This window comes from Chenopodium album, chromosome 5 (genome assembly GCF_948465745.1).
Source record: "Chenopodium album chromosome 5, dcCheAlbu1.1, whole genome shotgun sequence".
NCBI lineage: Eukaryota > Viridiplantae > Streptophyta > Magnoliopsida > Caryophyllales > Amaranthaceae > Chenopodium > Chenopodium album.
In genome coordinates this window covers 34,493,303-34,565,391 of record NC_137838.1, presented here as the reverse complement: position 1 = coordinate 34,565,391, position 72,089 = coordinate 34,493,303, and the positions used below count along the sequence as shown (strand labels likewise).

General features: G+C 38.5%; 2 non-coding genes across 2 annotated transcripts; both read left to right on the top strand.

Annotated features, from left to right (window-relative positions):
* Window positions 1-13,637: 13,637 nt before the first annotated feature.
* On the top strand, window positions 13,638-13,744 carry LOC145633558 (small nucleolar RNA R71). The gene has a single exon (XR_014112870.1). It is a non-coding gene; the product is annotated as a small nucleolar RNA R71 (small nucleolar RNA).
* A 21,801-nt stretch (window positions 13,745-35,545) lies between these two features.
* LOC145633407 (small nucleolar RNA R71) lies at window positions 35,546-35,652 on the top strand. The gene has a single exon (XR_014112734.1). It is a non-coding gene; the product is annotated as a small nucleolar RNA R71 (small nucleolar RNA).
* Window positions 35,653-72,089: the final 36,437 nt, after the last annotated feature.

The window sequence follows — 72,089 nt, the reverse complement described above, 5'->3', positions numbered from 1 at the left end:
TGTCTTTTTAGCGTCAACTTTCTTCTTTTTTTTTTTAATTTTTTTTATATCTTTTCATGTCAAACTAGTCTTAGCCAAGTCCTTTTATCCGTGTCAACTCGTATAACATACGATTATAGATTTTTATTTTTAATTAATTATTTATTTATTATACCCATGAGACATAACTCTTCTAGAATTCTAGTCCTCTTCCTAGTTTCTTGTGATGGATTGTTGTGCTAACCTTAACATGTGTTTCTTATTTATGAATAACGATTGCCAAGGGACCGTTTTCACCTAGTAAATAGCACAAACATTAAAATTGGACAAAATTAATCAAGTTAGTTTGTGTTTTAGTCATCCGTGCTATTTGGTCATTGGGTCCTTTGTTTTTCACATTGTCCTCATGTCTAGCCATGTGATCATACCACGAATCTTAATAAACTCACATAATCACACATGTTGAGTCATTGAACACACTTTGTCTTCGAGTAATGCACTATATTGTTTATGATCGTATACCAGAACCATGCATGCGTCGTTTTCCGTCGTAATAGGAACGAGTGAAGTATTTCCCATCAGTTTTCAAAATTTTTTCATACTCTTCCTTTCCAATCCGAGTATTGATTCAATGCATTAAGTGAGCTCATTTTGTTCCATAGTACCTGAGTTCAAGAATCACTAGTTAAGAGTTGGAAAAATAAGGGGAATGTCATTCCTTCCTTCTTTTCTTCCAATCAAAGCATCAGCAATAACAAAATTCTTATGCCTCTTGGCGGTAACAAGTAATTCATAAGCATCCAAGAAGACGAAGCACAAGACAAGTTTCCTTACAAGATTTCATGCTTTTTTTACTTCTTTCGTTTCAACCCTTTTCCCCTAATAAGTCTAGCATAAGTTCTCCTTATCCTTATGTCTATATGCCAAGTTCTATCAATGAGCATTTCTTTCCTTTGCATTTGATCATGCCATTCGCAAAAAAAAAAAAAAAAAAAAAACACAATTGCCGAACTAAACACAAGGGATACCAATGATTTGAGGCACCTTTCCAACCCTATCATTCCCCTTAAACCATTTTCAATCACATATCCATTTCTTCATCAACCACTTTGAGCCTCGTCTAACGTTTCACCTCATTTATTCAACCCTTATTCACCTAACCCTGGGATGGGAAGGTGTGCAAATTGTGTAACATTCAGAAAGCAAGTTCAGCTAAAAAAACATAAGAAAAAAAATGAGTAAATAAAAAAGCAATGCCTAAAGGCAAGTGTTCCAATGTCTTTGATATAAACACATCTCAAATTACGTATCTCATCGAGTGCTTGGTACTGTGCCTAAGAAACATGAATGCTAAGTGAGTGATGGACCGCATGATCTGAGATTGCCCACATTGATTCAAAGGAATGGAAAAAATAAAACGAAAAGCAAAAAAATAAAAAATAAAATAAAAAATAAAATAAAAAAAACAAAGCAAATGTTTAAAATAAACTTGCAAAATTCAAAAATTTCAAATTCACAATTACACATCTTAGGGGTTCTATCGGGTTTTGAGCCTTTTACCCTTTTCTTCTTTAAACCATCAGCTTAGCCACATTACAACCCTTGAAAGACCTCTTTGAGGTGTAAATACACTTGTGCAAAGTTCGGTTAGAGCTACATTTGGCCTGATTCCTAACGGATACGTAGGCAACCTCACATTGAGGTGCGGCCACATTCATATGCATGATCGTGTCAAAGAATATCCAATGCTAAATCCTATGAACCTATCCATCTAGAGCTAGACCTGGGGGCTTGATCCTACATCATTTAGCCTACCCAGCCTATAGAGTCACCATTTTGACTCTTCTCACATAAATTTCTATCACCATAGTCTTTGCAGCCAGCCTTAGTATCACATTCACACACTTCACTCACACATCTATATCCATATCCATATGATCTTTCCCTTTAAGAACCCTTTTTCATGAAATCTTGTTTCAACACTATGCATGCTTCATCATCTTTCACGACAACATTCATTAGAAGAAACATTGTATACTTGCTTAGCTTCCTGACCTGAGCAAAATTCATTGTTTCATACATCGCATATCGTGCTTAGCTCCTTGACCTAAGAAACATTCATTATGTAATACTCAATAATCACTTCATCTATATACGTGCTTAGCTTCCAGACCTAAGTGACATTCAAGATTGTTTCTTTACACCATATACGATGATTAGCTCCATGACCTATGTTCAATTCATTCATCTATCGTGTCACATGATGTAATTGTCCTTAGCCTCCTGGCCTAAGAACATGCATCATGCATACATTATTTTCAAGACAAGTAATTCAATCCATACAATTCATTTCATCTTGCTCAAGGAGGAAGTTCAAAACTTCTTCCCTTTTTCATCAATTTCTTTTGGGGAAGTTCAAAAACTTTTTCAAAATTTTTATTGAGGGAATTTCGAAAACAAAACTTCATTTTTCACTTTTTTCTTTTTCGGGAGAAAGTCACTACCTTCCACTCGTCTCATGACAAAAATGGTGGAAAATTATTGCTTTTGCATTTTCTGTTGCTTGTGTTTGCACACACACACCATATACACACACAACCACAAGTTATACACATGTCATGTCATGTCAAGTCAAGCTTGGTCAAGTTAGTTGGTCAAGTCAATCATAGTATATACGAGTCCCTTGGCAAATTTATTTTGCAGATCTCATTTATAGCCCATGTCCGGGGACAAGCGGACCATCTACAGCCCACGTTTGAGGATAAGCGGACCATTTACAACCCACGTTCGGGGACAAGCGAACCATCTACATCCCACGTTTAGGGACAAGCAAACCATCTACAGCCCACGTTTGGGGACAAGCGAACCATTTACAGCCCACTTTTGGGGACAAGTGAACCAGCTACAGCCCACGTTTGGGGACAGTCAAACCTGCCAAAATCAGACAAGTCTTTCCTCAAGCATGGAAAGTGACATCTGGTGGATTTCTTCAAGCATAGAAAGCCGCCAAATTCATATGTCGACTTTCCTCATGCATGGAAAGTATTATCCAATGGATTTCTTCAAGCATAGAAAACCGCCAAATTCATATGTCGACTTACTTCAAGCATGAAAAGTATCATCCGGTAGATTTCTTCAAGCATAAAAAGCTACCTAACTCGTCAGTCGGCTTTCCTCAAGCATGGAAAGCATTTCAACAAACGTCATCTGGTGAATTCTTTCAAGCATAAGAAACTACCAAACTAATTTGTCACCGATACACTGGTGTTAGATAAGCGTTCTAACCCTTTACTATTTTATCTGTGGAATTAACATTTTTTGCAGGTATCGGCGTATAAAAAGTGATTTAGGATCGCAGAACATCTTAAATCATTCTCTGTCCCTATTGACTACATTGACTATCGTTTTCGAAACTAACGTTTCTACAAACTCAGTCAAAGTGGGGGCTTCTGTAGACACCTAAAAATGTCTCCCCAAAACAAAACTCGATGATGAACAACCTTTCACCGCCATTATTGGTCGGGTTGAGTATTTCATCTTGGGGTGCTTAAATCCATATTTCCATTTCATAAAACCAACCCAACTCCTATCCCATTTTCCCAAACCATAACTTATTTTCCTCTTTTCGTGCCTTTAAACCCAAAATAATTCATTTCGTGTCCTTTAAAATCATTCATTTAGTGTTCTTTTTATAAAAATGTTTAGTCGAGTTTATTTTGGTCCATAATCAGGGTCCAATGATTTAATAATTGGATGGGGCATTAAAAGAGCTTTCCAACGATATATTATAATCCCAAATCCAAGTTATAACGAATAAGTTATGGCCAAAATATTAAATTGAGCCTAAATCGAACCTAAGCCCACCTTACCTACGACCCAATGATCATGTGGAGGGTCCAAATTATTTAATCCCATTCCTAAACCAATTAGGATTAATTAGAAACTTCTATAATTTTCAAAAAGATCTTAATTATCCTTTTTGAAAAGATAAGATTAAAGAGTTTGAAATTGAAAAAACTTTTCTTTTTAAAAGTCCTAATTCTATCCGAATTGAAATACGTTCAAAGATAGTCAGATATGATTTTCGTGCCTCATAATTTTTATCCAAATATTATATGGTTGGATCTTTCCAATGATATATTATAAGATCAATTCTGAGCTATAACGAAAAAGATATGAATCAAATATCAAACTCTATCCAAAACAGACACCGTCCCACTATTTCTTCCATATCTTTTATTCTACAAAATATTTTAATCTTATTCTAATTGGGCTATAAAGTAGACTTCCAGATATTTCCAATGATATCATAATTATCTTTTTCCAATTTCTAGAACAAAAGATATGATAAAAACAAAAACCGCAAAAACTGCTTTCTATCGAGTTATATTCTAATTTAATTCGGATCTTATCTTGTTTTATTCGACCCTTCTTTTTTCTCTGTAAATAGAGGTCATATTTCCCCTTTTTCAATCATCAACAAGGTTGATCACAAAATAATTCTCTTCTTTCTCTTTAGCCTAAACACTAGCCATCCTATTCTCTCAAAATACTTCCCCTAAGCACTCCAAGGAGTCCATACAATACCCGAAGTTCTATACTAAAACCAAGGCGTGAAAGTTATAATTAACTGAGGGTTTGGACAAAATTAAATCTAAATTTATGAAATTTAATTTTCATTTGATTTATATTTTTATTGAAGTTACTAACAATTTATTCATGATGTAGCAATTTAAAGAAACGCGCGGAATGTGAGTAATTAATTAATTTAATTACTCTTATTTTTTTTTTATATTGCTAGCATCATGATAAGGTTATTATTATTATTATTTGATTTGACTAACATTATTATGGTTAAATTGCTTCCAATATTAATTTTTATTTTATTATATTTATTGATCACCATATTGCATGTTAAAGGGAATATGTAATTGAAAATCACGCCTAATAAGATAATTTGGACGACCGGTTTAGGTTCATTTTTAATCTTGTTGATTAATTAAAGTGATCACAAATATTTTAGAATAATGTGTTGCATTAATATTCAACCAATTTATCTTAATAATAGGTTGGAGCAAATTGAATATTTTGTTTGTATGCCTTTGAGATCGCAGGAATCACTTTTTACTATAAGAATCGAGTTGAGGCCAATACGGGTGAATGTGACTTCATGACTTACTTCATACAATCATCCTGATCCTCCTTTCATGGTTCCGAACCATATGGAGTTAGTAATCTCATTGATTATGAATGGGGTGTAACCTTCACGGGTCAATCGTTGTTGCCTATTTTGTCCCTTTATCGTGGTTGCCTTTTATGATCCGTGAACGGTTTACAAGTTCCTTAAAAACTTGTTGGTGGCTCCCTACTTTCCTTGTCCCTAATTGTAATATCAATTCCCACTTCCTATGAGTGCCAAGCATATTCACAACATGATTTAACGTAGGTGCACTTCGAACGACGCCTACAGTTTGCTCGGGGAATTCTGAGGCTAGGGATATTTTGGTACTTTGTTAATTAATTAATTTTTACCGTCTCGTCTTTTATTAATTTAACTCGACTTGCAACGTTCGATCTGGACGCTCCTAACTTGATTTATGACGTCTATGTTTATAATACATACTCGAGTGACTCATTAATTTCTTTCGGATTAATTTGTCGTGATGGATCGTTAGTTGCTTGGGTGTGACCTAAAGGGTTTAGTCAAGATTAAGCTGTAATATTAATTATACATTAATATTACTAATCGAAAGCGGCTTCCAACTAGGCATTCTGATCGCTTGATCTCACTGAAAAATTAGCGTTCTAATAATTCCGAAGCAACTAATAATTCTATAAATTAGCTTTCTAATAATAAAAATTAGCTTCTATTGGAATAATACACTTATTCAAAGGACATCATTCCTATAAGACAGCAAAATAAAGATACTATTAAGGTAGTACTTGGATTTAATTGGATTAAGTTCCAAGAAAAGGTTAGAGATAAGTTTTACACTAGCTTCCTATAGAAGCAAAAGGCGGAAGAATTTTCAAATCTTAAAATGGAAGATGTGTTAGTGACAGGGTAAAGTCGTATCCCCTAATAAAAAATAATTACCTAAATCACTAAATAAGGCAGATAGGGAAGTAGGGTCGAACTCCACAGGGAAACAAGTCTTTTTAGTTCTAATTAATTATTATATTCTAAATTATCCAAGTAACCAATGTTTTTAGTGTGAAATCTATACTACGAAGAATGAGTTTAAGGAGAAAAGAAACAATAATAAGAAGGCCTAGGGTCACAGGTTCACCAATAATTAATATTCCGGGATAGAACAAAGTAATTAATAATTAACAATGCATAGATAATATGATTAACAGGCTCTCGCAATTTATTAACCAACATAGATCTAACAGGCTCTCGCAATTTATTAGACCGAAGTTCCTATTAAAAATAGCCTTTAATATTAAATCAACATCTGCTCGATTCATCAATTCAATATTGCTAAACATTCACAATCAAATTACATATGCTCGATTCATAATCTAATTGCAAAGAATTAAAACAATTCAATAGGAAATCATCATGCAATATCAACAATCAATAATAACAAACTATCCCTTCATATTAATCATGGATCCCCATAAACCCTATAATTAAACTACTCACTAATCATCATAACTAAACCAATCCAATAAGTAAATAAGAACATAATTAAGAAAACAATTAAAATAGCTGAAATTAAAAAGGGAAGAAATTGTACCAAACTAAATTTGGAATTAATTAAGGAATTAAGAACTAGAGTTTAGAGAGAATTTAAGAGAGAGAAAAATACTAAGTAGAGAGAGAAAGTCTAAGAGAAAGAGGTAAGTAAATAATCCGTACAAAACGTATATATACTTCTCCTAAAACACGAATTAAACTAAGCCTAATCAGACTCTAGAAAAACACGCGCCCGATCGGGCGAAGGGGCGCCCGATCGGGCCCGCCTTTTTTACAACGCCCAGTCTAATGCGCCGCGCCCGATCGAGCCTACGCTCACCCGATCGGGCGCGCCTTTCCTAGATAGCAGTCATGTGCGCATCCGCCCGATCGGGCGTATGCTTGCCCGATCGGGCCTGGCCTTCATCTTCAAGGCTTGGACTTCGATTGGGCTAGATTTCTCGGCCCAATCCATATTTCCTCTCGGGTCTCGAATACATGGTCTAATTGCCTCTTGATCCAAATAACCGAGCCCTTAGTCACCGGCTTTCACCGATCTTGGGCTCCAAAAGTGGTCGTGTCCTTCTAGCTTCCGTAGTCGATCCAATAAGACCCGGGAAAATGCTCCAAGAGTGCAATTTCCTGTAAAATATAACTAGAACTACGAAAATACTAGAACACACAAATTAGTAATAAAAGTGGCCCGAAAGAGCCAAAAACACTACTAATGATGACCACGGGACGGGGGTAAATCACTATATAAAATAGACATATCAAACTCCCCCAAGCCAAACCTTTGCTTGTCCCTAAGCAAAGAGCTCATCAATGAACATATAAAACATACTTCACCCCAATAAACAAATCAAAAGCCAACGATTCAAGGTAAAATTAAATGAACATGCTTCAAAATCAATCAATCTTATTCATCTAATCACCCTTCCTCCCCAACAATTGTCAAGTAGAGCAAACCACAAGAGCATATAGAATTCAAGACTAGTGCTCACACACTCGACTCTCATTTATGTGGCGAGTAAAGAATATACTCGATCGCTCTCCATCCCAACCCCTTTAATGTGAACAATGCCCTCCCAACTCACACTCTCGTGTGTATAAAAACATTGAACGCTCATCCTACTAGTCGACTCGAAATATGTCAAATCATAACTTGCATTGATAAGCAACACTTTCACATTTACATAACTTCTATGCACAAGGTCGGAAGGTCTTTTAAGCTTGTAATGTAAGGCTAGGGTAAAGGTAGGATAAATTTGGGATCATGTGAGAGAAAAGCTATGCTAAAAGGGAGCCAAATCCTAATAAACCCATGATAAAAAATAATGATCATACACATCTCCAGCATAACCAACTCCAAACAACAATCCACCAAATATACTCCAAACAATATAAACAATCCCAACACTTACAATTTCACAAATAAAAATATGACAATATGGAACAAGAGTGAAAAACAGACCCTTTAACTCATAACTTGAAATATTTACATTGAAACTCAACTTTTTTTTTTCTTTTCTCTTGATTAACCTTCACTTAGAACATTTGAACATCAAACATTTTTTCCTTTTTTTTTTCTCTTAGAAGTTCACTTTCTTTTTTTCAAATTTCTCACTTTTCTTCTTTGAACTTCTTTTTTTTTTCCATCACACTTTTATTTTTCTCAAATATATACAACTTTCAAACTCATAAAAACAAAAAATATGATCAAGAACAAATTACTTCTCAAAACCCACCCAAATTGTGCAAATAAAGTGCACACTACAAACTCCCTCACCTCACTCACTAATAGCTCCCCCAAGCTAAGCTTGGGACTAGTAACCAATGGGGCAATTAAGTCTTGTAATGTGGCTATAAACAATAAAAGGGCACAAGCAACAACATGGGTGACAAGAAGGGAACAAATGTATCTAAATACTCTGAAGGCTACCTAAAAGAATGAACGCCTTCGTCCTCCTCATGTGCATAATAAAAAGTCATGAAACACTACTCATAGTTGCAAATCAATACTCAAATTCATTGACATACCAGGAATTATGGAACTATCACACATTTCCTAACCAAATCAACTAGTCAAGCACTATATTCACAAGTAGTTGGGCAAAATTGACGCAAGTTTAGGAATCCAAACAATTAGACTTCAAATCATGACCAACAAATCCACAAAATTCATCATCAAATACCAAGAATCAAAACAATTTTCTCAAGTATGGGGCACAGGGAAGTATGATTTACAATTCATTGGAACGTATTTTTAAATTTTTTCTATTTTTTCAATTTTTTTGTATTTTTCAAATATAAGAAAGCAATAAAAACTACACTAGGAAAGCATATAAAAACTATACTAGAAAGCAAATAAAGAGAGAAAAGGAAGAGAATTTCCAAGGTGAAAGAATACCCCCCAAGCCAAATCAAGCAATTCCCTCATTGACTTGGGAGAGTACCCTACTCCTCATCCTCATCCATCCTAGAATAACCCCCGCCGTGGCTAGAACCGGCTCCTCCATGGATAGAGCCACCACCGCCATACCCCGAACCATCGGCATAGTAGTTAGGGTTTACATTCCCACCCATACCACCATATCCGTGGACCGAAGAGTAGTCCACATAAGTACCATAAGCACCGGGGTGAGAATACCCTCCTTGGGGGTATTGGAACCAATCGGGAGTAAGGGAATCGGGAGGAATAGCCCCCCGACGGGCATAATCATCATACATTGGGTAAAGGCCCCTCCCTAGGTTCCTCTCAATAAGACCAACCCGCCCATCTAGGGTGCTTAACCTAGAGTCTAGGTTTTGCATCATGCCCTCAACCCTCCCTTGCCCCGTCTCAATATGGTCTAGTTGGCTCCTAAAAGCCGAAAAGTCATATGGGGCATTTGGGTCGACATTGTAATCGACCGAGGAAGTGGGCATGCCGTAGGTGAAAGGTGGGGGTGGTTGGTAGTGGGGTGAGTGGTGAATGGGGGATTGGTGAGGTTGTGGTGAGGGATGAGGTGGTTGAACCTCACCTTGACCATCTAACTCGAAAGTATAAGAGGGCTTCCCCCTCTCAAATTTGGTCAAGGCGGGGTTGGGTAAGGTAAAGGCTTGGTCCCTCCTACCCGATTGTCGGTGGACAATCCACCAAGTATCACTCCCCACCGGTTGTACCCAGTTCAAGCTCCCTAAATAGGGTAGGTCCATTAGGTTCGATCCCACAACTTTTCTATGGCCATCGGGGTTCCAACCTAAGTGTTTCCTAGCTATATGGGTCACTAACCCCCCAAAGTAAATAGGCGCTCTAGACCTACTAGCCTCGGCCGCATTGGCCGCCCTTTGGAAATGGTTGGCTATCCTATGGGGTATGTTTAATATTTCAGCATTAGGGATTAAATAGGATGCCAATAGTTCCAATTCATCCCTCCGAACATTTGCCGGTTCATGCCTCCCAAAAATGGTGAGGCCGACAAATCTTTGCCAAAGTTTGGGGACAGGATGTTGAATCCACGTCCCTTTGGCATGTTGGAGGTTTACTAAATCCTACCCGGTTAACCTCTTATAGACCACAGCGGTGTGGTCTTGAGAGGGTTCAATAGGCTTGTCCAATTTTAAGTCAAACAACTTTCCAAATTCTTTTAAAGTTATTCTCACATCGTTGTTTAACAATCGAAATTGTACATGAGTGATAAGTGCATTCATTTTAATAACATTAAAACTTGAGACAAATTCCAATGTTAAATAATCATAAGTATCGTGGCACATTTGAAAAAAACCACTCATGCCTATGCCCTTAAACAATTTTTCTACGTATTTATCAAGACCTAGCCTAGCTAATGTAGGATGATGAATGAAACGGGTAGAAATTACCTGACGATCGATGAGGTTGATCATCCGAACCCGTTGCTCCTCCGAGGTGATTACAACCTCCTCCCATCCCGGAATTTGAAGGTCCGGGTTGATTGTTGGTTGTGGTGCACGTGAGCTCTCACCCCTTTGATTCCTTGAACGCTTGGAGGCCATAGTCTTTAAATGGTGGAAAAAATTGAGGATTCTCTCTCTTAGGGTTTGAGAAGAGTTGAGAGAAAATTAGGGAAAATTAGTATAGATTGTAGAGGAAGATGAGGGGAGATGGAATATGTAAGAATTTTTTATTTTTGATGGAAGAATTAGGTAAGATCTTGGATTGAAGTGTAAGTTTAAGGTTTGAAAATGGAGGTTTTAGAGAGAGAAAGTGAATGAAGAAGATGAAATAAGGAGAAAATGTGGAAGGAAAGAAAGAGGAGAAAAGAAAATAAAGGGGGGACGGCCTGAAGACGCGCTCGATCAGGTGAGCCTCGCCCGATCGGGCGAATGTGCGGAATTCCAATTCTCAAGTTGCGCACCCGATCGGGCGAGCTCCGCCCGATCGGGCGCGAATGCGAACGAAATTTTCGCCCTTTGCTCGCCCGATCGGGCGAGCTTCGCCCGACATATCTTTTTCTTTTACTCGATTTTCCAAAAAAATTGCCCGATCGGGCAAGCTTCGCCCGATCAGGCGAGAATTGCCCCTGAATCCAACTGTGCTTGCGCGCTCGATCGGGCTGTTTCGCCCGATCGGGCGAATTTAGTTTCGATTTTTAGCTTGCTTTCGCGCCTGATCGGGCAACGTCGCCCGATCGGACGAAATTGCTGCTGAATTCTGGGTAGCTTGCGCGCCCGATCGGGCCCGAGAGAGCCTTATTCCTCGATTTCGTTTCTTCTTCAAAAATTTTCTAAGTCTTTATACCTGTCAAATTCATACCTGTACAACAACACTTAAAACTGGTGAAATATCACTCTCCTCGCCTCTCTAAAAAAAATAAAAATAAAAATAAAAAAATAAAAATTAAGGAAAAGGAAAAACTAGCCTAGAAAGCAATAAAATACGGGTTGCCTCCCGCAAAGCGCTGGTTTATCTAGGTCCCGCACGACTTTCTCACCACCTTGAAGCTCATGTTGGAAGTGGAGTTAGGAGAGTCTCCTCCACATCTCTAATGGTAGCACCTTCATGATACAATTTCAACCTTTCGCCATTCACCTTGAATTCTTCACCTTTGTCATTCACCAACTCTACCGAACCAAATTTGTTCACCTTTGTGACAGTGAAGGGGCCGGACCATCTAGACTTCAACTTTCCTGGGAAAATTTTCAATCTAGAATTAAAGAGAAGAACCTTATCGCCCGGTGCAAACTCTCTTGGTAAGATCCTCTTGTAATGCCACTTCTTGGTCTTCTCCTTGTAGATCCGCGCACTATCATATGCCGACAATATAAACTCATCCAACTCATTGAGTTGAAGGAGTCTCTTCTTACCCGCGGCCTTAGGATCCATATTAAGCTCTTTGATCACCCAAAAAGCTTTGTACTCCAATTCTACGGGAAGATGACATGCCTTACCATAACCAATCTATAAGGTGAAGTACCGATCGGTGTCTTAAATGCTGTTCGGTATGCCCAAAGTGTGTCATCAAGCTTCATGCTCCAATCTTTCCTTGACTTGGCTACTACCTTTTCTAGGATCGCCTTGATTTCCCTATTAGAGACCTCAACTTGACCACTAGTTTGTGGGTGGTAACTAAGCCCTGTTCTGTGATATACGCCATACTTCTTGAGGAGAATATCCAATTGTCTTTCATGGAAGTGGGTACCCCCATCACTAATAATAGCTCGTGGAACACCAAACCTGGGAAATATAATCTTCTTGAAGAGCTTAATGACTACCTTGGAATCATTTGTTGGTGAAGCTATGGCTTCTACCCACTTGGACACATAATCTACGGCTACAAGTATGTAACAATTCCCATTGGAAGATGGGAACGGCCCCATATAGTCGATACCCCAAACATCAAATATTTCAACTTCGAGAATTCCAGTTTGGGGCATCTCATGCCTCCGCAAAATGTTGCCAGTCCTCTGGCAAGAGTCACAAGCCTGCACAAAAGTGTTAGCATCTTTAAACATAGTAGGCCAAAAGAAGCCTGACTCATTAATCTTAGCCACCGTTTTAGTGGGGCCATGATGTCCACCATAGGGTGAAGTATGACAACTGGTAAGGACGCCGTGAACCTCCCATTTGGGAACACACCTGCAAAATAATCCGTCTGCACACTCACGAAACAAAAAAGGGTCATCCCAAAAATAATGTTTAACATCATAAAGGAATTTCTTTTTCTGTTGGTAGGACAAGTCAGGAGGTAGAGTACCACCCACTATATAATTAGCAAAATCGGCGTACCAAGGGTGATGCTCTACAACTGCATACAGGTTATCATCAGGGAAAGAATTATCTATAGGTAAAGAATCCTTACCCTCATCATACCTGATACGTGACAAGTGGTCTGCCACTACGTTCTCTGCTCCCTTTTCTGTCATGGCAGGGTCGGAAGATGATGAGGGTGATGCTTGGCTTTTCTGGCCGGCATTAGGATGATAATATTTTTGCTGTGGTGGGGGTTGCTGTTGTGGTTGTTGTGAAGGTGGAGGGTTTTGTACATTGGTACTCTGGTATGAAAGATAAGGATGGTTTTTATAACCGGCATTGTAGGAATTGGAATAGGGGTTATTTTGCCTATAAGTTTGGAAGGCATTAACTTGTTCCATAGAGCTCCTACAATCTTGCTCCCAATGACCTACAATTCCACAATTTTCACAAAAAGCTTCATGGTTAGCAACAGCAGAAACATTAGCTACAGAGTTAGGAGCAGCAGTAAGAATATCTAATTTTTGACAAATAGATGTTAATTGAGCTTGCAAAAAGGATACGGAATCGACATTATGTTTTCCCTTATTTGCAAACCCCCTCGGATTCCCATATTAGGAATTGTGTATTGCCATGTCTTCGATAACATGTCCTGCGTCATCCACATTTAAATTCATAAACCTCCCACTAGCTGCCGAATCTAGTACTGATCTAGAAGAATTTCCAAGTCCATTATAAAATGCTTGGATCAATTGCCATTGTGCTAGATTGTGGTGGGGGCACTCTCTATGTAGATCCTTGAACCTCTCCCAAGCCTCATATAACGTTTCGTCGGCCTCTTGAGCGAAGTTCTGAATAGCACTTCTTAGTACCGCTGTTCTCTCTGCAGGATAATATTTATTATAGAAATTCAAAGCAAGAGTTTCCCAGTCAGTAATACCAAGTGCAATTCTATTCAAACCATTAAACCATAATTTTGCTTTGCCACATAATGAAAAGGGGAAAAGAATCTCCCTGATTTGGTCCTGCGTGACCCCGGCTTGTCTAATGGTGTTACAATATTGGCAGAAATCTGCGATGTGAAGGTTAGGATCTTCACCCTTAGCTCCGCTGAACTGCTTCCTCTCTATCATAGTGATAAATTGGGGCTTGATATCAAATTGAACTCCATCTGAGACGGAGTAAGAGTAAGGTGCGGAAAATCTGTGAGCTTCGGTTGCGAATAATCACTAAGTTTCTTCTGGGCCGTCATCTCTGATTCTGAAGGAATATCTGTATCACTAGAATCAGGGGGAGGATCTTTTCGATCATTGTCCTCCTCAGAACCCGTCGGAATTTGTCTATAAAGTCTCCTTTGCCTATGAAAAGAACGCTCGATCTCTGGATCAAAAGGGATGTCACCTGATCTAGAACACCTGGGCATAAACAAAGAACTAAAGACAAATATGAGATTTGCCTCAAAGAACTAATGTTCTCTGAGGCAAAAGGGAGGATAATCTAGACTACGAAAATATAACCAGAAAATAAAAATAAAACCGTCTCCCCGGCAACGGCGCCAAATTTTGACAGGGTAAAGTCGTATCCCCTAATCAAAAATAATTACCTAAATCACTAACTAAGGCAGATAGGGAAGTAGGATCGAACTCCACAGGGAAACAAGTCTTTTTAGTTCTAATTAATTATTATATTCTAAATAAGCCAAGTAACCAATGTTTTTAGTGTGAAATCTATACTACGAAGAATGAGTTTAAGGAGAAAAGAAACAATAATAAGAAGGCCTAGGGTCACAGGTTCACCAATAATTAATATTCCGGGATAGAACAAAGTAATTAATAATTAACAATGCATAGATAATATGATTAACAGGCTCTCGCAATTTATTAACCAACATAGATCTAACAGGCTCTCGCAATTTATTAGACCTAAGTTCCTATTAAAAATAGCCTTTAATATTAAATCAACATCTGCTCGATTCATCAATTCAATATTACTAAACATTCACAATCAAATTACATCTGCTCGATTCATAATCTAATTGCAAAGAATTAAAACAATTCAATAGGAAATCATCATGCAATATCAACAATCAATAATAACAAACTATCCCTTCAAATTAATCATAGATCCCCATAAACCCTATAATTAAACTACTCACTAATCATCATAACTAAACCAATCCAATAAGTAAATAAAAACATAATCAAGAAAACAATTAAAATAGCTGAAATTAAAAACGGAAGAAATTGTACCAAACTAAATCTGGAATTAATTAAGGAATTAAGAACAAGAGTTTAGAGAGAATTTAAGAGAGAGAAAAATACTAAGTAGAGAGAGAAAGTCTAAGAGAAAGAGGTAAGTAAATAATCCGTACAAAACGTATATATACTTCTCCTAAAACACGAATTAAACTAAGCCTAATCAGACTCTAGAAAAACACGCGCCCGATCGGGCGAAGGGGCGCCCGATCGGGCCCGCCTTTTTTACAACGCCCAGTCTAATGCGCCGCGCCCGATCGAGCCTACGCTCACCCGATCGGGCGCGCCTTTCCTAGATAGCAGTCATGCGCGCATCCGCCCGATCGGGCGTATGCTTGCCCGATCGGGCCCGACCTTCATCTTCAAGGCTTGGACTTCGATTGGGCTAGATTTCTCGGCCCAATCCATATTTCCTCTCGGGTCTTGAATACATGGTCCAATTGCCTCTTGATCCAAATAACCGAGCCCTTAGTCACCGGCTTTCACCGATCTTGGGCTCCAAAAGTGGTCGTGTCCTTCTAGCTTCCGTAGTCGATCCAATAGGGCCCGGAAAATGCTCCAAGAGTGCAATTTCCTGTAAAATATAACTAGAACTACGAAAACACTAGAACACACAAATTAGTAATAAAAGTGGCCCGAAAGAGCCAAAAACACTACTAATGATGACCACGGGACGGGGGTAAAACACTATATAAAATAGACATATCAGTTAGTCACTGAGTATTATACAAGTTTATCGAGCTTTCTCGTTTTACCGAAGAGTCTGTTGCTAAGGAAAAAGCAATGGCTAGGAAATTTGAGACTGGGTTGACTACTAATTTGCAGCTAAAGTTGTGTGGGAAAGAATTCAAAACCTTAGATGAAGTGTATGGGAGAGCCGCACACCTTTATGCACTAGAAGTGAAGAAGAAGATATAATTAGCTGAGATAAATTTGAAGTAGAAGAGAAAAGAGGTGGGACAAAATTCTGGAAACCAATAGGGTGACGAGAACGGTTTCAAGAAGCTGAAATACCGTCATAACAACAACAACTTTGCTTCAACAACAACTATAATTCCTAATGTAATAATCGTCAAGGGGAGTAAATTTTCAATGGAGGAGGTAGAAATTTTAGTCAAGAGAGTAACAAGGATGGAAGGCATTATTTTTGCAAAAGGTGCAAGAATAACCACCATGGGAAAGATTGTGATGGCAATCTAGTTACTTACCGTGCTTGCAATAAGTTGGGGTATAATGAGTATGAGTGTTTCTCCGAGGATCATAATCGAAACAAACTAAACAATAATTCAGGAGGGTCCCAAAGATCTTTTAAGGGAACAACAACTATTCTGGGAATAAAGGAGTGCAGTAGAATGGAGGTAAGGGCAACAACAATAATAGCGGGAATAACCAAGTGAGGGTAGGATTTGCAGGGAAGTTGAATGTAATGAGTAGGCACGAGGCCGATTCCACGAAAGATGTCATCACTGTACTATTTCTATTAACTCTATTCATGTTAAAGATTTTTTTAATTCTGGTGCATCTTTTTCTTTCATTTCAATTACCATTGTTTTGAAACTATCAGACTGTTTGAAAGTAGTAGAAGTAGTAGACTTTCCTATAACCATTCCCACGGGTGGGGTAGTAAAATGTACCAAAACCTTTAGGGATGTGCCTTTTGAAATTGAGGGGAAAGTATTTGTGTCTAACCTCTTCGATCTTGGATTGTGTAACTTTGATCTCATTTTGGGAATGGATTGTTTGAGCAAGTACAGTGGAAAAATCAATTGTCAATCGCAGATAGTATAAATGAGTACGAGTGAAAATTATTTGGCAACATACTGGATGCATGGTGAGACAAAGTGCCTAAAGATAATATGTGTGTTAAAGTTAGAAAAAAGTACATTAAGAAGAGACATCCAGTGCATTTTTATACTGTGAGAAACATGGATCATGAGGAGGCAACAAAACCGGAGGATATAGAGGTGGTGACTGAATTCCCAGATTTGTTTCTAAAGGAGATCCTAAGAATGCCACCTAAGCGGGCAATTGATTTCACAATAGAATTAGTCCTAGGGACAACACCAATTTCCAAGGCACCATATCGAATGACACTTACAAAAATGAGTGCGTTAAAGGAGCAATTTCTTGATTTATTAGAAAAGGGATACATTAGACCAAGTGAATCACCTTGGGGAGCGCCATTCTTGTTTGTTAAGAGAAAGGATGAAAGTATGAGGCTATGTATTTATTACAGGGAGGTGAATAAGGTAACAATAAAGAACAAGTCTCATTGCTAAGGATTGATGACCTATTTGATCAGCTGAGAGGAGCAACCATGTTTTCTAAGATTGATTTGAGGTTTTGTTATCATCAATTGAGAATTGCAGATGAAGATGTTCCTAAGACTGCATTTAGAACAAGATTTGGACATTATGAGTTTACAGTTATGCCATTTAGATTGACAAACACTACATTAATCTTTATGGATTTGATGAATAGGGTGTTCCATCCATTTATGGATAAGTTTGGTAGTATTCATAGGTGATATACTGGCGTATTCGAAGAGCAAGGAGGAACATTAGAACACCTACGGGCAATTCTGCAAACATTAATAGAAAACCAGCTCTATGCAAAATTCTCTATATGTGAGTTCTTGTTGAAGAAAGTATCATTTCTAGCACATTTTGTGTCTAAAAATGAGGTAGAAGTAGATCCAGAAAAGATTGAAGTAGTGTAAGGTTAGCCTACACCGAAAATTATGTATGATGTTAGGAGTTTCTTAGGTTTAGAAGGGTGTTATTGAAAGGAATGGTGTCCTTCGAACAAGTGTACTATTCCGTTAGTGGGTTAAGAATTATTAGAAAGCTAATATATTCAGTGAGGTCAAGTGATCGGAATGCCTGGGTGGAGGCTGCTTCCGATCAGTAATATTAATGAATAATTAATATTACAGCTTAATCTTGACTGAACCCTTCGGGTCACACCCAAGCATTCAACAAACCGAAACAACGAATTAATTCGGAAGGAATTAATGAGTCGACCGAGTAATATTTATTTAGACGTCAGAAATTCGAGCTTAGAGCGTTGAAACCGAGCGTCGGAAGTCGAGTCGAAAAATAGTAAAAGACGAGACGAGAAATAGTAATAAATCAACAAAACACCAGAATACCCCTAGCATCGGAATGCCCAAGCAAACCGAGTGCTAAGGGCGTATGGCCTAGCATGGTGGCTAGCATGCGCACCAAGCCGAGCCTAGGCTGGCTGGTGCGTGCTAGCGCACCCATGCTAGCATCGCAAGGCTAGGCGCTGCCTAGTGCGTGCTAGCATGCTAGGAACAGCCTTGTGCGCGCAATGGCTAGCAAGCCATGCCGCAACAAGCTGCAGCAGCTAGCACGCTAGGCGTGCCAGCTCGCCACAGCTAGCAGCAGCATGGCTAGGCCATTGCTTGTTGCCTAGCAGAGTGGCCAAGGCACAAGGTCAGCAGCAGCCCGCACAAGCATGCTGGGCTTGCTGGCCAGCAGCGCCTGGCAGCCCGCATGCGAGTGCTGGGCCTGCTGGGCTTGCTGGGCGTGGCTGCCACGGACAGCAGCACATGGCAGCCCACCTTGGCTGCCTTGGTGCCCAAGGGTGGGTGCCATGTGGCTAGTGGTCCTTGAGTGTGTGTGAAGTGAGGTGGCCGGTTATGGGAGAGGGAGTGGGGAGCAAGTTTGGTCCCCCCCTTCTCCAAGTGGTCCTCACCTAACCACTCACATGAGCTTGCCACTTGTTAATTTATTACTAGCTTGATTATTAATTTTATTTTAGCTTTAAAATAAAATGGAAAAATCATACTATCCCACATTGATGGGAGAGTAAATGATACTCCCATCATTTCCTATAAATACCCAAGTATGGGCATTGGGAATGTTGCTTGAGTAAGAGTTGGAAAAGGCATCACAATTAGTGAAAACCTTTGAACTCAATATAATTACTCGGGTTTTATTGGTCGGGTCTTGCTAACCCCAAGACATTGGACCTAGTCGGTTTTGTTGGTGCGGGTGGACTTCGTTGGAGATTTCCGTGTGACCGGGACTTGAAGCTTTTAAGTAAGAGCTCATTTTGGAGCGAAGCACGCGTCAAAGATAATTAGCTTATCTTAATCTTGTGATTAATTTAATTATGTTTATGGTTTTATTTATTGCGAGTGCGGTCTTGTTTTTGGGTTTGTTTCCGCGGTGAGTCAGACTCTCCAAACTCCAACAGCGGTATCGGAGCCTTGCTCGTTTATTTTTAAAATCATAATATTTTCAAGGTGTTTTTATGGCTTAATTTTTCTGGTTTTAAGTTGCTAATTAGATTAGTAACTCGTTTTTCCAATTTTTACCTCGTGTTAGAGCTGTCTTCAGCTCCCGAACCCAGATTTCGACCCAAAAATAGTGAATTTTGGGTGGAAAAGGCGTTCTGGAAATGGGTTTACCCTTTGAGGACTCGGTTTTTAGCCAAAAAACGACCAGAAATGCATTTTTCGAGGGATTTTTCATTTTGACGAAAAATTTTAAGTCTTTCTAACCTTGAAAATTGATTGCATATTTATGGTGGTTATGTATTTGGTTCTTTCCTTAATTTATATGCAATTTTAGACCACTTTAAGCATGATTACTTGGTAGTAATTGGTGCTTAAAAGTTTGGTTTTATTTTTCACATAATTGCAAATTAATTGCATTAAGTGTGAAATAGTTGTTCTTTGTTGCTTCTAAGTACTAAAGATTCAATCTTTATTTATGATAAGTGATTGAAACTTTGAGTTACTGAATTCCATGAATTTTGGTTAAACTTTGTTGATTTAATCATTTTTTAGTTGATTGGAATAATAAAGTTTAAAACTTGTGATTGAAATTGGTTTATCTTCATATTGGAAGATATAATTTTTTCATGGAGTCACAAGTATTAAAGTTGGAGTCTTTATTGAACTTATGTTCATTTTTCCAACTCCCTTTTATTTTGTCAAAATCTCAAGATTAATTTAAAGTGATTAAATTAATACTGAGAATTGCCCTAATTTATTTCATTACACCAAGTTAAACCCATTTTATTAAAGAATGGTTCTTGGAAATAAATTTGGTTAATTGCTTTTGGATGAATTATTTAAGTTGGACTTGTAATTTTTCATTTTTCCTCAAAATTGATTCTAAAATTAATTTAGAATTGATTTATAATGTCACACACAAAATCGATAATTTTCGAAGCATTAGCACGCAACACGAGGCCTAATAGCCCCGAGCTAGCTCTCGCCTAGCTGGGCTGCTCACGCAACCCATATGTGGCTGCCGAGGCTGCTGAGCGCTTCGTTCTTAGGTGCGTGGTGCTGTGCGTCTGTGTGTGCGAGGAAGGGCGTGGGCTGCTGCTCGCTGCCAGCAGCATAGCTCGCCAGCCAGCAGCAAGCAGTAGCATGGCGCAGCAGCAGCATAATGCTGTGCGCGCTGTGCGTGCTGCTACGCTTGGCTGGGCTGGGCGTAGCGCATGCGAGCACAAGTAGCCCACATGCATGCTTGGTGTTGCGGGGGTGCAATTGGGCATACTACATGCTTGTTGTATGGTACGTAAAATCCCATAATTGGCACAATAACCCCGGGTTATTAAGGCGATGCTATTTTAAAGTTAATTTTAGCGTTGCTTAATATGTAAATAAGGGTATTTTTTGGACTCCAAGTCTTAGTGCTAGGCACTTAGACATTTTGGAATTCGTAATTTTGCTTAAATTGTCGTTTTAATTATTTTAATTATTTTGTTTATTTAATTAAAATTTTTTGAGGCTAGGCCTCGGTTTTTGAGCTACATTTGCAAAAATTAATTTTGACAAATATTTGGGTTCACCGACTTAATTAATTGGATTAGTTAAGTTGGATGCGGAATTTAGTGGGAGCGTCTCTTAGTTATTTCCATAACCGGTTAAAACAACTTTGACTAGTTTAATTAGGCGTGTTAATTGGATTAACCACCTAGATTAGTTACTAGTTCTCGCGCGTTTTATGCATTGTTACTTTTTATCGTTGTAAAATGCATGGGCCATTCACAGATAGTGAATGGATGAATGGAATGTAAATTCTCTCACAGGTTTTATGAAATGGCAACTAGTGGGGCCCGATTTGGATAGAGAATACGGACTGTGATCCGTGATGTATTTTTGTAAATCTAAATACGGTCTGCGAATCGTTGAGTATTTTTGTACCTTAATATTTAGATTAGTCCTAATCGTAGATACTAGCAATTGTAATATTTTGGTCAAGTCTTGAAGACGGGGTTCTTAGAAGACAAAGCCATGAAGTTGCAAATGAAGACCTTTTGAAGACTTGAAGATCTCAAGGGGTCATTCTAGTTGCCAAATGCATCTCTATTTATGTTTTCGATATATATTTATGTTTATATATATATGAATTATATGTTAGATGCATGTTTAGGATTTCGAATGTTGAGATGATTAATTAAGTTCACTTAAATCAACCAACATAGAAACCCTAGGTCCCTAAAATATTGAGTAAAACTTGCCATTCCAAAACACACTTACTAACCGAACGAGGGTAGTGGTGGGCTACGCCAAAGCGAGGCATCACTACTTCTCCAAGGAACGTAAGGCATACCGGGTATGCAAGGTGGTTTTGGTTATACTCAACGATATGAGTGATGGAGTCCTAACATGTCGTGGCAAAGTGAATAAATTGTTTAGAGAGCATTGGATGCGACGATTTATTCAACCAAGAGTGGCTTGGAGCCATTAGCAAAGCGTTGCTTACCTTAGGAGATTGATCGTTAAGACAAGCCAAAGCATGCTTAACCACTCTTTGTTTCTTTGGATCTTGGAATCGACTTATTCTCACCTAAAATGGGGACAATCTTTAATGTGTGAATAAGACGTTTTAAATAAGTTTGATTAAAATGCATGAATTTAATCTTATTTAAGTATAATGAATGGTTTTTTATTTCAAATTCTTTCAATTGTAGAATCATGTCTTCAAATAACTCAAACAACCAATTCTCGTTACGCTCAATTCTCGACAAGGAGAAGCTGAGTGGGCCAAATTTTCTTAATTGGCAAAGGAACTTGCAAATTGTTCTCATGCAAGAGCAAAAGGAATATGTCCTTGATGAGGAAATGCCCGAGGCTCCCAATGAGGAGGTGACTCAAGCTGCCCTAAATCGATGGCAAAGTGCCAATGGAGATGTCAAATGCATCATGTTGGCTACAATGTCTCCTGAGCTTCAAAAAACTTTCTTTGAAAAAGAGACGGCTTTTGAGATCATTTCTGAATTGCAGAATATGTTCCAAGAGCAGGCCCGAACTGAAAGGTTTGAAACCCACAGGCAAATCCTTGAGAGCAAGCTCAAGAAAGGAGAGCCAGTCAGCCCACATGTACTCAAAATGATTGGATTGTTTGAAAACATGGGAAGGCTTGATGCGGGGTATTCAACCGAGATGGCAATTGAAATCATTCTGCACTCGCTACACAAAGGCTATGATCAGTTCAAGATGAACTATAATATGCACAGCATGGAGAAAACCCTCACCGAGCTTCATGGTATGTTGAAGCAAGCTGAGCAAACGCTCAAGGATAACGGAAAGCATGATATGCTCATGATTAAAAAGGGCAAGCCGTTCAAATTTTTGGGCAAGAAGAAGAAAGGCTTTAAGGGGAAAGGTAAGAAGAAAAATTTTCCGCCTAAGTCTAAAGCTACCAAGGATAAGAAGGTAGCGTCTTCTAAATCTGATTCTGAATGTTTCTACTGTAAGAAGAAGGGACATTGGAAGAGAGATTGCCTCAAGTTCAAGGAAGATAAGAAGAACGGAACCGTTGCTTCTAAATCAGGTATATTCGTTATAGACTTTAACTTCACTAGCTTAACATCATGGGTATTAGATACCGGATGTGGCTCACACCTTTGTTTCAATTCTCAGGGACTAAGGAACACTAGAAGGGAGAGATTGAACTCCGGGTCGACAATAATGGAGCCAGAATTGGTGCCGTATCCGTAGGAACTCTCAGTTTGTCTTTGCCCACCGGGCTAGTTTTGGAACTCGATAATGTTTATTATGTTCCTAACATTACCAAAAACATTATTTCAATTTCGGCGTTGGACGCCAAAGGTTTTGAATTTCGAGTAAAGGACAAAGAATGTTCGTTTTATCTCGATAATGTTTTATATGGTATTGCACATTCTGAAAATGGCCTTTATGTGCTTTCTTTAGACAAACAAGTTTATAATGTGAATAATGATACCAAAAGAGCTAAGACCATAGAGTCAAATCAGACTTACTTGTGGCATTGTCGTCTTGGCCACATCAACATCAAACGCATCAAGAAACTTCTACAAGAAGGTGTTCTTGACTCTTTCGATTTAGAATCGTTTGAGAATTGCGAGGGATGTCTATTAGGCAAGATGATTAAACAGCCATTCTCCAAGTTGGGAGAAAGGGCAAGTGACTTATTGGGTCTTATACATACCGATGTATGTGGACCAATGAGCTCAACCACAAGAAATGGACATCGATATTTCATCACTTTCACAGACGACTATAGTAGATATGGCTATGTCTACCTCATATCGCATAAATCTGAATCATTTGAAAAGTTCAAAGAATTTCAGATTGAAGTTGAAAATCAGCTTGGCAAGAAAATCAAAGCCTCGGATCGAGGTGGTGAATACTTGAGCCAAGAATTCGATGACCATCTGAAAGAAAAGGGTATACTTTCAGAATTGACACCTCAAGGAACTCCACAATGGAACGGAGTATCCGAAAGGAGAAATCAAACCTTGTTAGACATGGTACGATCAACAATGGGTCTTAGTGATCTTCCTATCTCTTTCTGGGGACACGCACTTCTAACTGCGGCACTAACACTGAACCGTGCTCCATCAAAAGCTGTAGAAAAGACTCCATATGAATTATGGACGAAGAAACCTCCTAGGTTATCTTTTCTAAAGATATGGGGATGCGAAGCATATGTCAAGAAATTGATTTCTGACAAACTTCATCCCAAATCTGACAAGGTTTACTTTGTGGGCTACCCAAAAGAAACCAAAGGGTATTACTTCTAAAACAAATCGGAGAACAAAGTGTTTGTTGCTCGCGATGGTGTCTTTTTGGAGAAGGAGCACCTTTCCAAAATGACAAGTGGGAGGAAAATCGAACTCGACGAAGTTCGTGAGGATGAGCAACAAAATCATAATGACATTCAAAGTGCTCAAACAGCATCTGTTGACGCAGGTCAAAATGATCAAAATGTGCAAAGTCGAACCGACAATGCAAATGCTCAATCCATTACCCTACGTAGGTCTCAGAGGCCGAGATCTCAACCTGATAGATATCTTGGTTTAGTATTAACCGAGAATCGGGACATCCTGATTATGGATGGAGATGAACCGGCAACCTACAAGCAAGCGATGGCAAGCACCGACTCTGCTAAATTGAAAGAGGCCATGAGATCTGAAATGGATTCCATGTTTGAAAATCAAGTCTGGGACTTGGTTGACTTACCCGAAGGTTATACACCTATCAGATGTAAGTGGATTTTCAAGTTGAAAACCGACAAAGATGGAAATGTATTCATTTACAAAGCTAGATTGGTGGCAAAAGGTTACAGACAAGTTCATGGTATTGATTACGATGAAACCTTTTCACCAGTCGCAATGCTTAAATCCGTTCGGATCCTCCTAGCGATTGGTGCATATTACAATTATGAAATATGGCAAATGGACGTCAAAACCGCCTTCCTTAATGGTTATTTGGAAGAAACAGTGTTTATGACACAGCCTGAAGGTTTTGTCGACCAAAACAATGCTAGGAAAGTTTGTAAGCTTTAGAAGTCCATTTATGGACTAAAGCAAGCAAGCAGAAGTTGGAATCTGCAATTCGATGAAGCCATCAGTAAGTTTGGTTTTATCAAGAATCCAGATGAATCTTGTGTTTACAAGAAGGTTAGTGGGAGTGACATCGCCTTCCTAGTTTTATATGTCGATGACATATTGCTCATTGGAAACAGCATTCCGTTGTTAGAGTTTGTAAAGGCCTGGCTTGGAAAGTGCTTCTCAATGAAAGACTTGGGAGAGGCTCAGTACATACTAGGCATCAAGATCTATAGGGATAGATCGAAAAGGATGATTGGATTGAGTCAGAGTACTTATATTGATAAGGTACTTGCTCGATTTGGCATGGAGGAGGCCAAGAGAGGTCACCTGCCAATGTCACATGGCATAACCCTAAGGAAGAAGCAGTGTCCACAGACACTTGATGAGTGGGTAAGAATGAATCAGATTCCATATGCTTCGCTTATTGGATCGATCATGTATGCCATGATATGTACTAGGCCAGATGTATCGTATGCCTTGAGTGCTACGAGCCGTTACCAATCAGACCCAGGAGAGGCGCATTGGACTGCGGCCAAAAATATCCTAAAGTACCTGAAAAGGAACAAGGATAAATTCCTGGTGTATGGTGGTGCAGAGGATTTAGTTGTGGAAGGTTATACCGACGCAAGCTTCCAGACAGACAGAGACGATTTCAAATTGCAATATGGATATGTGTTCTATCTAAATGGAGGGGCGTTTAGTTGGAAGAGCGCAAAGCAGAGTACAACTGCAGATTCTACAACAGAAGCCGAATACTTAGCAACTACTGAAGCAGCTAAGGAGGCTGTTTGGATTCGTAAGTTCGTTGGTGAACTTGATGTTGTACCCTCTATAAAGGGTCCAATAGCCCTCTATTGTGACAACAATGGAGCTATTGCTCAGGCCAGAGAGCCTAGGGAACATCAGAAGGTCAAACATGTCAAGCGGCGATTTCACATGATTCGAGAATGGAAATCAGAGGGTGAAATCAGAATTCGCAAAGTTGGAACGGATGACAATGTAGCCGATCCACTTACTAAACCTTTGCCTCAAGTGAAGCACAACAAGCACGTTGAGGCAATGGGAATCAAGCATGTAGGAGACTGGCTTTGATTTCCTTGTTTAGTGTTTTAGTTAATTTTGAGAAAAATTAATGTAAGACGCTAAGGAAAACCGTTCATGTTTTGGAGTAATATAAAATTTCATGCAATATTTTATTACTCCGTTATGCTATTTAATTGTGGTTTAGGATTAAATAATGAGTCCATTTGATTATGAGAATATTCAAAATAGGGTATCAAGACCAGTCTTGGTAAGGAAACACCTATTAAGTGAACATTGAATATTATAATCGAAAATTATCCCTAATAAAGGTCATCTAAACGATGGACGATTAATGACCGATTGAGATTAGTGTGTAGTTTGATTTATAGCATCGTTTCATGTGCTACAAGGACATGATTGTCATAAATCATTTGCACAGGTATTGGTTTAGAACCATACTGGATCGACCTATGAGAATACTTTAAGAAATTAAAAATTTGTCATAAGTATACTTCTCATTATGGCTATCGGAACCTATTTCCTCGACCATGAGTATTGTGAGTTCTCTTGTTTGAGTACTAGTTCGCTTTGATGTTGTCAAACGTCTGCCGTAATAGGGGATTATAACGGCAACACTCGGGCGACTAGGTCCTCTCAGTAAGAGGAGCTACATTACAAGACTGGGAATGTCCCCCTACTAAAATAGGGAAGATGTCTTTGTTGTATACAAGGCCTCTCGTAGAGCGAGACTGTAAAATGCATGGCCGTGCTCGGATGGATTTTAGAAATCACCTGTTTATTGACAGTCGGACTCGGAATCGGGAAACACTTCTGGACGTAATAAGGATGACAAAACAAATCTTACCTTATAGTTCATGAAGAGACATTAAGCGACATAGGAAAAAGGCTGTACACAAAATGCGCACTTGTTCGGAAGGACAAGTGGGAGATTGAAAGGAATGGTGTCCTTCGAACAAGTTTACTATTCCGTTAGTGGGTTCAGAGTTATTAGAAAGCTAATATATTCAGTGAGGTCAAGTGATCGGAATGCCTGGGTGGAGGCCGCTTTCGATCAGTAATATTAATGAATAATTAATATTACAACTTAAACTTGATTGAACCCTTCGGGTCACACCCAAGCATTCAACAAACCGAAACGACGAATTAATTCGGAAGGAATTAATGAGTCGACCGAGTAATATTTATTTAGACGTCGGAAATTCGAGCTTAGAGCGTCGGAAGTCGAGTCGAAAAATAGTGAAAGACGAGACGAGAAATAGTAATAAATCAAAAAAAGACCAGAATACCCCTAGCATCGGAATACCCAAGCAAACCGAGTGCTAAGGGCGTATGGCCTAGCATGGTGGCTAGCATGCGCACCAAGCCGAGCCTAGGCTGGCTGGTGCGTGCTAGCTCACCCATGATAGCATCGCAAGGCTAGGTGCTGCCTAGTGCGTGCTAGCATGCTAGGCACAGCCTTGTGCGCGCAATGGCTAGCAAGCCATGCCGCAACAAGCTGCAGCAGCTAGCACGCTAGGCGCACCAGCTCGCCACAGCTAGCAGCAGCATGGCTAGGCCATTGCTTGCTGCCTAGCAGCGCAAGCCAAGGCACAAGGTCAGCAGCAGCCCGCACAAGCATGCTGGGCTTGCTGGCCAGCAGCGCCTGGCAGCCCGCATGCGAGTGCTGGGCCTGCAGGGCTTGCTGGGCATGGCCGCCACGGACAACAGCACATGGCAGCCCACCTTGGCTGCCTTGGTGCCCATGGGTGGGTGCCATGTGGCTAGTGGTCCTTGAGTGTGTGTGAAGTGAGGTGGCCGGTTATGGGAGAGGGAGTGGGGAGCAAGTTTGGTCCCCCCCTTCTCCAAGTGGTCCTCACCTAACCACTCACATGAGCTTGCCACTTGTTAATTTATTACTAGCTTGATTATTAATTTTATTTTAGCTTTAAAATAAAATGGAAAAATCATACTATCCCACATTAATGGGAGAGTAAATGATACTCCCATCATTTCCTATAAATACCCAAGTATGGGCATTGGGAATGTTGCTTGAGTAAGAGTTGGAAAAGGCATCACAATTAGTGAAAACCTTTGAACTCAATATAATTACTCGGGTTTTATTGGTCGGGTCTTGCTAACCCCAAGACATTGGACCTAGTCGGTTTTGTTGGTGCGGGTGGACTTCGTTGGAGGTCTCCGTGTGAGCGGGACTTGAAGCTTTCAAGTAAGAGTTCATTTTGGAGCGAAGCACGCGTCAAAGGTAATTAGCTTATCTTAATCTTGTGATTAATTTAATTATGTTTATGGTTTTATTTATTGCGAGTGCGGTCTTGTTTTTGGGTTTGTTTTCGCGGTGAGTCGGACTCTCCAAACCCCAACAGTTATAGGCGTTTTGTGAAGGATTTTTCGAAGATTGCTAAACCTATGACCACTTCAATGAATATGGACAAAATGTTCGAGTGGGATGACAAGTGTGAGGAAGCATACCAACTCTTGAAATAGAAGTTAGTTACAACACCAATACTTACACTGCCGGACGATAGTGGGATATATGATTTAAATAGTGATGCATCCAAAAATGGCTTGGGATTTGTGATTATGTAAAATGGAAAGGTGATAGTGTATGCATCAAGGAAGATAAAGACTCATGAAGTAAATTACCCAACTCGTGACTTCAAATTAGCTGAAATCATTTTTTTTCAGTAAAAGATTTGGCGACATTACTTGTATGGAGTGAAATGTAGGATACAAACCATAAGAGTTTAAAATATATTTTCAGTCAAAGGGATTTAAACTCACGCCAATGGAGATGGTTAGAGTATACGACGGATTATAACTTAGACATACAATATCATGAAAGGAAAGCAAATGTAGTTGCGGATGCTCTAAGTAATAAATCAGTCATGGACTTAATACTTTAATAGTAGCCGATGATTTATGTAGAGAGATAAGGAAAATAAACCTAGATGTTGTAGAATGGGGAGTGCCAGCAGACATAGTTGCAAACCTAAGCATCTAACCAACAATATTTGATGAGATAAAGGAAAATCAAGTAGGAGATATGAAGTTGGATATGATTCGTGAGAAGATAAAATAAAGCAAAGCTATAAATTACAAAATTCATGAAGATAGGAGTTTAAGGTACAAAGGTCGATGGTGTGTACCACAGAAATGTGAGGAGGTTAAATGAAAATTAATTGAACAGGGTCACAATACACCATACTTAGGGCACCGAGGAGGGAAAAATCTATACAAGGATTTGAAAAAGGTGTATTTGTGGCCGATGATTTAAAGCTATACAAGAATGAAAAATGAGGTTGTGGAATTTGTAGCAAAGTGTTTGACTTGTCAAAAGGAGAAGATAGAGCATAAGAGATCACAGGGAATTGTGCAGTCATTGGAAATTCCTAGATTGAGGGATTGTATCTCAATGGACTTTGTGACTTGCCTTCCAAAGTCAAAGAGTGGAAATGACACCATTTGGGTAATGGTGGATACACTTACAAAATATGTGATGTTCATACCAATAAAGGAGACCTGGAAGATGGAGCAAATTGCAAAAGCTTACATCAAGAATGTTGTGAGATTACATGGAGTTCCAAAAGATATTGTGTGTGTTAGAGATTCTAGGTTTCTTTCTAAATTTTGGAAAAGTGTGTAGGAAAACTTTCGTGCAACACTAAAGATGAGCACAACATTTCACCCTGCCATATATGGACAAACTGAAAGAACCATACAAACCTTGGAAGATACATTGAGGGCTTTTGTTATATACTTCCAAGGGGGTTGGGATAATAGATTGGATTTGATTGAATTTTCTTATAATAATAGTTACCATGCAAGCATAGACATGGCTCTATTTGAGGCTTCATATGTAAGAAAGTGTGAAAGTCCCTCCGTGTTTTTTCCGCGTAATCCCTTCACGCGTTTTTACTCCCGTAGGTCAAATATTTCCCGCGTCACGCTAATTTCCCCCGTGACACGGTAGAGTCTGACCGTGTCACGGTACAGTCTGACCGTGTCACGGTACAGTCTGACCGTGTCACGGTACAGTCTGACCGTGTCACGGTACAGTCTGACCGTGTCGCGGTAGCCTTTTTTAGGGTTTTTATCTTTTTAGGGTTCCGTGTGTTCCCTCTGCTCATTTTCCCTATAAATACCCCCCTCCTTTCTGCAGTTCGGGGCAGCAATAATCATTCTCTCTCACCTTGCACCAAAAATCATCCTCTTCTCCCTCTTTAACCTAATTTCTAGCCTCCTTATTCTTCCATAATAATTCCCCTAAGCACTCCAAGGAGTCTATACTTAACCCGAGGTTCCGTCCTTAAACCAAGGCGTGAAAGGTACAAATAACTGAGGGTTTGGACCAAATCAATTCTACTTTTTATTTAATTTAATTTTCATTTGCTTTATTATTTTTATTGAAGTTACTAACAATTTATTCATGATGTAGCAATTTAAAGGAACGTGCGAAATGTGAGTAATTATTAATTAATTTAATTACTCTTATTTTATTTTCTTATTGCTAGTATCATGATTAGGTTATTTTATATTTGATTTGACTAACTCTATTATTGTTGAATTGCTTCCAATATTAATGTTTATTTTATTATATTTATGATCATTATATTGCATGTTTAAAGGGAATATGTAATTGAAAATCACGCCTAATAAGATAATTTGGACAACCGGTTTAGGTTCCTTTTTAATCTTGTTATTTAATCAAGTGATCACAATTATTTTAGAATTTTATGTTGCATTAATATTCAACCAATTTAGCCTAATAATAGTTTGGAGCAAATTGAATATTTTATTGTATGCCTTTGAGATCACAGGAATGCTTTTCAATATAAGAATCGAGTAGAGGCCAATACGGGCGAATGTGACTCCATGACTCACTTCGTACCATCATCCCCGATCCTCCTTTCGTGGTTCCGAACCATATGGAGTTAGTAATCTCATGGATTATGAATGGGGTGTAACCTTCACGGGTCAATCGTTGTTGCCTATCGTTGTCCCTTATCGTGGTTGCCTTTTTATGATCCATGGACGGTTTACAAGTTCCTTAAAAACTTGTTGGCGGCTCCCTACTTTATTTGTCCCTAATCGTTGTCCCTAATCGTAATGTCAATTCCCACTTCCTATGAGTGCCAAGCATATTCACCACATGCTTTAACGTAGGCGCACTTCGAACGACGCTTACAGGCGTAATCATCATACATGGGGTATAAACCCCGCCCTAAGTTCTTCTCCACAACCCCAACCCTAGCATCTAAGGCTCCTACCCTAGTGTCCAAATTCCTAACCATACCCTCCATCCTCCCTTGCCCACTCTCTATTCGATCCAATTGGCTTCTAAAAGCCGAAATGTCATATGGGGCGTTAGGGTCGATGTTGTAGTTGGTTGAGGAAGTGGGAATGTTATGTGTGTAGTGTTGGGGTGATGGTTGGTGGAAATGTTGTGGTGGTGAGGGAGGTGCTTGGTGGTGTGCTTGGGCCTGCCCTTGGTCTCCTAATTCGAAGGTATAAGAGGGAAGACCCTTCTCAAATTTAGTCAAGGCCGGGTTAGGCAAGGTGAAAGCGTTGTCTTTCCTACCCGACTCCCTATGAATCACCCACCAAGTCTCACCCCCTATCACATTTATCCAATTAAGGCCTCCTAAGTAGGGTGCGTCCATTAAGGTTGGTCCGACTACTTTACCATCATCGCTAGGGGTCCAACTAAGGTATTTGACCGCAATGTGGGTTACTAACCCACCAAAGTAAATTGGGACCCTAGACCTACCCGATTCGGCCGCATTGGTCACCCTCTGAAAGTGTTGGGCCATCCTATGAACTATGTTAAGCTTGTCACTCTTAGGAATCATGTATGATCCTAATAGTTCTAGTTCATCTCTCCTCACATTAGCCGGTTCATGCCTCCCAAAGATGGTAAGGCCAACAAACCGTTGCCAAAGTTTTGGCACGGGATGTTGAATCCAAGTGCCCTTGGCATGTTGGAGGTTTAAGTTAGGATTCCCTGTTAGAGCACGGTAGACAAAAGTAATGTTGTCTTGGGGTGGTTCAATTGGTCTATCGGCTTTCAATTCAAACAATTTTCCAAAATCTTTCAAGGACAATCTAATATCATTATTAAACAATCGAAATTGAACATGAGAGATTAGAGCATTTGATTTTATGACATTAAAACTAGAAATAAATTCTAAAGTCAAATAATCATATGTATCATAATGTAATTGGAACAAACCACTCATGCCAATTCCTTTGAATAGTTTTTCAACATGTTTATCAATTCCTGGTCTAGAAAGCGTAGGATGGTGAATAAAACGGGTAGGAATTACCTGTCGTGTGATGAGGTTGAGCATCCTTTGCTTTTGCTCTTGGGTGGTGATGACCACCCTCTCCCACCCCGGAATTTGCAGCTCCGGGTCAATGCTAGGTGCTTGTTGCCTCGATCCTTCACCCCTAACAGTGTTAGACCTCTTGAAAGCCATTTTAATGTGAAAATAGTAGGAATTGAAGCTTTCTCTCTCTTAGGGTTTGAGAAGAAATTGAGTGAAAGTGTTGAAAATTTAGTGTAGATTGTAGAGGAAGATGAGAGGAGTTGGAAAATATAAGAATTTTTAAGGTTGGATGGAAGAATTGGGGGAGATCTTGGAATGAAGTGTGAGTTGAAGGTTTGGAAATGGAGGTTTTAGAGAGAGAAAGTGAAATGAAGAAGATGAAATAAGGGGAAAGTGAGGAAAGAAAGAAGAGAAAAGAAAATAAAGGGGGGACGGGCTGTTGGCGCATCCGATCGGGCGAGCCTCGCCCGATCGGGCGAATGGGGAAATTTCAAGAATACAAGTTGCGCGCCCGATCGGGCGAGCTCCGCCCGATTGGGCGCGAACGCAAACATATTTTTCGCCCTTTGCTCGCTCGATCGGGCGAGCTTCGCCCGATATTTCTTTTCTTCTCACTCGATTTGCGCCCGATCGGGCGACCGCACCCGATCGGGCGAAAAGAGAACTCGTTTCCAACTCTCCTCTCGCGCCCGATCAGGCGAAATTAGCCTCGAAATCAGCTCTGCTTGCGCGCCCGATCGGGCGAATTTTTCTCCGATTTTTGCCTCACTTGCGCGCCCGATCGGGCGAGCCTCGCCCGATCGGGGCCGTACCAAGCCCTGGAGTTTCTCCGATTTCTTTTCTTCTTTAAATTTTTCTAAGTCTTTTTACCTATCAAATTCATACCTGTACAACAACACTTAAAAATGGTAAAATATCACTCTCCTCACCTCTCTAAAATAAAAATAAAATAAGAGAAAAGGAAAACTAATCTAGAAAGCATGAAATACGGGTTGCCTCCCGCAAAGCGCTGGTTTATATAGGTCCCGCACGACCTTCTTACCAAGTACAATTCCTAGGACCCTTTACCTAACGCTTGATCGGGTGGTTTCTCACCCGGTCTAGCGATGTTTAGGTTACGATGCGGCTTCCTGACATAACCTGTGGGGCGCCAAGTCGCCTTATCTGGCGGATCCTCCTTGACTTGGACTGGGGGATCTTCAATGCTACGCACTAAAAACCCTTCTTTGATCGAAAGTTGCTTCAAATTGTTATTGCGTTCAACTCTTGCAACTCGATCTGGCGGAACACTTACCGTAGGCTCGAGTCGCACAACTTGCTCGATCGGTTCCACTTGTTCATCCTCGAAGCTAAGACCAACATTGTAGAGTGCTCTTTCTATTGCATCGACTTCCTTTTGCCATTTGTCTATCTCATCTGAAAAGGATGCAACACCAGATACCGCCTCCAAGGGATCTTTTTCCAGAGCTTGGGGCTTGTTAGAATAATGTACAACCACATTAACACTGAAACATTTCTCCTCAGTCATGGAGCTTTTGGGGGCATTATTCAGATTAAAAACAACTTTATCGTCCTCTACTGATAGTGTTAACTTACCACTTCTTACATCTATGGCTGCTCCTGCAGTGTTAAGGAATGGTCTACCCAAAATAATTGGGGTTTGCGTATCCTCAGCCACATCAAGAACAACAAAATCCACAGGTATATAAAATTTACCTACTCTGACGGGGACATCCTCTAAAACACCTAAGGGGTATTTAAGAGAACGGTCGGCCATTTGTAGAGTTATATTGGTAGCTTTTAATTTACCCATATTCAACTTAGAACACACAGATAATGGCATGACGCTAACACTAGCACCCAAATCACATAATGCATTATCAATCAAGAGATTGCCAATATGACAAGGGATAGAAAAACTACCCGGATCTTTTAATTTAGGTGGAGACTTATTTTGAAGTACAGCACTACATTCTGCAGTGAAAGCTACTGTCTCTACCTCACTAATAGACCTTTTTCTCGTCAAAATTTCTTTCATAAATTTTGCATATGAGGGGATTTGTGTGATCAATTTAGTAAAGGGGACTGTTACCTTCAAATCTTTAACCACCTCCAAGAACTTACCAAACTGCTTGTCCAAGTTTGTCTTCAATTGACGATTGGGGAAAGGAAGTTTGATGATTGGCTTTTGAGCATTCTTTTCTTTGTCTGGAGTAGCCACCTTCTCTGGAGTTTTACCCTACAATGTAGAATTAGATATGTTAGTATTATCTTTTAGCCCTGCAGGGCTATCAACTACATTGTTTGGTTTAATGGAATCAAGATTAGCATTATTTAATAAAATAGGTTCATCAACTCTGGGCATAGAGGGGCCTTCATAGTTTGAACCACTCCTTAGAGTAATTGCAAATGCTTGATCCGTAGGCCTAGCCGGCTGTGCCGGCAGGGCTCCCTGTTGGCGTGCTTGTAGAGTAGCGGAGAGTTGCACAATTTGATTATCTACAATTTTATTATGCGCTAGAATTTGATCAATTGTCGCATCCCTGCTCTCCATGTGCTTTTGCATATTGACCAACATTGCTCTAATTTCCCCCAAAGAAGGGTCGGAAGATGAGGGGGGTTGTTGTGGTTGATTCTTCCGGCTAGCATTGGGGTGATAATATTTCTGCTGCTGTTGCTGTGGCACCTATGGTTCTTGTGGTGGTGGATTTTGAACGTTAGTGCTCCGGTAGGAAAGGTATGGATGATTCCGATACCCAGGATTGTAAGTGTTGGAGTATGGGTTATTCTGCCTATAATCTTAGAAGGCATTAACTTGCTCCACGGAACTCCTGCAATCCTGCTCCCAATGACCTACAATACCACAATTTTCACAAAAGCCTCATTAGAATTATTATTAATCGCAGAAACATTGGCTACATTGGCAGTGCTCAGATTATCTAATTTTTGGCAAATAGAGGTCAGTTGAGCTTGCAAAAAGGATACAGAGTCGACACTATGTTTCCCCTTGTTAGCAAATCCTCTGGGATTCCCATATTGGGAATTGTGTATCGCCATATCTTCAATAACCTGACCTGCATCATCAACATTAAGATTCATAAATCTCCCACTAGCTGCAGAGTCTAAAATTATTCTAGAAGAATTTCCAATGCCGTTATAAAAGGCTTGGATTAACTGCCATTGGGCTAAATTATGGTGAGGGCATTCTCTTTGTAAGTCCTTGAACCTCTCCCAAGCCTCATATAAAGACTCATCGGCTTCTTGGGCAAAGTTCTGAATTGCACTCCGTAGTACTGCTGTTCTCTCTGCAGGATAATACTTGTTATAGAAATTCAAAACAAGAGTTTCCCAGTCAGTTATACCAAGTGTAGTTCTATTTAAGCCATTAAACCACAATTTAGCTTTTCCAGTTAAAGAGAAGGGAAAGAGAATCTCCCTGATTTGGTCTTGAGTGACCCCGGCTTGTCTGATGGTGTTGCAATATTGACAATAGTCGGCAATGTGAAGATTCGGGTCTTCACCCTTTGCTCCACTGAATTGCTTCCTCTCTATCATCGTTATAAATTGGGGTTTAATTTCAAATTGAACCCCATCAAGAGCCGGAGTAGGGGTGAGATGTGGAAAATCCGTAAGCTTTGGTTGTGAATAATCACTAAGCTTCTTTGGAGCCGCCATCTCTGATTCTGTGTCTGATGATGTCTCTAAATCGCTAGAATCAGTTTGAGGATCGCGGTGATTATTGTTAGTATCACCAGAATCCGCCAGGATTTGCTTGTAGAAGTTTTTCTGTCTATGGAAGGAACGTTCGATATCAGGATCGAAAGGGATGTAACCTGATCTGGAACACCTGGGCATAAACAAAAACTAGAAGCAAATATGAGATTTGTCTTAGAGAACTAACGCTCTCTGAGACAAAAGAGAAATAATCTAGACTACAAAAACAATTAGAAATAAAAATATAACCGTTTCCCCGGCAACGACGCCAAATTTTGACAGGGTAAAGTCGTATCCCCTAATAAAAAATAATTACCTAAATCACTAACTAAGGTAGATAGGGAAGTAGGGTCGATCTCCACAGGGAAACAAGTCTTTTTACTCCTAATTAATTAATATAATCTAAATTATTTAAGTAACCAATATTTATAATTAAGTAAAAGACTAAACTACTAAGGTTGAGAATGGGAAGAAAACAATATATGAAAGGATCTAGGGCATAGGTTCACCAATAAATAATACTCCAGGGTAAAACATAGTAATCAATCATTGACATTGCATAAATAACATGATTAACAGGCTCTCGCAATTTATTATTCAACATAGATCTAACAGGCTCTCGCAATTTACTAGATCTAAGTTCTTATTGAAAATAGCCTTTAATATCAAATTAACATCTGCTCGATTCATCAATTTAATATTGCTATACTTTTACAAGCCGCAATTGTAAAACATTAAAACAATCCACTAAGAAATTATCATGCAATACCAACAAACAATAATAGTCAATCATCAATGCATCAATTAACCAGATTGTAAAGGGCTCTCGCTACTTATTACAATCACACAATTAATTTATCGGTATTAAATCTCATCTCTCAAATCTTGACTTAACCATTTATAAATTAACTTGCCTATTGAAACTAGACCTAAACATTAATTCTCATCTCTCAATTCTTGAATCAATATTGTCAAACTCATGCATAAAATATAGGCCTAATCTAGTCACATAGCATTAATCCAATCAATAGGAAATTAATCTAGCATTGATAATCAACAACAATAATTTACTCCTTCATATTATTTATTAGATCCCCATAAACCCTAGAAATTAAACTACTCACACATATTAAAAACTAAATTAATCAAAGTAATAGAATAAATCATGATGAAAGGAATATAAATAAATAAGATTAAAGGAAGAGGAATTATTACCAAAATAATATGGAATTAATCAAAGAAATAAGAACAAAGGTTTAGAGAGAGTTTAAGAGAGAGAAAACTAAGTGGAGAGAGAAAGTCTAAGAAAAGAGGGTGATAAGTCCATTAATCCTCCTCCAAACATACTTAAAACAAAACTAAAACAACTCCTAATTAGAAACTAATTGCTCGACAAAAGAGCCCTTCCAGAAACACGCGCCCGATCGGGCTAGAGGCCGCCCGATCGGGCGCGCCTTTTTTTCTCGCACTGCTCTTCTCACTGCACCGCCCGATCGTGCTAAGCCTCGCACGATCGGGCGCGCCTTGGCTTGCTGCGCATCTTGCCCTTGCGTGCATCCGCCCGATCGGGTCTATGCTTGCCCGATCGGGCCCGGTCTTCTCCTTCGAAGCTTGGACTTCGATTGGGCTAGATTTCTCGGCCCAATCCATATTTCCTCTCGGGTCTCGAATACATGGTCTAAATGCCTCGTGATCCAAATCACCGAGCCCTTAGTCACCGGCTCGATGGCTCTAGCCGGCCTTGGGCTCCAAAAGTAGTCGTGTTTCTCCAATGCTCGTGATCGCTCCAAAATATCTCGGGAAAATACTCCAAAAGAATAAATCCCTACAAAAGTCAACCAAATCTACGAAAACACTGGAAAACACCGATTAGTAATAAAAGCGGCTCTAAAGAGCCAAAAACACTACTAATTACGACCAAGGGACGGGGGTAAAATACTGTATAAAATAGACATATCAAGGTGTTGCGAATCGGAGCAGCCGCTGCCAGGGGAGTTGTTAGGTGGGTGGAATTGGTGTTGGTGAGGGTGTGCAGGTGCTGTTGCGAGGTGAATTGGAGCAGGGGATAGTGGTAGTTGTTGTTGCGGCTGCGTGTGAAGGTGGTGGTTGGTGCTGGTGTGTGATTGCTGTTGTTGTGAGGTGACTGGAAGTGAGGGGTTATTGGTGAAGGGTGAGCGCTGGTTGTGAGATGCTGGGGGTCTGGTTGTGGTCGTGTGAGAACAAGGGGTAGTGGTGGTCCTCGGTGGTGGTTGATTGCGTGGCTGGTTTGTGGATTTGTGGTTGGAGATGCTGGCGGTTTTGGCGGTGGTTGGTGCTGAGTGAAGGAGAGGGAGCAGGGGAGTGATGTGGTGGAGGTTAAGAAGGTGGGGTGATGGATAAGAGGTGGGCAGCAGCCATCAAAGAAGAATTGCACACTTTCACTCGTCCCCGAACTCCGAACTCACTTGACATGAAACCCGGGACCCTAAACACAAAACCGAGGAGAAATCAAGACAAAGAAAAATGAAATAAATAAATTAGGAATAAAATAAAGTAAAAGAGAAAAAGAGAAATAAAACTAAACTAATAAAAATTAAATAAAACTATACAAGTAAATAAAATCAAATAAATAACAAAATAAACTTAAAACTAATAAAAACTAAACAAAAACTATACAAGCAAAGAAAGTGAAATAAAATAGACTCAAAACTAATTAAAATAAATAAAAGTAAATTAGAATACTTTCAAGGAAAAATAAAGAACGAAATATAACAAATCAAAAGCAAATAAAATACGAAAATAAACTAATTCTAATAAAAACTACGAAAAGAACTAAAACACGACAAAATTACCAAAATAAACAAGAAATGTTATTAAGAGAAAACAAGAGAAAGAAAGGGAAAATAAGAGAAAATAAACACGGAAAAGACTCTAAAACTACTCCTTAGGAGTGACATAAATGTCACTCATCAATTGGTTGACTTTGATACATGTTCGTCAGATTTACCTTGAATTATATTTATTAATTTTAAATTATTTTTGGGGTGAAGTTTGATTTATTTATTCATTGCTTTGCTTAGGGACAAGAAAAGGTTTGGCTTGGGGAGTTTGATAAGTCTATTTTATATATATATTTATTCCCTGTCCCACGGTCATATTTGTGCATATATGAGCTCTACGGAGCTATTTTTATTACTAATATATGTTTTCTAGTATTTTTGTAGAGTTGGTATTATTTTGTAGGAATTTACAGATTTATGACAATTCCCGAGCTTATTGATCCACTACAAAGATATTGGAGTCGGATTGTATTTTGTGACCGTATATTTAAAGCTCAAGGTCGAGTTAAAGAAATTTGGTTCGGTGAATAAGGGCTCAACTTGTGAAGAGATCCAAATTAATATTTCGGATCAAGTAATGAGCAAGCAAGTTAAGGATCTTGGGCCCAAAGCAAAACGAAGCACGAAGCCCAGTCCCCAAAAGAAAGTCAGCTGGGCGAAAGTTAATTTGTGGGTCCTGATTTGCTTATGTCGGCTTTGATGGAGTGTTTTATAGTTAGTGGGATTTGTGGGCTTTTTATTATAAATAGGAGTAGTAGTTCGTAGTATAGTAGGGGGAGATTAATTAGTTTTTAGTTTCCTTTTCATTAGTTTTAGTTTTGTTTTTTATTAGTTTTAGTTTTAGTTTAGTTTTCTTTTCTCTTTTCTCTCTCTAACTTTTCTCTCTCTCCCTTAATTAAACTCTTAGTATTATTTTCTCTCTTGTTTTCTCTCTCTACAACTCTTGGTTTAATCTCAGTTATTTATTTTCTTTCTTTCATCATATCTCCTTTAATTGCTTTGATTAGTTTAGATTTAATTATGTGTGAGTAGTTTTATTTCTAGGGTTTGTGGGGATCCATAAATAATATGAATGGGAAATTTATTGTTATTGATTGTCAATGCTTAATTAATTTCCTATTGATTGATTTAATGCTCTGTTAGATTAGGCCTGATCTTTTATGCATGAGTTTGACAATATTGATTCGAGATTCGACAGATGAGAATTAATGTTTAGGTCTAGTTTCAATAGGCAGGTTAACATATAAATGGTTAAGTCGAGATTCGAAAGATATGATTTAATACCGGTAAATTAATTGTGTGATTATAATACGTAGCGAAAGCCCTTTATGATCTGATTAATTATGCATTGATGAATGATTATTATATTCAACCCTGGAATATTATTTATTGGTGAACTTATGCCCTAGATCCTTTTATATATTATTTTCTCCTTATTCTTGATCTCTGTAGTTTAGTTTATTATTCAAATATAAATATTGGTTACCTCATAATCTAGATTATATTATTTAATTAGGAATAGAAAGATCTGTTTCTCTGTGGATTCGACCCTACTTCCCTATCTACATTAGTTAGAGGATTTAGGAATTACTTTTGATTTGGGGATACGACTTTACCTTGCCAAGACTTTCTCTCTGGTTCCTTCGAACGAGCCTTTGGAGATGAGAAGTCTAATTTTCTTCTCACCTCCTTTGTTTTGGCCACTAGGAGGAGTAGCGGTGGCCGAATGCATCAAATAAAGGTTTGGGTGGATTGCGAGCCGAGGCAGCTTGATTTTGTGATTGAGCCTTGTTTAGCTCACCCTTGTCCGCCCCATTCATCTAAGCCTTGTAGAAGGAGGATAACACAATACTCACATTAAAACTTTGTACTACCCACCTAGGTAGATTTGACCAACATTCCATCCAACGAGGAATCTTTTCAGGTTTAAAAATCACATCTTTAGGGGTATCACAATCCTGAGGGGGGATAACTTGTTTCATTCCGTATTGTCTCATCACCCTACAAGGAAAAATGTAAGTAGTACTAGATAGGCCTAAAAGCCTAATATAGGGACAATTAAAACTATTCCCAACCATACTACTTATGTTCCACCAAGGAATCACAAAGCGTATGTTGGGAACCCCATGACAAAAAAACGACGTCCATTCTTCTTCATTCTTGTGTTTGTAGAGAATTTGACGTCCAGGGAATGTTCTCACTACATGAGCCTCAAAATTTTGTGGCTGTTCAATAATTTGCAAGCGCTTCATGAGCCAAATCTGAAGAAAAAAAAAACAAGAAAAATTAATTCGCGAAATTACACGAGCAGATGGCGCGCGCATCAAAATCAGTTGAGCGCGCCATCTGCGCGCATCGGAGACGATTGCGCTAGACAGGCCAGCGCAACTTTCCAACTGGCGCTGCTTTACGACAAAAAAAAACGTACGTGTAATAGGAGTGGACTTCCCATGAAACCATTCTCGTTAGGGTCTCCTTTAAGGCAATTCAAGCATAGAACAGTTTCTGCCAAAGCTAAGGGAGCAGGTGAATGACATCCCTCTATGTGCTCTACTATGGACTCCATGGAATAATCTCTGTATTCTTTACCTGTCCTAAGTAAACAATTTATACCAAGACAATAACATAAAGCACGAATTTTAAAGCGCTGTTTAGTCAAGTTGTCACGAGGGGCGACAAAATGTTCAATAAATTGATCTAAATCCACGCCTTCTTCTTTTCCTATGTTAACCATATCATTGTCATTCAAACAAAAAAATCTTTGAAAAACAGGTTTGGGATCCGACAAGTTAGGGGTTGATCTCACAGGGAGAATATTCTTTTTAATTCTTTTATAACACTACGAAGCGAATGAATGCGAGATGATCAAAATCATACACAAAACTACGCTTAAATAGACCCAAGAGGGGCAAATTTTCGGCAATTTTCGCTCTGGAAAGTTCACCAGCAGGTGGCGCGCACAACTGATTCACATGCGCGCAACAACCACGCGCAAGACATACAAATGCACGCGTCTGGTCTATTGCGATATGTCGTTTTGATTTATTTCAGTATTTTGAACTCCATAATAACTAAATATTGACGAAATCTTATGAATAATCATACGCTTAAATTTTGTTAACTCTTGTGTTTTTTTTATGCTTTATTTTATTTTATTTTTCTTTTATTTTCTCATTTTCTTCTTATTTTCCTTTTCTCTTTCTTTCTTTTTTCTTTTTTCCCTTATTTTTCACTTTCCTTTTCATGTCCTCTTTTCTTTGTTCCTTTTTGTTATTTTTTCAAGGGGGGTAGGTCGGAAACCCTTTCCCTCACTCGAGAAAAAAAACCATGGAAACAAAAGAAAAATAATGACATATAAAAATGTGTGTCATATATACAAAAAATATATCTACAAAAAAATATGTACATATGTTTTAAAAAAAAAGGATATAATTAAATACAAAGGAAGTCAGGATGCTCGGCGACTCCCAGACGGCTGCTGTACATCCTGCAAAATCCAAACAAAGATTAATACACAAAACTGTGTAATAACTTTGATAAAAGAAAAAGAAATAAACTTACCGCGACCATCCAATGATCATGAGGGCTCTCTGATAAGCAGCTTGGAAAGCACATATAGTCCTCACCATGCCGTTCACGGTCTCTCGTGGTACCTGTTCTAAATACGAGGACAGTTAACGAACAAACGTATATGAAAGTAATAATAATAATAATAATAATAATAATAATAATAATAATAATAATAATAATAATAATAATAATAATAATAATAATAATAATAATAATAATAATAATAATAATAATAATAATAATAATAATAATAATAATAATATTCATGGTCGTCATAAATTATAACAATCATAATCATGATCATGTTAATGTTAAAGCATAACAAACATAGCAAGATCCTAGGCATGATACTAACAAGATTAATAACAAACCCTAGCATGTCACTAAGCAATAAAAATCAAATCTTTAACCCTAACATGATACTAACAATCATAAATATTAGGAAGAAAATAAGAAGCATCGTAACAATCATATTTAATATTAAAATTACCCTAGACATGATACTAGGAATATCATAATAACAATGTAAACATGATATCTACATCATAACATCAATAAAAACCAATAAAGTACTTACTTTGATGCCTCGTACCTCTTTCTAATAACAAAATACACACGTTAGTAACTTCAAGGAAAATAATAAACAAAACAATCAAATTAAATAATTGAAATAGAGATTTGAGACCAAACCCTCAGAAATTAAACCTTTCACGTCTAGGGCGAAGGCAACTTCAAATATGGCTAGGTGTTTCTAGATCTTGCGAATAAGGAATTTTGTATAAAAAGCAAAGTTTTGAAAAAAGATGAATGAGAGAGATGAATGATTAAGAGAATGCTACTGAATGAATGATTGTTGATGATAACTTGCGAATGAGGAGAATTCGTGAATGAATGGTGAGAATTGGTGAATCTTGATGAATGAAAACGGAGTTTTTAATACGATATTTATAGAGAAAATCAGCCAAAAAAGATAAATTAACAAAACAGAGTCTGACGCTCAGAAAACAGAGCTGGCGCCAACCCTGGCTAGTTAGCGCCAGGCACCAGCACTAGCGCCAGGCGCCAATGGCTAGCGCCAGGCGCCAGGCCTGGTTCCACGCGCCAAGGCCTGGGGTCAGACACCAAGATTAAATTTAACGCGTTTTCGAAAATAATAATAATAATAATAATAATAATAATAATAATAATAATAATAATAATAATAATAATAATAATAATAATAATAATAATAATAATAATAATAATAATAATAATAATAATAATAATAATAATAATAATAATAATAATAATAATAATAATAATAATAATAATAATAATAATAATAATAATAATAATAATAATAATAATAATAATAATAAATAAATAAATAAATAAATAAATAATATAAAAACAAGTACATATACGAAATAAACATACCGACTCAACCGTCTCAAGAATATACGGTTTGTCCTCCTCCTCCTCCGCTGCTGGGAGAATCTCACGAATTACCAATCCAAAAGCATCGGTATACGTGACCTCCGCCATGGGAGGCACCCAACCACCCAGCTCGACTTGCTGAAAACACAATAAAAGAGTCAAGGTTTCGAAAATAAAAGAAAAATATAAAAACATATGGAAAAATACTAACTGGAATAAAAGCTGGGAAAGGAGTCAGCTTGGATGTGATGAAATCCTGGTAAGATGCATCTGGCAGCACCATATGCTCCGCTGGATAACCGAGGATCGCCTAAGCTCGGTCCTCGGTAGACAGCAAGTCCGGACGCAAAATCTGGATTGAAGGATCCGTAGGAACCGTAGGCTCCTCGAATGAAGACTGCCAGAGAACACACTCACCTTAAAACCAAGCGTCTGTCCTCTAGAGGACTGGAAGTCCTTGATAAAGGGCCCGGAAACGACAACAAATCTTGCCAGACCGGACAACCTCAGGGACTCCGACGATCAAACTCCAAGGACGGAGATCGATCTATAAACACGGCCACATGAAGAATCATCTGAAAATAAACAAAAAATCAAAAGATGCACATGTGGTTGAAATACTCACCGACGCACGGGTCGCCGAAAGGATCCTCTGGAGAAAGTCACCGATAAAAGTGGCTCGTCTCTTCTTAATCGTGACCAGTCGATGGCCAATAGGAAAACGAGCAGCCCCGAGCATTCAGGGAGCTAAGAAAGGAAGGTACGAATATCCCCAAGCCTATAAGAAGCAAAAAAATAATTAGAAAAAGAAAACAAAAATGGCGATTAAAAGAAAAGAAAAAAAGGATAAATACGCACCTCAAGGATACGACCATGCCATGAAAGTGAGATCCGAGGCACCTCAGTAACTGCCCTGGAATCCATCACCCGGGTCGCCTTGCCCATAGCTGTAAGCATACAGGCATACGACACCTTTGCCCAACTCAAGTTACCTACCTGCCCCAAATCAGTGAGGCAGATAAGTAACCCAATGGTGAAACGCTCTCCCCGATCATTCAAGATAGTGACGGAAAGAATGTGAGCAATGTATATCCGAGCCAGCTGCTTAGGTGTACATTGTCGATCAACCTCGTCAGCCGACAACTCATCGGCAAGAACCGAGTACGGACAAGACTGCACATACATGTGAAGGGCTGCTGTAAGACGATCCCCCACAAGGTCACGTAGTCTATCGTCTGAGCCCTTAACGACCTCTATAACCACGGGCTCACCTCCGAAAGGAAAACCCGTAATCATAGAGAAATCGTAAGGGGTAACCGTCATCTCTCCCCATGGAAAGTGAAAAGTGTTGGTGGAATCCCACCAAAACTCCAACAATCCACGAAGGAAAGCCAATGACGCAGGCTGACTTGATAAATCCTGAAGAGCCGCCAGTTGGGAGCTGATACCGAAAGCTCCACAACCTCCTTTGCCACCTCGGGCAAACTCTCAAAACGACCTCGTAGATCACCAGAGCCTTATACGGGAATGCTAGGCTCACTCTAAAAAAAGAAAGGCATAAAAGAGAGTAAAAAAACTTGTTTTGAAGAAACAAAAGGAGGCGCAAAAGACTCACGATGCCGCGCCAACCCCTGATCGAGACGTGATGGCTTGGGTCCCACTTGAGGACCCTAGGGTCCCAGTTAAGAGGAGCCTCCCAGACCACATCCTCCTAGAGACGACGATCAACTCCGACGTGTCGCTCTCGAACCTCCTCTCGAGGACGGGTCACCCTCTTTTGAGGGCAAACAACCTCATTAAGCCCGAGATCTCCTAGAACCTCCTCAGCATCAACAAATGGGGGCGAGTCCATGCTATGAATGGACAAAGTTTCTTTATTAGTTTATTCTAAACTAAGCTAATATACATGTTTTGGACCCATTTCAGTAGCATTATGCCTACCGAAAGGGCAAAACACAAAAATCGAATGCCACCCATGCTAGGGGGCTACGATACCTGCAGTTTAACTCAGTAAATGGGGGCTTAACATCCATAAAAACCATCCTATACCAGTTTCAACTAAGCATTCAAAGGATTATATTTCAAAATATCAAAGAATCAACTATTTCGAGGCTAATAATAGTAACAATGATGCAATTATTGTCTACTAAACAATCTTGAAGTTCGAACATGACAAAAATAAGCTTAGTATACACTTCGTGCCAATTTTTCGGATTCAAAATTTTCAAAACATTGTTTATGAAGATATAGCTAGTTCTAATACTATAATTACTTCAAAATCAATAAGTATAGCCAAATGAGTAAGCAAAATAACAAGAAACAAACCAAATTCGAAGGAAAGTGCAAAAAACATACTCAAACAAAGAAATGCTCATACAAGGTTCAATACTTAGCCATTTTTTATGAAATTTGTTGCAAAACGCTCCATAAACATAGCATAATAACATGGAACAAACAATTTCAAGAATAATGGTCTGAATCAAATCCCCTAAATTTGAAAATTGGGGTTTAATGATTCGAAAAACGCCCAAATTCCGCCAAAAACGAACAAATTTAAACAAAAAACTTACATTGGATTATGTAAAATGTGAATTAAGGGTGAGATCAGCTTCCTTTGGCTTTGAAAATTGCAACAAATCGAGCTTTTTATAGAGAGAAAGGGACGAAAATGGCAAAGGAAGAAGAAGAAGTGAGTAAAAAGAAAATCGCGCTTAGCGATTTCTTTTTGCTGACTTAAATGTCACGCGCAACTGAAAAAGTTGCGCATGACTGACCAGCGCAACTCAGAACAATGCGCGTGCCTGGCTAGAGTGACCCACTAAATTGTGCGCGGATACTGGTCACTTAAATGACCGACATCCATATTTTGATCCGTTTGATTATTTTCCAACGGTTTTTGCTCGTTATTAGACGTAATGGCGGGCAAATTATCAAAATCATTTTTTATTGCTTTTTATTTTTTTAGTTTGTTTTCTTCTTTGATAGTTTTCTTGCATGCACACTGTGCTGTGTGCGTTCCCTAAGCATACGTTTTGAACGTTTTTCGTAAAAAGTGTTTTAAGACGTTCCGTGGTGGTGCTTTACGTAAAAGCTCCCATAGACAGGTTTGTCATTTTACTGTACTGACATTATAAATGTCCAACTTTTCTTCTTTTTTCACATCCACATCATAAAGGAAGGCGTCATCATGCAGCGTAAAAATGCAAGGTGTTATCATCCAGCATAAAATTGTATGGCGTAGGTGTTGCGTAAAATTTCACTTCTTCCTCAACTTTGCGAGGTCTACCTCTTGGAACTAAAAGGTAGAGAATTACTTTCTTTAGGCGTTAGCTCACGAGTAGACAGACACATCGAACCATTCAGAAACAGACACTTCTTGATTGGAAGCAAATACGGTAGTTAGTGCACTTAATAGCTTACCGGACAGTTAGGGTATCGTCCACCCCCTGTATAAAGAGCGACAAGACGATGTCGCACCTATGTAGTCACGTGCCCCCAGTCGTGAGACACGTGTACTCATCTTGTGGACAAAACTACTAAGAGAGTTGCCGATTTTCTTCTCTCTCACTGGATTTGGATATATGCCTCCAGTCCTAAGACATGTTTTTCTATCTTGTGGACATCGAGTATTGCGTTTTGACGAGCGAATTGTCAAGAACTCTATTTCGGCTGCTAAAGCCAAAATATTTAGGCTGCGAAAGCCGAAACATTCTTCTTATCATCTTTTTAAATTGTTAAAATCAGGCTAAAGTTTCAATGACATATCGAGGGACTTTAGACCAACGATGACATGATTAAGAGGACATCATCCCCTTTTTAATCCTTTCTAAACCAATCTCTTAACATGACAGGCAATCACCCAGAACGCCTTTACTTGTAAAAACGTTTTACAATTGCAAAGGATCAATCTAGATTCTTTAGCGCGTTACGACATAGAAAATACTTTTTCTAGCCTTAATAGCTACTTGTTTCAAATACTTAGCGAATCAAGGATCGTTTCGACATCCTTAACATTTCTGAATGATTCACTATTCATTAAGAACTTCACATAATAAGTCTCGGATTTAATTCCTTGGCTACTTTGATCCTCGTCTATCCTAGACTCGATCAAAGTTGGGGCTAATTGTAGACATCTACTTTTGGTCTCTCGTCCCGACAGGAAGTGCAATGACGATAAATAAAACCATCTTTGTGTTATATCGAAGTAAAGAATGCTTATGGATGACTGGCTAAACCACAAAGACACAAAAGAATAGCCTAACCCAAAACAAATGCAAAACAAGGTCTAATTAACTAAAACCGATCATAGTTAGGCTTAGGTCCGTGCTTAAGACCCAATAATGACATATTTAGAGGCGTCTAGTTTAAAATTAAAGCTGCCGCGAAAAATTTCGGGCGCATCTCAAAGTGTCGCGCTGGTCGGGCGGGTGCAACTAATTCAGTTGCTCGCAACACCCAGCGCAACTACTAAAGATGCGTTCGTGGAAGATTCAGAATTTTATAAAATATAGAATCGAATTTACCATAAAACCGCGTGCAGGACATCAGTTGGGTTGCCCATAGCAGCTCAACTAAATCACTTGTGCTGGGATGCCGCGCGCAACTCATCCAGATGCGCGCGATATCGGCTGCGGCAAAATGCTTAAAACCCTAGGTATTCCATATAAATAGGGGCTTCATACGAGGCTTAAACACACATAAATTAACCTAAAATCCTGGCAGAAACTCTTGTGAACTTGTGCTTCCAAACCCTCTTGTCCTAAATACTCACCCCTCTTAATCTTTGTTACTACGGTGAAGTTTCCCGTACAAGAAGGAGTCCATAAGTGTTCTAAACGGAGATCTAGCAAAAAGAAGTGGTAAATTCCCGAGCACTTAGATAAATCACAATCACTTTTCTTGTTTAAAAGAACTTTAATCAATAAAATAGTGTTGTTTGACCACTTTAAAAGGACATTTAATTAATTGATTCCATGTAGTATCTTGTATTAAATAAGATTAGAATTGAATAATTAATTGATTGATTGATCACCTAAGCCAAGGCGAATCTTGTTTATTTTTGCTCCTTTCACGAATTTAAATTAAATAAAGAATAACGACTTTGCAATGTAATTCCTACGTGACTAATAATGCTTGTAAATAAAATCAAATAACATAGTTTTAGGTATCGTGTTGCATATATTATTTGGTGATGAAATTATAAAAAAGGAAGAGCTAGTAGAGGTCGCACTAGGGCTAGAATGGCGATTCTCCTTTAAAGGGAATGTTATTTCAGTACCCTCGCTCCCGAACTCATTTCTGGTTTATGTAGACCAATTTGGGTATGGGTAAACTTATTATTTGTGCTAAATATCCCATGAAATCCACGTGGGAGAAAGGCATGAACGAGGTTTATGGGTTTTCCCAAAACTCATTAGCGACTCCTACTTGTTTCTTACTAAAAAGCGTGATGATAGAACCAATTCTAATTCAAGGTCCCCCAAACAGTCAGGAATCCAAATCCTAATACACCTTAACAAGTGTAAAGTCCTAGGATTTTAAATGGCCATGGGCATCTAAGGAAGGACCCCCTACGATGGGATCACGCTCCTTACAACACCTAATATGAAAATCATAGCCAATCACTGACGTGCTTGATTCCCATTGCCTCAACATGCCTTTTGTGTTTCACTTGGAACAAAGGTTTAGTAAGTGGATTGCCACATTCTCATCTGTTCCAACTTTACAAATTCTAATTTCACCCTCTAACTTCCTTTCTTTTATCGTGTGAATTCACCGCTTGACATGTTTGACCTTCTAATGTTCCCTTGGCTCCTTGGCCTGAGCAATAGCTCCATTTTTGTCATAATATAGGGCTAGTGGACCCTTGATGGAGGGTCAAACGTCAAGTTCACCAATGAACTTACGAATCCAAACCGCCTCCTCAGCCACTTCTGCAGCTACCAAGTATTCGGCTTCAGTTGTAGATATGCAATTGTGCTTTGCTTAGCACTCTTCCAACTAAATGCTCCTCCACTTATAGAGAATACATATCCTGACTGCAATTTAAAATTGTCTTTGTCTGTTAGGAAGCTTGCGTTGATGTAACCTTCAACAACTAATTAATCTGAGCCACCATATACTTTAGGATATTCTTGGCCGCAGTCCAATGCGCCTTTCTTAGGTTTGATTGGTATTATCTCATAGCACTCAAGGCATACACTACATATGTCCTTGTACAAATCATGGCATACATTATTGATCCAATAAACGAAGCATATGGAATGATTCGTCCTTTCTCGCCTATCAGGTGTGTTTGGACACTGCTTCTTGCTTAGGGTTTTGCCATGTGACATGGGTAGGTGTAGAAACCCATTTGTGTCTCCCCAAAAACCAAACCTAGTGATGAGTACCTTTCGCGTCGAATCATAATCGAATGAAGTGAAAGTGCGGAAAGTCTAGTGTTGCGGATAGTTTTTATATATTCTTTTCATTCTCTCTGTTTTTGAAAGCCTATTTTAAGATAACAGCCAATCAATTTTGGTTTGGTCCATGGAAAGGGTCCAATAATGGTGTAGTTGGATGGGGTTGAAAAGAGCTTTCCAACGATATATTATAAGCCTAATTCTGATGAATAATGAGGAAGTTATTGCCAAATTACTAAACTGGGCCCGATTTGATATTTATGTGCGGCCCAATGATCTAGAGGAGGGCCTAATATTGATTTATTATTCCTAATGCAATTAGAATTGATTTTAGTCTTCTAGATTCTTCTAGAAGGTTCTTTTCATTCCTAATTTAATTAGCATTGATAAATTGACTTTAGTTGACTTTTTGGAGTTTTAATCAGAATAAAAGAGTGTTTTTAAGGAAAATACGATTTTGCCCTTCTGTACGGCTAAATTTTATCAAAATTAAGAAAACGCGTGAAACTGATTATTAGCGCCTAGCGCTAATGTCTAGAGTCTAGCGCCAATTGTGTTTTATTCTAGTCGAAACTCTAATTTGTTTTTCTATTAGTCCGGCTGATTTTCTCTATAAATAGCCTCCTAAAATCTTCGTTTTCAATCATCTACTCTCTAGTTTTCTAATTCTCTTCTCTCTCTAAGCTAAAGCTTATTCTCTCTCACTACTAGCCTTTTGCATATAAAATTCCGCATTCACAAGATCTAGAAACATCTAGCCCAGTTCGAAGTTGCCTTCGCCCGAGACGTGAAAGGTTTTAATTTCTGAGGGTTTGGTCCCAAATCTCTCTTTCAATTATTTAATTTAGTTATTTGATTTATTATTTTCTTTGAAATTACTAACGCGTGTATTTTGTTATTAGAAAGAGATACGAGACATCCAAGTAAGTGCTTTAATTGATTTATTGATATTATGATATAGAAATCATGTTTAGATTGTTACTATGATTCCTAGTATCATGTTAGGGCGTTTTGATCTTCCTAGTATCATGTTTAGGGTAAAGTTATAATATCAAATATTCTTATTATGATTTTTATGATGCTTCTTATTTTCTTCCTAATATTCATTTTAGTATCATGTTAGGGTTACAGCTTTGATTTTTATTGTTTAGTGACATGCTAGGGTTTGTTATTAATCTTGTTAGTGTCATGCCTAGGATCTTGCTATTATTATGCTTTAATATGATTATGATTATTATTATGTTACTTGATATTTATTGTTATTGCTTGATAACGCCTTTTATGCATGTTTAAAGGGAATTGGTACTTGTCATCGCGCTTAATAAGATAATTAATAATCTTGTTTATGGTTAATATGATTATAATTTAAGTGATCGCCAATAATAGTTTTGTTTTGCATTAATATTCAACCAACATAGATAAACAGGTTTAGGGTTAATTCTATTGATTGCATGTTAGTCTGAAAGCGCACATGAATATGATCAGAATAAAGTAGAGACCTATTATTAGGGCAGGTTCAATTTCTTTTCAGTTGGATTTGTACCTTCATTCCCGAACTACCAGTCATGGTTCCAGAGCTATTGGAGTTGACGGTCTTCTGGATCGTTAAGGGTGTAACCTTCACCTCGTGAATGGTTTACAAGTTCCTAAAACTTGTTGGCGACTCTTTTGCTCTATCTTCTTTCCCTTTGGACGCCACCGTACTTTAGTGTGTGATCACAGTGGGGGTTAAAGCTAGGGATAATGCTTGAAATATTCCCTACAGTTTTTGGCGACTCCACTAGGGAGGATTTCTATTTTAATTCCTGAAATATATTTTGGCAATGATTTAGAATGAGTGGATGAGACTCGAAAAGTTCTAAGTATTTCATGTGCGTAATTTTGATTAACATTATTGTCATATGCATAAAAAAGATCTTATTGGAAAGACCATCCGTAATGAGTTAAAAATATAGAATTTTACACGTAGGAAATTTGGGGAATATCTTTCACAACTAGGATCGAAATAATGCTGCGCGAAATTGGAAAATTTTATCGAGCACATAAAGCTGTTGAGGCATGTAGGAACTAGCGTCACAAAACACAGTTTAGCGTCACTGATTTGAATCTGGCGCCAGGTGACAGCTTCTGTCGCCAGGCGCCAAAGACAAATTGTTGGCGCCGGACTCTATTTGTTGGCGCCAAGTTCTTCCAATACCGAGCCAGAAATATGCGTTCTAATTTTGACTAGTTTTTAATACTGTTTGCTCGATCCTACTTCCTGATTGAGTTTTTCTCACTTTTCAGAAACCCATATGTGTTCTACGTATGGTTATAACTGTCTGGGAATTAATGCTCCATCTACCTGATTGAACGCTCTGTGCAACAAAGGGTACATCCGAGACTGTTGAATTCACCAAACCATGGAAGCGAGTTTTTAACTCGCGGTGTCCCATCCACTCCCACCAACCCTTCACGATTAGCCTTCCGCGCGGTGCATCCAGACAATTAACCATGGACCCTCTTTGACTAACCCATATCCCGAACTTTAGAGAACTAGAGCCATGGTTATGTTGCAAACTCATTGCATCATATTGTGCCTACTTGACTAATTGTGCATTACTGGTTGTGCATACTCTATGTGTTTTTTCCTAACCGTTTGTTTAACTTGTGTAAGACTAAATAGACTGATTAATGACTAAAAGAACTTTGCCTAATTAATTAATTAGAGTTATTAAAGTCTAATGATTTAATTAGAGTTGACTTAGTACGAATTTAGGCATACCCTGTAGAGTAATAATACCAAAAGCAGTTCCAGATCAACGTTCTAACAATGGCACCAAGATTTGGACTGCAGTGCCTGGCATCAGTCCTGTCGTCTGGTGCTACACTGCAAAGAGAGGTGCCAGTCCTTTTTGGCGACAGTTCGATTTATTGCTCCAGTCATCACTTTGTGTCTAATTGAACAGTTTGCTAATCAATTCAGTTAATTTCTACTGATAATAATACCGTGTCAAGTCCTTAATCGTGTCTAGGCACTAAGTCCCATGGTCTTACAAAAGTGTCAAAGCATGTCACTTGCACTCACCGTATAAAGCACACACTAATATGTATGCACACTTTGACCATGTCTAAGAGAGTCTTGTATGCGCGTGTTTTTCCGTCCTTTTTTTAGGGGGTAAGTCGGATATTAATCCTCCAATTAAACCACTTGTTTGAACCCTACACTTAATTCCTAAAAATATACACCTTATTTTTGATTTTTTCTTTTTCTAAACCCGTAAAGTCAAAGTCAATTTGAGTCAAGTCATTAAAACAAAAATGGTTTAATTTACAACGCGTGGTCAAGAAATGAAGGGCGTTTGATCAAAGACAACCTTTTCATTCAAGTTCAACTTTTTGACAAGCCAATCGCTCGAAAAAGGAAAGCTAAGAAGATAATGGCAACTCAAGAGGAATTTAATGAACTCAGGAACCAATTGATTACTGTGACTGAGGCATTGAAGGTTTTAACCCTCAAAATCGATGATCATGTGAAGCAACAACTGATGGACCTCATGCAAGAAAGTTTGAGCAAGTTGTCTAGTGATTACAAGTTTCAAGGCATTAGCTCACAAGGGGTCTCGGTTGACAAAGATCTTCTTCCGCAGAAGTTCAATGCCAACGACATCCCAAAATTCAAAACAACTTATAACCCTTACTTTCATTTAAGAGCTTTTGAAACAATGATGAGTATTAAGGGTATTGATAAGAAGGTGTTTCCTTCTTTGTTTTCTCTATCTCTTGAAACCATTTTCCAACAATGGTTCTACTCTCTTGAGAAAGAAAGAACCTCTACTTGGGAGTCATAGTGAACGCTTTCATTGATAGGTACAAGTGCAACATTCAAGTTGAAACTGATTATAGAGAACTTGAAATACTCAAGCAGAAGGAGAATGAAGGTTTCACTTCTTTCTTTAACAAATGGAGAGAAACCTTTGCTAAGATGATTGAAGTACCAAGCGATCCGAGAAAGAGTCTGTGAGGTTGTTCTTCAAGAACCTTCAAGAGAAGTACTCCAAGCATCTCAATTACCAAAATAATCTCCATACCTTCAAGGTCGTCTATGACATTGGAATTAATATTGAAGACAACCTGGCTAAACTGAAAGTTGCTAACAGTAACTCCAACAGTGGCTGGAAAGGCAAGAAGAACGACAATCCTTCTTATTCCAAAACCACCCACTCAAACAATGTTAGCACCTTCAATTTAAGTGAAGTCCTTGCTATGAACAACAAAGGACAAAAGAAACCATTTAGGAGGAACTTTACTCCTATAGGTATGAGTTATGACACCGCATTTGACCGACTAAATGCAAAAGGTCTTATAACTCCTATGGAAAATTTGGGGACCCACCAGTCGAGAAGAGGATAGCTAACTGGAACCCCAATGCACATTGCAAATATCACCAAGGTAGGGGGCCATCTTACTTAAAATTGTTGGATGCTTAAGGAAGCTATCCAAGATTTAATTGATAACAACAAACAACCATTGCCTCCTGCTAGTAAGAAGTCAAGCATTGACAATGCACCTCTCGCCCATTCCTTGGCCTTCTCTGATGAAGAAAATGAGGTTGATCTCTCATCTCTCATCAAACCTATGAAAGAAATTCATGGTATCGAAGAAGAGGAGGAGATGTTTTTTGATGCCATGGATGACTTTCCTGAACCAGCAAGCAAAGAGGATGTACGACTGCTTATATGGTCCGTGTGGGAGGGATCAAGTTTACTACGCAAAGCTCTCAAAGTCGCAAAGAAACAATTAGAGGAGCTTCAGATAAGTGTGATTTTGAATAATAAACTCATTCAATTGATCTTATGAAACAATAAGGCACTATAACCCTTTTTCTCTGAATAATAAACAATTGGAGGTAAACAATAAGAAACTTACTTTCATTTTCTGACAAAGATTTACCTCCAGAAGGTGACAAGCATTATAAGGCACTAAACCTCACAGTAGTTTGCAAGAGAATGAACGTCCTAATGACTCTTGTACATAATGGATCAGCAATTAATGTCTGTCCACTCAGAACTGCGAGGATGCTAGGAATAAGGGATGAAGACTTAACCCCGTCAACACAAGGAATAAGAGCTTATGACAACACTTGTCGTCAAGCTCTTGGCAAGATTACCATGAATATAACGACGTGAGCAATAGAACACGCTACTACATTTCAAGTGGTAGATATCAAAGATTCATTCAACTTATTGTTGGGACGCCCTTGGCTTCATGACCTAAAGGTCGTCCCTTCATCTCTCCACCAACAGGTAAAGGCCATAGTTGGAGGAATTCCCATCACGATCGATGCTTCACCCATGAGGATTAAAGCTATAGAAAATCCCATCATTAATGTGGAGCACGATGAAGACGATGAAGATTTGTGACGCTTTAATGAAGAGGTCTCCTTAATTGAGGAGAATGAAAGGACCCCTCTCTGCCACGACCCCTACTCCAATATGACAGTGAACGTTATTCTAAAGAAACAAGGACATTTTCCTGGAATGACTCTAGGAAAGAAGAAAGGAATAGCAAAATTGCTGGAATTGCCTGGCCTCCCTAAGTTAGAAACTTTCGGACTTGGTTTTGAACTGACTCGGGAAGATCTCAAGCGAGCCTAGGAAAAGTCTAAGGCGCGTAGGAACGCTCGCATCCAAAAGAAATAAATCCCAATGGATCAGTATCCTCTTACTCTCAATGGATAAGTATCCTCTTACTATCCGTGCTATGAATTTCCCGAACCTTTTGTTGTAAATGGCATAAGGCAACCGGGATTCGAAATTTTCCTAGATTGCTATTTTCTAGATGAAATCCCAACTTCTATCCACAAGGAGAAAGCACCCCCATGCTTTGACTTTAATGTCATGGGATTACTATTTGGGAGAGAAAAAGATGAGCAGAAGTACATAGAGGATAATTGCTCGCTCATCCAAACGGTCCTACAAAGCGAGAACTTTGACCCCTTAAAGCTCATCACTCCAGCAGAAGGATCTCTACAAGGGTGGCGCAAGACAGTCAAGGTGACTACTCCAAGTGGAAGGAAAATATCCATAACAACAGGGCAAGGACCGATGTTCAAAGAGTCGTTTGAGTCAGAGTCAGAGTCAGAGTCTTTTCCAGTAGAGTCCTCCAATTCCTTAGTTGTAGCACCCCCTTCTTCTATCTCTTCCCCTAGGACAATTAGCAATCAAGTCCCTGAAGACATCTCTCTTTTTTCTGAATTCAATAATATGTCTTCTTCCGCTTACTCCTCGTGCTTTTCTTTAACCTAAGATGACGAGAATTTCTTAACTAACAATGAAAATGACAAAGAAGTTATTAAAGCAATGGAAACACTTGATAAGAAAACACCGATAATCGAGGAAACTAAGACGGTTAAAATCGGATTAACACTTAATGAACAAGAAAGAACCGATTTAATCAATCCACTTAAAGAATTTATTAATGTATTTGCTTAGTCATATGAAGATATGCCAGGTATTAATAGAGAAATAGCTCAACACACTATACCGCTAATTCCAGGAATGAAACCTGTAAAACAAAAGTTGCGTCGAATGAAACCCGACGTAGCTCTTAAAATAAAAGAAGAAGTTCAAAAGCAAATAACTACAGGTTTTATCAGGGTATCCAAATACCCCGAATGGGTGGCCAACATCGTCCCAGTTCCGAAAAAGGATGGAAGGGTAAGAATGTGTGTCGACTATCGAGATCTAAATAAGGAAAGTCCAAAGGACGACTTCCCTTTACCACACATCGATATTTTGGTAGATAATACAACTATTCATAAACTTCTCTCGTTCATGGACGAATACACGGGGTACAATCAAATCCTCATGGAAGAAGAAGACATGGAGAAAACAACCTTCATAACACCATGGGGTACTTACTGCTACACGGTAATGCCATTCGGGTTAAAAAAACGCGGGTGCTACTTACCAACGAGCAGCGACTGGCCTGCTCCATGACATGATGCATAAAGAAGTTGAAATGTATGTGGACGATATGATTGTGAAGTCAAAAGATCGCCCAGGCCATCAAGTAGCCTTGAGAAAATTCTTCGAAAGGCTAAGGAAATACAACATGAGGTTGAATCCATCCAAGTGTGCTTTTGGAGTCACCTCAAGAACGCTTTTGGGTTATGTCATAAGCTCTAGAGGAATAGAGATAGACCCAACTTAGATCAAGGCAATCATGTCAATGCCACCGCCCAAAATCGAGAAGAAAATTCGAGGATTTATTGGCCGGTTGCAATACATAAGTAGGTTCATATCAAAATTAACAACAATATGTGAACCAATATTCAAGAAGCTTAAAAAGAATGTACCAGTAATATGGGACGATGAGTGTCAAAAAGCCTTTGAAAAGATCAAAGCTTATCTCGAAAATCCTCCCGTACTAGCACAAGCACTTCCAGGAATACCTCTTAGGTTGTACCTAACAGTCACCAATGAAACAATGAGAGCCATGGTTGCACAAGAAGTAGAAGGTAAAGAAAATGCAATCTACTATCTAAGTAAAAAGATGCTCGAGCATGAAATACGCTATACACCACTTGAGAAATTGTGCCTCGCATTAGCGTGGGCCACAAATAAGCTAAGACATTACATGCTCGTGCATACAGTCTTTGTAGTTTCCCGAATGGATCAACTCAAGTATTTATTCGAGAAATCTACACTCAATGGGCGCATATCAAGATGGATAGTCAACTTAGCCCAATTCGATGTAAGATTCATGCCTCAAAAAGCTATCAAAGGATCTATGGTCTCAGATTTTCTAGCGGACTTCCCAACAGAAGATTCAACGCCAATACACGACAATGAATTTCCAAATGAAGACTTGATGGTCACGGAAGATGATACTTGGACCTTATACTTTGATGGAGCCTCAAATCAAAAGGGATGTGGCGTTGGAGTATTACTAGTATCACCTAAGGAAGAGCATGTTCCAATCTCCATAAAGTTATATTTCGACGTTACCAATAACGCTGCTGAGTACGAAGCATGCGTGGTAGGCCTTGAAACAGCTTTGGCATTGGGAGTGAAGAAATTACGAATATTTGGGGACTCTTCATTGATCATCAACCAGATTTCTAAAAGAGGGAAAGTAAGGAGCGAAAGTCTAGCCCCTTACCAAACTTATCTGGAAACTCTCACCAATCAGTTAGAGAAGGTAGAATACACATATCTACCTAGAGAGAAAAATCAATTTGTTGATGCCTTGGCAAGACTAGCCTCAATGGTTAGGATTCCTACCAAAATCGAGCAAATGCCTCTAACTATAGAAAAAAAGGCATAAACCGGCTTATATTAAAGCTATAGAAGATGATAAAGTGATCCAAGATGAAGAAGAAGAAGAAGAAGAACCGTGGTATACGGATATACTTAACTACGTCACCAAAGGAGAATACCCTCCTCATGCTGACAAAAGATCAAAACGAGCATTGAGACTCTTGTCTTCCCAATACGTACTCATAGACAACGAGCTACATAAAAGGGTACCTAAGGGTCGAGCTCTCTTATGTGTAGGTAAAAAGGATGCTCAAAAGAGTAATGAGGATAGTCCACGAAGGCATTTGTGGAACTCATGTTAATGGAAAAATGCTAGTCAAGAAGATAATGCGAGAAGGATACTATTGGACTACCATGAATAGGGATTGTCATCAATATGTAAAAAGATGCCCTAAGTTCCAGATTTACGCCAATTTACAACATGTTCCTCCATCTTTACTCTACACCTACACTTCACCATGGCCATTCTCTACATGGGGAATTGACATTATTGGTAAAATTACTCCTCCAGGAACATGAGGCCAAGAATACATCCTAGTAGCAATCGATTACTTCACGAAGTGGGTTGAAGCACAATCATATGCTAAACTCACTACAAAACATGTAGAACTATTTATTAAAAGGAATATTATTTGTCGATATGAAGTCCCACATGAAATGATAAGTGACAATGGAACTCACTTTCAAGCTGAGTGTGAAGAATTGTTACAGAAATATGGCATTCAACACCATCATTCTTCTCCTTATAGACCTCAAGCAAACGGAGCAGTTGAAGCATCTACTAAAAATCTAAAGACTATCATCGAGAAAATGACAGAAAATTACAAGGATTGGCCTAACAAACTCCATTTCGCACTTTGGGGTTATCGCACGTCAATTCGCACATCAACAGGAAATACGCCTTTCACCTTGGTTTATGGAATGGATGTCGTACAACCTGTAGAGCTACATATACCATCTCTACGCATTGCATTAGAAAGTAAACTCGATGAAGTTGATTGGACTAGGGCGAGATATGAGGAGCTAATTCTACCTGATGAAAAATGACTAGAAGCTCTACATCATACTCAATGCTATCAAACTCGCATGGCTAGGCATTTTAATAAGAAGGTCAAGACAAGAAACATCAAAGTAGGAGATTTGGTGTTAAAAGCATCAAGGAAGAATGTTTTAGATCCAAGGGGCTAATTTAGGCCTAATTGGTCTGAACCCTATATTGTCAAAACAATCCTATCAGGAGGTGCAACAAAATTAACTGATATGGATGGCAATGAGTTCTCGAACATGACAAATCTTGACTAACTTAAAAGATATTACCCATAATTACTTGAGTAGGATACTCAAGAGAGCTACGTTTGACCTGATTCCTTAAGAGAGGATACGTAGGCAACCCTTTATGGGTGCGGCCACTTTACTTTTTGCAAATCTCGCATCCCAGATTTAAAAATAAATTCGACGAAGCATCGGCATCACAGAAAAAGTTCCATCACCAGTCGATTAGCTTTAGCGCCAAACGACAGTGTCCATCATCTGACGCCAGACTGCCGCAGCTGGCGCCAGTCGTAAAAAAGTGGCGTCAATTTTTTTGAGAACACCTGGGAATATTTCGGTGTTTTTCGAAAAATATTCGACTTCCGTACTTGAAAAAATTTCTGGAAAATAAAATTTTCTGTTTTCATTGCTTTAATAAATTAAATTTAAAGGAGATGATTTAATCAAAAAGCTGAAATTTCATTAATAAAATAAACTAACAAATTACATTATTGATGGAATTTAAATAAAGCTTTATAAAACAAATTAACTTTAAATTTAAAACCAAGTCTAATAGTTGAAAGTTAAGCAATGTTGTAATCTTTCTTCTCTTTCTTTTCTCTCTTCCAATTTTTATCTGCATCCTCTTCATCATCCATGGCTTTAGCTAGTAGGCATCCTTTAGAGGACCTACATTCAATTTTGGAGTAAATAGTTTCTCCCTTAGCTAGGACTCCATGTTTCTTCTCTACCCAAGCCTTCTTCTCTGAAGTGTCAGCTTTTCTTTTCCCTTTATCTTTTGTAGAGCTCTTTTTCTTAGGCATCGTAGGTGTTTTGAATTCAACCTTTTCACCCAAGCGTTCCTTAACGGGAATCACCTTGTCACCTAGACGACTCTTCACATCAGTTTTACTCTGATTTTTCTTCATGTCTTTTGAAGGTTTCTTGAGAAGCCACTTCTTCACATCATTGGTCAAGGAAGGAGGAATCTTCTGGGTAATCACTTCCCATAAAGGTCTAGTGCTCCAATAAGAATCAAATTTTTCTACTTCTTGAGAAACAGGGAATTCATAGGGACGACGAAGATCCCCAGAAGGAACTGTTTGAAGTAGGCCGTACTATCTTTTTACCCTGCAAGGATAATAAAAAGTCATCTTGGTTAAGCTTGGAAGACAACAGAAAGGTTGCTTGTTGACACCAACCATCTTCTCTATTTTCCACCAAGGGATGACCCACTTGATGGAAAAGTTGCAAGAGGCAAATACTTTCTTCCATTCATGGCGCCCCATCTTAGAGAAGCGTTTCTTTCTTCTCACAAAGAAATTTGGAGTGTATTTTTCAACATTGTCGGGAGGACTAATTAATTCTAGTCTCTCCATTAAAAAGGTGCTTTTGGATTTCTCTTCAATTTATCAAGACTAAGCATAGTCTCTCCAACAATTAATGGCATTAGATTTCTCCCAAATTCAATATGCTCCAAAACAGTTGATATAATTGCTTGACCTTCATTAGTTCTACCACTAGTGAGAAGATATTGGTTAAGCATGCAAAAGAGAAAAGCCCTTCTTCTATAAACATGAAAAGATTCAAAATAAGGTCTATTAAAATAATGGCGTGCAAATTCTTTCAAATTAACTATGCTACCATCTACAATATTTGTTAGATCTTTTTCTCTTAAATTAAAGAAGCGCTCAAAATCTTTATAATAATATTCAGCTACTCTAGGGATTACTGCAAGATCTAATGCAGGGGAGCCTAAAATAGCACCGAATTCCTCCGGTAAAGGGCTAATTTCATCACACCCTAGTCTAAAACAATGAGTATCCACATCCCAATATTCTAAGGCGGTATGAATGAAGTCTATATCAAGATCTACCCCCTTGACACCATAAATACCCCCCATATGAAAAAAAGTCTAATTCTTTTCTCTCCTTGGCAGTTAGAGACCAACACCATTCATGAGTGAAGTTGGTAAAACTCTTAGTAATTAAAGACATGATTTTTTCAAAAGCTAAGACTATGTTTAATCTGCTGAAATTATGAAGAAAATTGGCAGACCAGGGGGCTATTTATACACAACATTGGCACGGTTTCAATTTGGAAAGGATTCAGAGTCATCTCTCATCAGCGCCAGACGCCAAAGTTTGGCGCCTAACGCCAGAGTCTGGTGCCAAGCGCCAATAATAGCGGTTAGCGCCAACAAAATACGCGTGGCGCCACGTGACGTTGACGTGTCCTATCAGCGAGAGTAGACACCCAAATGTGTCTCCCCAAAACCAAATCCATTGATGAATACCTTTCATGTCATTTGATTATCGAACAAAGAAAAAGTGTGAAAAGTCTAGTGATGAGGATTTTTTTTTTTTTAAAATATCTCTTCTTTATGTTTTTGAAAATATTTCTTTTCTTACCCTATTTTTGAAAAACGTGCATTCCAGTTTAGTTTGGTCCATTAAATGGGTCCAATAATAGTGTAGTTGGATGGGGCTTGAAAAGACCTTTCTAACGATATTATAAGTCCAATTCCGATGAATAATGAGGAAGTTATGGCCAAAATATTAAACTGGGCCCAAACTGGATTTTACCTACGACCCAATGATCATGTGGAGGGTCCAAAGGTTTAATCCTATTCCTAAACTAATTAGGATTAATTAGAAGCTTTTATAAATTTTTAAAAGATCTTAATTATCCTTTTTGAAAAGATAAGATTAAAGAATTTGAGTTAAATAAAAACTTTCCTTTTTCTTAAATCCTAATTTTATTCGAATTTAAAGATGTTAAAAGACAGTCATATTTTATTTTTGTGCCTCATAATATTTATCCAAATTTTATATGGATCTTGAAATTATCTTTCCAATGATATATTATAATATTAAATCCGAGCTATAACGAAAAAGATATGAATGAGACATGAAACTGTATCCAAAACTTACACCCTTCCACTATTTAGGCCATATCATTAAATCTAAAAAATATTTTAATCTAATTCTAATTGGGTTGGAAAGTAGAATTCAAGAGCTTTCCAACTAAATATTATATGCCTTATTTGAACTTTTGGATCAAAAGATATGATAAAAACAAAACACGCGTGAAACTTTTTATTAGCGCCTAACGACAAGCATTAGCGCCTGGCGCTAATGACTAGCGTCTGGAGCTAATCGTGTTTTATTCTCGTTGAAACTCTGATTCGTTTTATTATCTATCCGACTGATTTTCTCTATAAATAGCCGCTTAAAATTCTGTTTTCAATCATCAATTCCCATCAATTATCATCAATTTCCATCAAGTCTCCTCAAGAATTTCTTGATTATCTCTCTCTCTTTCTAATTAGCCTTTTACAAACACAATTCCTCATACATTAGCACTAGATACCCCTAGCATTGTTCGAAGTTGCCTTCGCCCTAGACTTTAAAGGTTTTAATTTCTAAGGGTTTGGTCTCAAATCTCTATTTCTATTATTATTTAATTTAATTGTTTTATATTTTCTTTGAAGTTACTAACGTGAGTATTTTGTTATTAGAAAGAAATACGAGGCATCCAAGTAAGTTCATGATATTATGATATAGAAATCATGTCTAGGTTGTTATTATGATTCCTAGTGTCATGTTGGGGTGTTTTGATCTTCCTAGTATCATGTTTAGGGTAAGAACTATAATTTCTAATATCAAATATGACAATTGTGATTCCTGTGATGCTTCCTATGTTCTTTCCTAATATTCATGTTAGTATCATGTTAGGGTTAAAGCTTTGATTTTTATTCTTAGTGACATGCTAAGGTTTGTTTTTAATCTTGTTAGTATCATGCCTAAGACCTTGCTATTATTATGCTTTAACATTATTATTATGATTATTTTAATTCTGATTTATTATGTTGCTTGATATTTATTGTTATTTCTTGATCACACCTTTTATGCATGTTTAAAGGGAATTTAGTACTTGCAATCACGCTTAATAAGATAATTAATAATCTTGTTTAGGGTTAATTCGGTTATAATTCAAGTGATCGCCAATAATAGTTTTATTTGTGCATTAATATTCAACCAATATAGAAAAACAGGTGTAGGGTTAAACCTAATGATTGTATGTTAGTTAGAAAGCGCACATGAGTACGATCAGAATAAAGTAGAGGCCTATTATTAGGGCAGGTTCAATCTCATTTAGGTTGGATTTGTACCTTTATCCCCGAACTACCAGTCATGGTTCTAGACCTATTGGAGTTGACGATCTCTTGGATCATTAAGGGGTGTAACCTTCACCCTGTGAACGGTTTACAAGTTCCTAAAACTTGTTGCGACTCTTTTGCTCTATCTTCTTTCCCTTTGGACGCCACCGTACTTAAGTGTATGATCATAGTGGGGTTCAAGCTAGGGGTAATGGTTGAAATATTCCCTACAGTTTTTTGGCGACTCCACTAGGGTGGATTTCTATTTTCATTCCTGAAATTTATTTCGGCAATGATTTAGAATGAGTTGATGAGACTCGAAAAGTTCTAAGTATTTCATGTGCATAATTTTGATTAACATTATTCTCATATGCATAAAAAAGATCTCATTGGAAAGACCATCCGTAATGAGTTAAAAACAAAGGATTTTTACACGTAGGAAATTTGAGGAATATCTTTCACAACTAGGACCGAAATAATGTTGCGCGAAACTGGAAAATTTTATCGAGCACAGAAAGCTGCTGAGGCATGTAGGAACTAGCGTCAGAAAACAGAGTCTAGCGCCACTTATTTGACTCTGGCGCCAGGCGCCTAAGCCAAATTGTTGCGCCGGCCTCTGTTTGCTGGCTCGAAGTTCTTCCAATACCGAGCCAGAAATACGCGTTCTAATTTTGACCAGTTTTTAGCACTGTTTGCTCGATCCTACTTCCTGATTGAGTTTTTTCTCACTTTTCTGAAACCCATATGTATTCTACATATGGACATAACTGTTTGGGAATTCATGCTCCATCTACCTGATTGAACGCTCTGTGGAACAAAGGGTACATCCGAGAATGTTGAATTCACCAAACCATGGAAACGAGTTTTTCTTAACTCGCGATGTCCCATCCACTCGCGCCAACCCTTCACGGTTAGGCATCTTCGTGGTGCATCCGGACAATTAACCATTGACCCTCTTTGACTAACCCATATCCCGAACTTTAGAGAACTAGAGCCGTGGTTAGGTTGCAAACTCATTGCATTATGTTGTGACTACTTGACTTCTTGTGTATCTCTTCCTTGTGCATACTTATTATGTGACTAAGCTAACCGTTTGGTTTGACTTGTGTTTGTAAATAAGTCTAAATAAACTAATTAATGACTAAAAGAATTTGTTTAATTAATTAATCAATTAATTTGACCAAAAAAATATGTCTAAAATCGAGCCATAGTCCCTTTAAGTCAACCTGGATTTTTATTCCCATATACTACACAAGCGTCAAATTGTTTTGGTCATTAGCCAGAGTTCTAGTAAGAACTACGATTCGTTAAACCTATGGATCTGTAGCCCCGAGTTTTATCTTTAATTTAGCGTTGGTTTCATCCCAATCAGAGTCACAGATCAAAAGTTATGACTAAAATACCACAGCCTGTCCAGTTTAACGCATATACGTGAAGTCTTAACTTAGTCTTTGCTTGAGTCTAGTCACATAGTCTAGCCAGATGGTCATGACACAAGTCTTAACATGTCACCTACACTCACTAGTTTAGCACACACTTTGTATATGCCACCATGACCATGTCTTAGGTTCATGCATGAGTCGGTTTTTTCCGTCATTTGAGTTGGGGGTACATTCTATTCCTAATTTTTTTCATATCTCTCCCTCTACATCATCTTTCTTCACATCACAACCTTCATTATTCCTACCTTCTTCCATCTATGCATTTTGAATCGAGTTTGGGTCATGTGATTGACAAACAAAAAAATGAGGGTAATGATGAAACAAATGCACAAGGCGAGCTTTAACGACAAGATTGCGTGACCTCTTTTTTCTATTTCTTTTTCATTTTTTTCCTTTCCCCAATAAGTCTAGCATAGGCACCTTTCTTTTCCCTTAAATTTACTTTTGTAGGTTTTTTCTTTTTTCCCTTTCAATAAAATGAGCATTTATTTCCTTGCATATGATCATTGCAATGCATAAAAAAAAAATCCATGTTAAACTAAGCACAAGTTATACCAATGATTTGAGGCACCCCTTGTAGCCACATCATATTTCCTTTCACCTCTCTAATTTACAATCCTTTCTTCATAAACCACTTTGAGCCTCGTCTAACGATAAACCTGTCATTTTACAACCTGTATCTACCTAACCTTGGGATGGGATAGTGTGCAACTTATGCAGTTTTCAATATCATAAAAAGCTTGAGTGACTTCAAAAGATTAAAATAACAAAAATAGAAAAATAAATAAATAAAAGCGTATAAAAGGGTAAGTGTTCTAATAATGTCTTTGATATAAAAATGTCTTTGATAAGAACACGTCTCAGATTGCGTCTCTTATCGAGTGCTCGGTACCGTGCCTGAGAAACATGAATGCCAAGTGAGTGATAGACCGCATGATCGGGATTGCCCACACTTATAAAAATGAAATAAATTCTAAAGAAAAAGAAAGAGCTAAAAAAGAGTAGAAAACCTCAAGCATGAAAATACAAATATTCAATAGCAAGGTTGCACACCTTGGGGGCTTATCTAGGGTCTTGAGCCTTTTATCCCCTTTTTCTATAACCTTTGGACTAACCACGTTACAACCCCTTAAAAAGACCTTTTTGAGGTATACACACACTTGTGCGAGGTTCGGCTAGAACTACGTTCGGCCTGATTCCTAACGGATACGTAGGCAACCTCACATCGAGGTGCGGCCGTAATAAACATGCATTCATATTCACATTCACACACTCTCACACCATGATCATCTCAAATGATCTCCAATGCTCATCCCTATTCACTTAGAGCTAGACTTGGGGGCTTGATCCCTATATCATTAGCTTACCTAGCCTAAGAGTCACCATTATTTGACTCTTCTAAAAATAATATCTTTCCACAGACTTAGCCCTTGCGGCCTAACTTTAGTATCACTATCACACACCGCACAGATACATGACCAAATAGTCTATCCCTTAGGAACCCTTTATCATGAAATCTTAGCATAACGCTGAAGCATGCCTTGTCATGTCAAAATCGCTCATCAATTATCATTGCATCACAAAGTATGAAGTACTTAGCCTCCGTACCTAAGTTACCTAAATACTTTCATTATCAAGTCAACTAGGATAGTCTAAGATGTTACAATCCTTGTACTGTGAGAGACAACGTAACGGATTAAGCTCATTCAACAAGCATCTTCAAAAAAAACTTCACTTTGATTCTTTTTCGTGTCTTTCTTTTTCGGGAGAAAGTCGGTACCCTCCACAAAAATGACATAAATTTTTTGCTTTTTTTGCATTTTCGAGTCCCATGATCACAATACAATGCACACACGAGTCATTTATGTACACGTTGAGTCATGTCATGATATCACCTTGTTTTGAGTCTAACACATGTGTCAACCACTTTGAGTCGAGTCAACCTCGAGTAAGTTAATTACAGCGAGTCAAGTTCATACCTTGAGTCACGACAAGTCAATGAGTCAAGCAACACTAAGTCTTAGGTCAACCCTAAAGAAAGATAAGAAAAGTCCTATAGTGAAAGATATAAATGTAGGTGCATCCCAACAAGCGAGGAAATTCCCGGATTTTTTTCGAAAAAACCACGAATATGATACAGGAGATTCCTCCAAGATAAGAGGAGTTACATGGATCAGTAAATTAGAGATGAAGAGCTTTAATTTACAAACGGTTTGAGCGGATTTGGTTGAAAGGAAACGACCAAGCTCAAAGTTCGGAGCAAAACCAAGTAACAGCGGCAACAAGAGCAGAATAGGGAAGACCCGACCCAAGCGCCAGGCAACAAGGTTGTCGCCTAGCGACAAAGTTCAGCACCTGGCGCTAGATCCCAGCGTCTGGCGACAGAGCCAATTCTTGGCGCCAGCGATATTTCAGCAGCGACAGAGCTCGAAGCCGCTCAGAATGGTTATTTCGACCTCATACAGCAATTTCGGGTTCCTTGGTACGCCAGTTAGCCCCCACAAGAAAATTGACATGGTTAGTAGTCGGCTTGACTACAATCATAGTAAGTGATTGACCTGACAAAAAATTGTCTCACTTAGCTTATACGCCTAAGCATTGGCTCATTACAAACACCAAGGCATCGGTTCAAAAGCAAGCGCATACAACAATTTTTCCAAGATTGGGTTGTCATCTCCAAATGACAATATTTCCAAAATATGGATTGTCACGCATTTTCTTCAAACGACAATTTTTCCAAGATTGGATTGTCATCCCTGGTAAAATTTCCAAGCGCCGATTGTCGTGCTCCTTCTTTATTTGGCAATTTTTTCCAAGTTCAGATTGTCATACATTCATGGATCTTTGGCAAGTTTTTCGAGATTGGATTGTCATACACCCAGTTCCCTATGTCAAAATTTCCCAAAGGATTGTTTTAGGACTCTATTCATCATAAATTTCGGCAAAGGTTCCTCAACGTGGATTGTCATTCATTTCAGTAAGTGGCAAATTTTCCCGAAGTGGATTGTCGGTCGACGCTTTTTTGCAAATGTTCCAGGACGCGGATTGTCAATTGTGGCAATATTTTCCTAAAAAGATTGTCGCATAGCGTTGCCAAATTTCCAAGGTGGATTGCTTTCAAGAGTTATATTCCAAGATGTGGATTGTCGATCGTAGCAAAGTTCTTATGACAGATTGTTACGAAGCATTAGGAACTTTTCCCAAAAATTTGATTTTGGCAAATTTTTGGAGATACGGATTGTCGCTTCATCATGGCAACATTTCTAAGGATGGATTGTTACGAAGCATTGACAACTTTCCCTCAATCGGATTGTCATACATCATACAAGAGTTGTGTTGGCAACTATTCCCAGGGAAAAGAGGATTGTCATCACAGCAAAAGCACCGACATACTGGTTCACAAGCAGCAAAGCGCCGACGTACAAGCATAACAACATTAAGGATCAACAGGCAGTGATCTTTTCGAAGAATATCACAGCGGAAATTGGAGGCAGTTATAGGCGTAGCAGCCTTCAGACGGTATTCTCAAGCTTGCGGAGGATCGTCACAACAAATCGGTTACCTCTAGAGATGTGTGCTCGATGGTGCAAGATATGCGTTTCATAACTCTTTTATTTGTTTAACTATTGCTAGTTTGCAGGTATTGGCATTACAAGAATGATTAAGGATCGCAAAACGTTCTGAATCATTCTCCGTCCCTATCACTACTTTGACTTTTGTTTTCGAAACTTGCGTTTCTCCAAACTCAGTCAAAATGGGGGCTTCTGTAAGCACCCAAATGTGTCTCCTCAAAACCAAACCTAGTGATGAATACCTTTCATGTAGTTTTATTATCCAACAAAGATAAAGTCTGAAAAGTCTAGTGATGATGATGTTTTTATTAAAATATCTCTTGTTTCTGTTTTTGAAAATATTTCTTTTCTTACCCTATTTTTGAAAAACGTGCATTCCAGTTTAGTTTGGTCCATTTTAAGGGTCCAATAATATTGTAGTTGGATGGGGCTTGAAAAGACCTTTCCAACGATATATTATAAGCCCAATTCCGATGAATAATGAGGAAGTTATGACCAAAATACTAAACTGGGCCCAAACCGGATTTTACCTACGACCCAATGATCATGTGGAGGGTCCAAAGGTTTAATCTTATTCCTAAACTAATTAGGATTAATTAGAAGATTTTATAAGTTTTTAAAAGATCTTAATTATCCTTTTTGAAAAGATAAGATTAAAGAATTTGAGTTAAATAAAAACTTTCCTTTTTTAAAACTTTTCTTTTTCTTAAATCCTAATTCTATTCGAATTTAAAGATGTTCAAATACAGTCAAATTTTATTTTTGTGCCTGATAATCTTTATCAAAATTTTATATGGTTGGATAGATCTTGAAATTATCTTTCCAATGATATATTATAATATTACATCTAAGCTATAACGAAAAAGATATGAATGAGACATGAAACTCTATCCAAAACTGACACCCTTCCACTATTTCGGCCATATCTTTTTATCTACAAAATATTTTAATCTGATTCTAATTGGGTTAAAAAGAAGACTTCAAGAGCTTTCCAACGACATATTTTTTGCCTCATTTAGACTTCCGGATCAGATCAAAAGATATGATAAAAACAAAAAACGCATGAAACTGATTATTAGCGTCTGACAACAAGCATTAGCGCTTGGCGCTAAGGCTTAGCGCCTGGTGCTAATGACCAGCGTCTGGCGCTAATCGTTTTTTATTCTCTTTGAAACTCTGATTTGTTTTTTTATCTATCCGACTGATTTTCTCTATAAATAGCCTCTTAAAATTCTGTTTTCAATCATCAATTTTCATCAATTATCATCAATTTCCATCAACTCTCATCAAGAATTTCTTGATTATCTCTCTCTCTTTCTAATTAGATTTTTACAAACACAATTCCTCATACATTAGCACTAGACACACCTAGCATTGTTTGAAGTTGTCTTCGCCCTAGACGTGAAAGGTTTTAATTTCTGAGGGTTTGGGTCTCAAATCTCTATTTCAATTATTATTTAATTTAATTGTTTTATATTTTCCTTGAAGTTACTAACATGTGTATTTTGTTATTAGAAAGAGATACAAGGCATCCAAGTAAGTTTTTGATATTATGATATAGAAATCATGTCTAGGTTGTTATTATGATTCCTAGTGTTATGTTAGGGTGTTTCATATAGAAATAATAGTTTTATTTGTGCATTAATATTCAACCAATATAGATAAACAGGTTTAGGGTTAAACCTAATGATTGTATGTTAGTCAGAAAGCGCACATGAGTACGATTAGATTAAAGTAGAGGCATTTTATTAGGGCAGGTTCAATCTCTTTTAGGTTGGATTTGTACCTTTATCCCCGAACTACCAGTCATGGTTCCAGACCTATTGGAGTTGACGATCTCTTGGATCGTTAAGGAGTGTAACCTTCACCCTGTGAACGGTTTACAAGTTCCTAAAACTTGTTGGCAACTCTTTTGCTCTATCTTATTTCCCTTTGGACACCACCATACTTTAGTGTATGATCACAGTAGGGTTCAAGCTAGGGCTAATGCTTGAAATATTCCCTACAGCGAGCTTTTTAAAAACCGCGTTTTTTTGGTTGATTCGAATCTGAACAATGGTTTTACGATTTTTATACCCTTTTAATTAATATATAAATTATACTTTTTCCTTTTTCTTTTTTTTTTGGATTTTTTTTAGACTGGATTTTAATTTTTTCATAAATCCAATAATTTTTGTCTTCTTTTTTGGGGGAGAAAGTCGGATAGCCTCCATCAATAATAAAAATGATGGAATTTTTACGCAAAATTATTAATTATCACAATTATTTGCACACACAAATATGCACATAAAAAAAATGAAAAATAAATGCTAAATAATTAAACTCATAATGATATGTATATACAAATATGTCTAATAAATGAGTCAATTAGGGAAAGTTTTATACAAGTCAAAATAAAAAGCACAGGTATAAACTACGGCGTCGGAGGACGTAGATGATGAGAAACTCCCATCGTATCATAAAACTGCGCAGTACGAGGAGTAACCTCTCCACCAGCTCCATCTCCAGCTCCAGTCTCCTCGGGAGGTGGAAAACTCAGCACAGGACCCGTCCACCCAAGATCGCCCTGAGGCTAAGGCTGCGGAGGCTGCTGCGATGGCGAGCCGACCTCGTACATCCCACCACCTCTAGGAGCCGAGGTAGCCTCTCCCTTACCTACCGGCTCAGCTCGTGCAACCTTAGATGAAGAGCCTGAGACCTCCACCACCTCAGTCCGAGCAGCCTCAGAACGTCCACCCCGGCCGCAAGAGCCAGTACGACGACGTCTCGAGCTAGACCTCGCCGGGTATCTCCAAACCTCAGGTCTCGTCCGGGTACGAGAAGGAATGGGCTGACCCTGCAAAAAGAAATCAAGTCAAACACAATAAAAATAGAAGCAATAATGCAGAAATAAGAAGGAAAGCTACCTCTTGAACGGCGTCGTCGCGACGACGAGCTTAACTTGCTGTCAGGGACGTTTTCCCCTGACAAAGGTAGTAGAGTGCTGCTTTACTACCTGCCTGCAGTCCGTGATCTTCACTTAATTGGGACTTATGACTGGGCCAGCTTTGCCTATGCTGACTTTGTTCGAGCGTTGCA